The sequence below is a fragment of the Protopterus annectens genome, chromosome 15.part0 (assembly GCF_019279795.1).
Source record: "Protopterus annectens isolate FY-2018-M chromosome 15.part0, PAN1.0, whole genome shotgun sequence".
Taxonomy (NCBI): Eukaryota; Metazoa; Chordata; order Ceratodontiformes; family Protopteridae; genus Protopterus; species Protopterus annectens.
The window spans coordinates 633,896,057-633,968,145 of NC_056749.1; positions in this window are offsets into that span (position 1 = coordinate 633,896,057).

Consider the following 72,089-nt stretch of genomic DNA (forward strand, 5'->3'; position numbering starts at 1 on the left):
TGGGGATTTCTGGGAACCTGCCTTTTGGTGCTATGGCCCTTAATAAATATGGAGATGCTAGTACAGTTGTCATCAGTCCAGAAAGCATGGTATGCCTGAAACATAGGTATGGAGGGAGTACTTTTTTACATTACAGTAATTTCACAAATGTGGATGTTCTACAAATGCAGAACAGCCTGAGGACTGGGCAAATTATGGTTGAGACTTTTGGCATTGAGAGGAGACACCTTACTGTGTTCCAGCTTTGTGTCTGATATATCTGTTACATTGGACTGTGCATTAGCTGCACTGTGGCTAAAAATGGAACAAAGAGGGCAGCAAAAACTTTAGTCATTATGTGAAAGACATGAAATGAGAGTTACAGACCATCTTTTATGAAGCAAATTGCACTTTCGAACATCCCATGCCATAGTAACACATACTGGATCCCTTGGAATGACTCAGACTATTTTTCCAATTACTGAAGCCATTTAATGTTTTATGCACCTATGCATCGTTCTTGAAGAAGGAGCAATGCCACTCAGAACGAGTGCCTTGCCTGCATTTGTCACATGTATGAAGAGTTCCAATATGTTTTTGGCATGTTCCTCAGGGCTGTGCATCATAGGCCATTCACTCCCACATGGACCACTAGTCCCACTACAGTGTTGTATTTGTATGGTGCAAGTGTCTTTAGAGCCCGTGTTATGTCAGAGATCCTGGCACCTGAAAGCTCACTATCACCCTTTGTTTGCACAGCCTAGTAAATGAAGAATCTGTGTGCCTAATTATAGAGTCACCTATTGCTAAAGCATTAATTGATATAGTGATTTGGAGTGATAGATCTTGAACCATTTTGACTCTTGGTGACCATTTGCTATGCATGTGCATAAAGGAGGAGATGTATTGGATTTATTCTCAGACCTAGTCTTCCTAGATCTAGGTAGCTTTGATAAAGATATTTTGACAACCTCAGTATAAGAAGTTTTATGCGACTTTGTTTAGATTATCAGACCAGAGCCATATTGTCTGATTCCTGACCTACTGACCACACTTCCGTACTTCCTGTTCTGACTGTGCATGTCAGAGTCAGAAATATTTAACAATAAAGTCCCTTGGCTGGGGATTGTGGCCCCTGCACCCCACCCCTGATGAGGGGATTCTGGCCCTGCACTCCCACTCTTTGGAGCATACATCCCCCAAGGTCAAACCAACTTGGATAAAAAAATATATTTATTATGTTTTGTCTGAGTTGGTGATTTGTGGGATGCAGTAGTCACATGGCCCTAGCTCAAAAGATATAGTACAGTATATCATTTACTAATACATGTCATGAGCTCACACTGGGTTATGGTAATCTTGTCAGTGTTAGATTGGGCATGATATATGTAGTTTTAGGAACCCTATATCTTGTATAAATGTACTATCTACTAGATGTATTTTTTTCAGGTCTACTTTGATGTATTAGTGTTAGACTTATTGAAGCCTGACCTGTTCGTACTTCCCTGTCTGACCCCCAAATGTAAGATTCAAAATAGTTTAAAGTGTTTTTGAGGGGGCACAAGCCTTTTGCAAATCTGATGAAGGTAATATGTCTCCCCAGTTCCAGACTCTAAACATGGTTCTTCAGAGGTCACACTGACTCAGAGAAAAAAACAGAAAACATGCTTACTACTTTTTTCTGAGTTGCTACTAATTATGTAGAGGGACACAGTGCACCTGCAAGCATAGATGTAGTGTAGTATTGTGTTTACTAACATATATAATGAAGGTCAGCCATGTTGTTGTAAACCTCTCAGGGATAGATTGGGCATGGGCATGGTATATGTAGCTCTAGAAATTACATCTCTCAGCTAGAGCAGAGGATTAAGACCCCTTTAGTATGTTGCTTCCCATAGTTCCAGCCTCTATTTGCCTGGTGTGCGTCTCAAACCAAGTCAGTTAACCAAGTTGACTCTGAAGAGGGACACTTAATGCAGAGTGGGCTTGCCTTAAAGAAAGAGGTACACCAATTTTTTTCTTGCTTTAATATTTGGTGCTTTTTTTGTCCCCTTTGAAAATCCCTACTGTTCAGCAAGGTGAACCCAATCAAAGAAAGGTGAGTAAATATATACGAATAAATAACCAGATATACAATATGTATAATTTCTATTTAATACTTGGATAATGACCCATACTACTACAAATGAGAAAAATATGTACACTGTTACTGAAGCAATACTAATCTTATGAACTTGAATTATGGCCAGACTTATGAAGGGGACCATTTCTGTCACTGTATTAGAAATCCTAAATGTTTGGAGAAATTGAAAAAAAAGAAACATTTAACTTGTATACTTGCATTTACCAAGTTAAGCACCTAAATTTACTGCTGACACATAATGCCATTTGTTATAGGTCAGTGTTATGACCTGTAGCTGGATGCAGATTCTAATATACATTTTGTACAGCTGAAGTCACACATCATACATGATATACCAAGGGTCATACAGTTGTCATTGTGTATATTTTTTATGTATGAATTTGATTAACTCTTGCTCATTATTGGCACATAAGTTTACATTCTTCATCGCCATAATCGGATATTGCTGAGTATAAAATCATTTTTGTTTATGTAGGAATCAAAAAATCTTACTAATGTGGTACTCTTCTCTTCAGATCTCCATTGTAAATGTCATCTGTCCAACTGTATCTTCCAGTCAAGAAAAAGTAATGAATGAATGCAGGACTAAATAAATATGTATATGAAGTATTTTGCATTTAATGTGAACCGGGAATCTTTTTGGTTAATTCAGTGATTTTTTATGGGGATTTTTCTTCAGATCAACTTGAATTTGTATTTTTATTTTGAAAGCTAGTTGAAGAACCAGCTTTGTGTGTTCAGGTCAAAAGGAACTTTAGATAATTGCTTTAAAAATAAGATTATAGTTAACAAACTCAAAAGCTCCTTTAAGATTAGGCCACTCTGGTGGCATAGAGGGATAAAGCTCTGACTACGATCCAACCAACCCAGGTTTGAGTAGCAGACTGGGTGGTTGACGGAGTGACAGGGAAAAGATGGACGTGTGCATCCTGGGTGCGAGGCGCTCATTGATATGCTTTATAAGGGGAGGCATGTTCCGAAATTGGGGAGTTCCCTTGGGCATGATCAATGAGTCACAAAACATTAAAATAAAGGAAAATTAATTCATTATATATGCAGGAGGGTTAAGCCCCCCATTGCTTCATCACTCCTGTTCCTTATATGCACCAACTGTGAGATTGCACTACAGTGCGGAAACAGTAAAATCCCAATCACCACTGTGTGGCAACATTCAGATTGCTTAATGTTCTGAATGAATCCCAATGTGTATGTATGTGTATATACATATATATTTATAAGAATTAATATATGTCTATATATATATTTATATCTATAGGAATATATAAATATATATATATATATATATATATATATATATATAAAATCAGTGTATGTGTGCATTTTGTTTTTTACTTTATCGATTAGTATTTCAAGGACCATAATTACGTGTTCCTCAGGATAGTAAAACTGAAAATATGAACGGAGGTGAATATATTCTATATCCTAACTCCATTTATATCACTGTACAGAGATCTTAGTATATATCATTATTGGAGGTGTCCCTCACATCACGGTGTAAGGATGCTGCCATAATGTTAAATTTCCAAATTCACTGTTTTTATTTTAAGAACTGTTTTTTTTATGAAGTGTCAAAGTATCGATAAGGGCTAATAGTGTGTGTGTGCACACGTGCAAATGATATCCACTTTTATAAACCGATACTGGAATGGAAAAAATAATTTCATAATAGGTAATAGTGATTGACCTGTTCATATATGATTTTTCTTCATATATTTGTACAGGGCAGATAGACTTGATAAATGCTGAAATTTGTAGGGCCTTTAGGTTATTTGTTTTTGGTAATAGATAACTATAAATAATTTTTTATTAATTTGTAGTAACACCTCTTGTCATAGAATGGTTCTAAAAGAAGGCTGCTGGCTTTAAATAAAATATATTATCAGTCATCAGCACCCTGAGAGCTAATTTGTTCCTGTCTTTTGATAAATGGATTACTTTTTTTGTTATACCCTGACTTTCCTTGGTATAGTTTGAAAGTTGTATAACCTACACCATGGATAATGTAGGTAGCTGTGCTTAGGTATGCTTCCACACAAGGGAAGGGAATTCTTCAATACTTTATATTCTACCTTCCCAGCCCTGTCATATTAGTGAGCCCTTTTTACTTTGGCCTATACTCTGGTTTCAGATAGATAATATCCTGTGGCAATGATTTTCATCTTTTTCTTCTACCTTTTTCATGTTAAAAAGGAGAGCTGTCCTCTAGTCACTTAATCCAATCCATAAGCTCAGTATTAAGAACCAGATTAGTAACAGAACCTAGGTCTCCCAAGTCGAATATAGGAGTGGGTGATATTTTTCAATACAAAAGTATTGCATATTATTCAGCATTTCCATTCCAAATATATTTATTTAACTATTATTTAGCATAATATAAAAAGACATTTTGTGCAAAAGGATGAAAAAAAACCCACTTTGCCTCTAAGTTTTGTGCACTTTTTACTGTAATTCTGCTGCTATACCGTTGTACAGTCTTTCAAATAAAACGTGAGAGCCGAAAAAGCACAGCAACAGTGTGTTCAGTATCCAGTAGAATAAAAATGAGAGCATTATCTGACATATGTAGATTTATAAAGTCTAACTTGCCATTGCAATCACGTTATTTGAGTGGCCTGTAATTTGTTTCTGGAGGATGATTGAATTGTTCAGTGTTTCTTTAAGTTTAAAGCACTTATTTTGATGCCAAGCACTAGCTGCAGAAAAACCATGAAATATAAATGAAATCTGTAAAGTCATATTTTCTAAAGAATTACTTTGAATGTGTTCATTAGAAAAAGTTCGTCATTAAGGGAATTATTATACTGAGCTGAGTTATAGTAAGCTGTAAAACTGACGACAAATCAGAAGAGTAACATCCAAATTTGTGACCTAGGAATAGTACACCATCTGTCTATTCAACATGGTACCTGCCCTCAGAGAAAAACTGTAAATATCACATTTCACAGCACGAGGAATAAATTAATGACTGTCTTTATCACTTGGAGTTTTAATTACATCCGATCAGCAGCTAAAAATAAAGGAAGTGACTGTATTTAACCACATTTTGAAATTGTAAACTAAATCCAAGAAATATAGAAACTAGTTGATCAAACTTTAAATTAATTTAATTGATATATTCTGATAGCCTTGTCTGGATATGTTGTATATAACAGACTACTGGAAATTACATAAGAACTTTATTGACCTGTTTTTCTGAAATCATCTTGTACAGCTTTCAACTTGTATCTACAGAATTAGGGACAAAGCAAAAAATAATCAGGGAAAAAGATTCCAGAATAGAGACCCTTTTAAAATATTGACACTATTACCTTACACAAAATAATGTTCAAATTTAGAGGTGACTGAGCAAAATTATGAAACAAAATTACATGCACCTGGAATCAGGGAAGTTACATGGGAAGAAATGTTTACCAGACTGTATGATTCACTATCAATGTAAATGGAGGTGTCTGTCAAAGCTGTTGGACTTAGTCTGCAGCAGGACAAACTGACAGAATGAGACAGTGACTCAGGACATTCTTAGCTAATACTATTAACGGTGGGACACATAGCACAGTGGGGGATATTGCAACACCTCCATTATAAATCAAAAATAAGAAGAAAGACACTTAATTTACTCATTCATTTTCTGATACTTTAACCTACGGGGGGGTCTAAAGGGGTGTAGCCATGGTTCTGGAAATGTAAATCATGTTATTCATCAACTTCCAGAATGCAGCCCCCAACCCCACAATGGCGGCTTTCCACTCTAGCTTCCATGTTACAAGTTTCTGAATGTCAGTGCTGCAGGTCTAGGCATTCCGAGAAAAGGAGTTTTAATAAAATAAATGACTATGTATATAGTTAAATATTTAAATGATTTTTAAATTTAGTTTAAATTTTAGTACATCTTATTACACACACACACACACAAAAAATATATATATATATATATATATATATATATATATATATATATATATATATATATATATATATATATAAAATATACTCCATATGCATGCATAGCATATGCCTAGCTATACCCTTACACCAGGCCCAAGTTGTGCTTTCTCGCAGACAACAAATACAGACCCAAGTGCATCAGCAGCTTAGGCATTATGTCCCAGATCTGATTTGTATTTCAGAGTCTCTCAAACTACTGACCAATTATATAGTTTCCAGTTGGCCAAGTACTTGTTGTTTTGGGAAATGTTCTGTATTTGCCCTTCAAACATAGATGGCAATCCTATACACCTAACACAGGCTGTTTACAATACCATCAATAAGAATACTAATTTACCATAGAAAAAGCTGGTAACCTTGTCCCAAACAGAAACTGCTACTACAAAACAGTCATCCTACAAGGAATACAAGTTCTGCTTAAAATTCAGGTGGAGCCCTCTACTCATTCTTACAAATGTGTGCTAACTGTAACCCTGCCCCTAAACCATGCACACTATCTTATTAAAACCTTCTGTTCCATTATGAAAACAAAAGTACATCATAGTGGTGGTGCTTTTGTTTTTTTGATTTTTTTTTTGTGGCTCTCATAAAGAGACTTCTCCATTTGTGATCAGTTTACTTTCAGCTATTTTGTTCCGTTTAAGTGTAATTTTCATATATATGGGAACTGGCATATTTTGAGTCAGTGTTTCTGTACATCAGTCATTTATATCATACTTGTGTGTGTGTGTGTGTGTGTGTGTGTGTGTGTGTGTGTGTGTGTATAACATATATATATATACATATATATATATATATATATATATATATATATATATATATAGGTTCATAGGTGTGTACTAGCTTAATGGCCCTGGAGCCTTTACAAGCCTAGCCCATAGTATTTTCCTGGCATTGTACCACCTGACCTTAGTTCCCGGTGCCTCTGTCGAGCAGAGCCACTGGAGTGATCCCTGGGGTGAATTTTCTATTTCCCATCCTCTCAAGATTTAAAAAAAAAACTTTCCTGTAACTAGTGTAGTCCAGATTTAGATTTGCTGTATCCAGGAATGTTTGTAAGCTTCTGAGCCCCCCCCAAGCTTTCTGTGTTGTAGGGAAGCCTTCTAGCATATCAGTGGGAGTGGTAAGCACTAGGTAACCTATCTAACACATAAGGAGTGGTTCTGGCCCAGAAATTGTAGTTATTGGCCGTTTGGGCAGTTTTTCCATCTCTCTCAACTTTCTGATTTTAAAGCCCGCATTTGCACTTGTTTCCCCCTTTTCCTGCAACTGGTTTAGTCCAGATACAAATTCTTACTTTTAGCACTTGAATTTGCTTATTCATGATCAGCACTTGTTCAGAACTTGTAAGCACTAAATAACCTACTAATTACTACAGCACTCAACCTTCCTCATTACCTAGAGGAAAACAGTTTTGGTACTTACTTTCCTCACTTGCTTAGAGAAAAACATCTATTGTACTCACTTTCCTTACTTATCTAGAGGAAAATAGTTTTTTTTATTCAGGCATGGTCAAGAGTCAGCTCCCAGCGTTCTCTCCTGTCTATCTGATGAGTCTGGGCATCTTGGGGCAATGTAGAAATTGCCTCATGTACACAGACAACCCTCTCCTCCTACCACCCAACACCACAACCTGTGAGCGATGCACTTATCTAGGCAAACTGGAGGTAAAGCTCTCTCCAACCAAGACTGAACATGACAGTCAAGAGGAGAAGATAAACACTTGCACCACACCAAACTCATCACATATTCTCACTAAATCTACACCACCAAAATCCACACATAGAAACACAAAAACATTCGAGGAGGCTCTCAATAATAATCTGCTCAAGCAACAGAGACCTCCAAAGCAGAAATGCAAGATACCTCCACCCCCCAATACAACCCAAATGCACATAGCCCGCAGACTCAGTGTGCCACTCAACCACAGCCAATAAGGCAAAACAACGTACCCAACACACTAGTCATAGGCAACTCTATAGTCAGGCACACTGATATCCCACTCACCAGGCTAAACAAGGAGAAGGTCACTGTCAGCTGCCTGTTGGGTGCCAGGATCCGCCACATAGCCCATGCACTCAGGTCACTCCACAACAAATACAAATATGACTTTGTCATTGTCCATGTTGGTGTGAATGACCTGAGACATACCTCCCTGGACTACATGAAAAGGGACATGGAAGAGCTCTCCGATCTTGTAGCCCAGGCAGGTATGACCCTAGCCCTGAGTAGTATTCTGCCATCACCCAGAATGATGCTGCATTACAAGGACAAAATGATTGACTTCAACAATTGGCTAAGCTTCTGGTTCCATTCTAAAGGGATCCAGTATCTGTCTGCCTGGGATGACATGGTCGACAGACCACGATGCTTTGCCAGAGATGGCCTACATCTGTCACCCCTGGGATTCCGGATACTGGCTAAGGTTCTTGCAGCCTCTATAGTGCCTTGTTTAGGCAAGGTTCAAATGACAAATTCACCACTGTAACAGGAACAGGCAAGCAAAAACTGAGGGTGATACTACTCAATGCTAGAAGTCTAAATCTCAAAATGCACTCACTCGAGGCACTCCTTAAAATGGAGAACATCTATATCTGTGCAGTGACTGAGACCTGGTTCAAGACTCCAGAGAGCACCCCTGCACTTCCAGGCTATAACTCATACCACACTTTTCGGCCATGTAGCCTGGACCGGAACACCAAAGGTGGAGGTGTGTCCATGTTCATTAAGGATATCCACACCTCCAGGCTAGTTGCTCAGCATAATGCAGCCGAGGTTATCCAAGTGCAACTAACTCTGGGCAAAACTGCGATCCAAATTGTAGCTTGCTACAGATCACCTACCATGCCCCAGGATTCCCACTCCTCTTTTCTTGATGAACTGGAAATATTAGGGTTCAACCAAACACTCTACTAATGGGCGAGTTCAACTACCCCACCATTAACTGGGAAAACTACTCCTGTACCAACTCCTTCACTCAATGCTTTCTGGAATTCATAAACTCCAATGCCCTGGATCAACTTATCCACACCCCTACCAGGGGCAACAATATCCTATATCTAGTCATTACCAATATGAGTGACCGGTGTTCCACACCTGAAGTCAATGCCTCGTTGGTCCAATCCGACCATAAGCTAATTACCCTAGATGTCCATCCTGCCTCCACCCCCCATTAAGGAAACCATGGTAAAAAATTTCTCCAAAGCCAACTTCATGCATCTTAAGACAGAAGTGGTGAACTTCATGACACCCATGCAGATGGACAATACAGTTACGACTACTGAATCCTACACAATTGCACTTTATAAGCACTTACATGAGTGCATGGATCGTGCTATCCCAAACAGAACCAAGACGCTATCCTCCAAAAAAAGGAAGCCAATCTGGTGGTCCCCTGCCATAAACAAACTGTGCAACAAAAGGAAGAAACTCTTGCAAAAGTGAGTAAAATCCCATGAGTGGAGGAGCTCCCTGGTCAGGCTCAGTAAGAAGCTGCAATCCCTGATAAAATCCTCCAAAGCTAGTTATGAAAACAAAATCGCCACTGATTCTAAAGACAACCACAAAGGATTCTAGAGCTATGTCAAGAATTTCAATGGCAACACTCAGATCTGCTCTGAGTTACAGCACAATGGCACTAGATATACTGACCCAACTGATATTGCCAACATCCTGGCAGGTAGGTTCAGTGCTAACTTTACCCCCCTGTCACCCCCTAAAGAGCCCATCTCTATACCGGAAGGATGCAAAGTTCCTGTAATCATGGCTGCACAGGTAAAAACCACACTATCCAAAGTCAAGAGCACAGCATCCATGGGACCAAACAACATCTCAGGCTGCGTTCTACACGAACTACAGAACGAACTGGCACCCCACCTAAGTACCATGTTCAATCATAGCCTCACCTCAAGCTTTGAACCTGCTGAATGGCACACAGCAATGGTTATCCCACTCCACAAGGGGGGAGCCACCACGGACCCTGGGAACTACCGCCCCAATAGCCTGGTGAGCCTGGTCTGCAAGGCCATGAAACGTATCATCATGGAACTTATAAACAAAGACATTGGTAATCTCCAAACTCTGGATCCCACCCAGTTCCAGTTTGTAAAAGGCAGATCATGTCTCCTAAACCTGACAGACTTCTTTGAAGCAGTCACCAAAACCGTAGACAAGGGTAAGGAGGTTCACACAGCCTATCTAGATCTTGCCAAGGCTTTTGACACCATCCCCCACTCTGGAATTATAGGTAAAATCACTTAACTAGGTATAAATCCCTATGTCACAAGATGGGTTGCCAACTGGCTCATTGACAGAACCCACACTGTGAAAGTAGCAGACTCCAAATCCGACTTTAGACCAGTGACAAGTGGAGTACCACAGGGTTCAGTCCTGGGTCCTCTCCTGTTTGGTATCTACTGCTGTGAAGTACAGGCTAACACAGAAGGTCTTTGGCTAATGAAGTTCGCAGATGACTGCAAACTAGGAGCCATAATTGAAACTCCTAACGATGTGGACATCCTACAAAAGGGCTTCACTGAGACAGATGCCTGGTGTCAAAGCCATGGCCTCAAGCTCAATGCTAAAAAGTGCATTGTCATACCCTTTGGTAAAAACTCTGTACCCATGAACTACAACATATGCGGTAGTATACTTAACACTGAAAGTGCGATAAGAGACCTTGGGACACAGATGGACAGTAGTCTCTCCTTTGATAATCACATCACCACAGTAGTCAGGAAATCCTTCTACATGGCACACCTCATCACAAAAGGTTTCTCATCCAGAAAATAAGAGGTCATTGTTCTCCTCTACTCATCACTTATTAGACCCATTATAGAGTACAATGTCCCTTTTGGTGTGTACCTCCCAAGGCATCTACAACAACTGGAAAGGCCGCAGAAATACCTCACAGAGGAATACTGGCCTCAAACAGATGCTCTACGCAGACCGTCTCAAAAAACTCCAGCTTTACTCCATCGCATATCACCTGCTCCGAGGTGATCTCTGCCTAACATACAAAGCTATGTCAAACCCAGAGCTGTTGGACATGCTCCACATAAAGAAACCCCAATCTCTCTGAGCTACATACTCTAGGGACCTAAACCTTGTCACCACAATAAACAGAACATGCCGAAGACATAGATTCCTGTCCCAGAGACTTCCCATACTCTAGAATAAACTACCTATCTACATCAAACAAAGCTCCTCATTAGCACTCTTCAAGAAAAATCTTGATGATTGGATGGGAAATAGGAAATTCACCCGGGGGATCACCTCTGTGGCTCTGTTCGACAGTGGCACAGGAAAGTAATTTTCTTGGGTGGCAAAAGCTAGGGTACCTTTTTGGCTGGGCTTGTACAGGCCCCAGGGCTGATAGCCTAGTACCTACCTATGAACCTATAAGAGGTCCAGTGAGGTGCTCTGTTTGACGTGTATGGGAAGTCTATACTATAGCATGGGCAGTCTCTGGGTTATGAACCTGTCCCTCCAGCATGTTCTGTTGATTGTGGTAATGAGGTTGAGGTCTCTGGAGCGTGTTGTGTGGAGGGATTGTGATTTCTTTAGATATAGCATTTCTGACAGAGCTGGGTCAAACATGGCTTTGTAAGTCAAGCAGAGAGTGCCTCTAAGTAGGCAATATGAGACAGAGAATAGTTGGAGCTTTTAGTGTCTGTCCATATAGGGCAAGTGTTTAAGGCCTAGGATCCTATTTGTGAGGTACTTTTGCGGCCTCTCCAGTTGTTGCAGGTGTCTAGTGAGGTACATGCCAAATGAGGCATTGTACTCTATGATTGGCCTAATGAGAGAAGAGTAGAGGGAGACGGTGACCTCTTTTTTCCTGGATGCAAAGCCCTTAGTAATGCGATGTGCCACATAGAAGGACTTTCTGACCACAGTGGCAATGTAGTGGTCAAAAGAGAAGTTGGTGTCAACCTGTGTTCCCAGATCTCTTATAATGCCTTCTGTGTTCAGTGGACTATCATTGATGTGGTAATTCATGGGAACCAGGTTTTTCCCAAAGGGGATGATGATTGAGCTTAAGGCTATGGTTCTGACACCAGTTGTTGGTCTCAGTGAGGTCTTTCTATATGTCAACATCACTTGGGGAGTTATTAATACCTCCCAACTTGCAATCATCTGTGAAGTTTGTCAGCCAGAGTCCCTTCGTTTTGGCCTTGACTTCAGAGAAGTAGATACCAAACAGGAGAGCAGCCAGGACCGAACCCTGTGGGACTCAACACATGACAGGTTGGCAGTCTGACTTGGAGTCAGCTACTTTCAGACTGTGGGTTCTATCTGTGAGCCAGTTTGCAACCCACCTAGTGATATAGGGATGGATATCTAACTTAGTGAGTTTTTCTATGATTACTGAGTGGGGAATGGTATCAAAGGCCTTTGCCAGATCAAGGTAGGCTGTATAAGCCACCTTGCCTTCATCCACAGCTCTGGTGACTGACTCGAAGTCAACCAGGTTGAGCAGGCATTATCTACCCTTCAGAAAACCAAACTGTATGGGATGCAGAGTTTGTAGATTCCCTATATCCTTGTTTATTAGGTCCATGATGATGTGTTCCATAGCTTTGCATATCAGACTCATCAGGCTAATGGAGTGATAGTTCCCAGGGTCTGTAGTCACTCATCCTTTGTGGAGAGGGATGACTACAGCAGCGTGTCATTCAGTAGGGACAAAGCCTGAGGTGAGGCTGTGATTGAACAAGGCACACAGGTGAGGTGCCAGTTCACTCTGTAGTTCATGTAGAACACAGCCATGGGATATTATCAAGTCCCATAGAAGCTGTATTCTTGACCTTTGACAGTGCTATTTTAACCTGTGCAGCAGTAATACTGGATGCCTGGGAATCTACTGGTATTGTTATTTGGTCCTTTTTGAGCGGAGAGAGGGGTAAAGTTGGCACCGAATCTATCGGCCAGTATATTGGCAATATCTGTTGGCTCAGTATAGGAGGTACCATTGTGCAGTAGCTCAGAGCAAATCTGGGTATTGCCATGGAGATTCTTTACATAACTATAGAAGGCCTTGTGGTTGTATTTACTATCTGCTGCAATTCAGTTTTCATAGCTAGCTTTAGAGGATTTGATGAGGGATCTCAACTTTTTGTTGAGGCTGATAAGGGAGTTTTTCCATTCTTGGGACTTCACTTTATTCGCCATCAGTTTCCTCCTTCTGTTGTAGTGTTTGTTTATGGCAGGGGACCACCAGATTGGCTTCCTTTTTATGGAGGAGAGTGTCTTGGTTCTGTTGGGTATGGCGAGATCCATGTATTTATGTAAGTGTTCGTACAGTGCACTGGTGTATGATTCGGTGGTCATGCAACTATTCTCCATTTGCATGGGTGCCGTAAAGTTAGCCACCTCTGTTTTTAGGAGCCCAAAGTTAGCTTTGGAGACATTTTTTGTGCTGGTTACCTTTGCAGGGGGTGGGGGTGTGTGAAATGGATGTGGATTTCCAAGGTGATTAGTTTGTGGTCAGATCTAACCAGGGAGGAGTTGACTATTGGTGTAGAGCAACAGTCGCCCATATTATTAATGACCAGGTGAAGGATGTTGCTACCTCTAGTGGGGGTAAGAATGAGCTGGTCCAGGGCATTGGAATTAATGAATTCCAGGAAACATTATGCAAGTGCATTGGTACACGAGTAGCTTTCCCAGTTAATGAAGGGATAGTTGAAGTCACCCAGTATAGTGTTAGGTTGGACCCCAATATTCTCCAGGGTGCTTAGGAACGTGGAGTGTGACTCTTGGGACATGGTTGGGGACCTATAGTAGGCTACAAACTGAATCGCTTTCTTACTCAATGTTAGCTGCACCTGAAGTATTTCTGATGCGTTATGTTGGGCTACCAGTCCAGAGGTGTGGACATCCTTTATGAATATGGAAACACCACCGCCTTTGAGCTTCGGTCCAAGTTCTGGGGCCAAAAGGTGTAGAATGACTTATAGCCTGGTAGTGCAAGAGTGCTTTCTGCTGCCTTGAGCCAGGTCTCTGTTACAGCACAAATGTCGATGTTCTCCATTTTATGGAGTGCTTCGAGCGAGTGCATTTTGAGATTTAGACTTCTAGCTTTGAGCAGCATGACCCTCAGATTGCATTTTTTGTAGCTGTTATGGTGATAATTTGGTCTGAAACACAGCCTAAAAAAGCCACTATAGGGGTGGCAAGAGCATTGGCCAGTATCTGGAAGCCCAGGGGTGACAGATGCAGGCCATCTCTGGCAAAGCATCGAGGTCTGTGAATCGTCATCCCAGGCAGACAGATACTGGATCCCCTTAGAATGACACCAGAAACTTGTTGAAGTCCATCTTTTTCTGCTTGTACTGTGGTATCATTCTGGGTGATGGTAGGATGCTGCTCAGGGTTAGGGTCATAACTGCCTGGGCTAAATAATCCAAGAGCTCCTCCATGTCTCTCTTTATGTAGTCCAGGGAGGTACGTCTCAGGTCATTCACACCTACAGACAGAGTCATATTTGTATCTGTTGTTGAGGGACCTGAGTGCATGTGTTATGTGGTGGATTCTGGCGCCTGACGGCAGCTGACTGTTACTTTCTCCTTATTCAACCTACTGAATGGGACATCAGTGTGCCTCGCTATTGAGTCACCTATGGCTAGTGTGTTGGGCATGCTATTTTGCCATAGGGGCTTTGGTTGAGTGGCACACTGTTTAGGAGAGTTATGTGTCTCATGATTAGTGTTGTGTTGTGGTGGTCAAGTGCATTTCTGCCTTGGAGGTCTATGCTGTTTGGGTAGATTTTTATTGAGTGCCTCCGCAAAGGTGGGTGTGTTTGTGTTTTTATGTGAAGGCAGTGCTGGTGTGTGTTCTGGAGGGCTATGTGTTCCATGTGGTGTAGTGCAAGTGTTGACCTTCTCATCTTGACCAGCTATTCCAGTCTTGGCTGGAGAGTGCATGGCTTCCAGTTTGGATATGGAAGTGCATCTCTTTCAAGTCTGAGTGTTGGGAGGTAAGAGGAGAGGGTTGTAAGTGTACATGAGGCAGTTGCTACATTGCCGCAGGATGCCAAAGTTCACCAGGTTAATAGGAGAAAGTAAAGGGAGCTGACCTTTAGACATCCCCAAAAAGAGAAGAATGATGAGATGACACCAGACTCTCCGTATAAAATGAACAATCTTTGATTTTAAAACAACATGAGCGCTTTCACAGCTCTTGCTGCTTCTTCAGATGTTAGTATAAAAATGCAGTCACACACACAGCAATTTATACAGAAATCCAACTAGCAAATCAATCAGTTAAGCAATTCTGTATTAAAAGAATACAAACAATGAATGTAATAAAACTTTTAAAAAATAATAAGGGATGAACTTAAAATCAAAAGTGAGCATGTTTGCTACAAAGGTCTAAGAGGAACTTTATTGTTTAGTCCTGAACCATAATCAGCCCTTAACCTAGCTATCCACTTGCTCTCTAAGCTTTCAGTAGCATTTCTAACCGAGCTTAGTAGCTGCTACCTGTGCTATAACTTGAAACGTAAAACAATGTGTGTGTGTGAGGTGAGCTGCATGTGTTTAGAAAGAGCACTGAACTGATTACCGTTATTTATATGTCTTAAGTGCTCTACAATACATTCCTTCAACTGTCTGTTTGTCTTGCCTACATAAAACTTCATTCAGGCAGTGCAGCATGCTAAATACACCACATGAGAAGTACAAGTAGTTTGAACATCAAACACATACTGTTTACCCTGATCTGGATTTATAAACATAGCAGTGGTGTCAATATATTTGCAGCACTTACAAGTATGACATGGTGTAGTTCCTTTATAAGTGGAACCCGTTTTATTCCTAGTAGTTCTACCATCAGTAAACTGTTTTGGATAACAAAGCATCTGTTTTAAAGATAGTTTCTTAAAGATAAAGTTAGGTTGTTCACCCACTATCTTTTTAAGATCATTGTTTGTTGTTATAATGGGCCAATGTTTCCTTATAATATACCCTGTAGTATAAGAATAAGTTATCGTTACCCTACATTTATCATCATTCAGTCTCTTGGGGTGAATTGAAGGTGGATTTGAAGAAAAGAAGGGGCTGCCTCAACCTTCTCTAACATCAGGAACTTTGTTCAGTACTTGTACATTACACATCTTGTAGCCCCTATCCACAAACTTATTATCCAGGTCTTTCATTTCGGCCATAAAATTGCCATCACTGACATTCATCCTTGAGACTCTAAGTCCTTGTACTATGTTATCAAACACATATGTAGGGTGCATGCGTGTTTGGTGTAAAAAGATGTTCCTGTAACAAGGTTTCCTGTATATTGAAGTATCCATCTATCCACTGCTTGAAACACTCTAAAGTACATCTAAGTAACTAATTTCCACTTTGGAATACTCGGCTGTAAATCTCAGAAATGTAGTACTAGCATTAATCTCTTCAGTAAAATTAACTATCTCATCACATGTGCCCTTCCAAATCAAAAATAAATCATCCACAAAATGTCTGTAAAATAAAATGTGTTCTACATATGTATCAATTAATATGTGCTTAAGTTCCCAGATGAACATAATGAGACTGGCACATGATGTGCCCATTACTATCTCTTTGCAAAAAATACTTACCATCAAAAACAAAGATGTTGTTATACAAAACCAACTCAAGCAAATAACAAAGCTGTGAATGAGCTGTGAAAGTGCCTATGTTTTAAAATAGCACAGGTTGGTCGTTTTTTCCTGTTGACCTTTAGACCTGCCTGGAGGGGTGAGCATTAATAAGTACTGGAGCAGTTTCCTTGTGGAACATTGTGCTAGTAGCACTTTTGTGTGCCACAATTATTGATACAAGAAGTCTGGTAAAGTGCTAGACTAATAAGCTAGTAAAAGTGCAGGAGAGGAGAGAACAAGCAGACTTTGGCACCACTCAGAAGCTTACAAACACTCCTGGATACAGCAAGTCTGTATCTGGACTAGACTAGTTACAGGAAAGGCAGGAAACAAGCGCAAACATGGTCTTTTAAACCAGAAAGTTAAAAGATATGGAAAAAACAGCCCAAACGGCCAACAGACTACAATTTCTGGGCCAGAAACCACTCCTGTTGTGGTAGATAGGCTATCTAGTGCTTACCACTCCCACTGATAAGCTAGTAGGCTTCCCTCCAACACAGAAAGCTTTGGGGGGATCAGAAACTTACAAACAGTCCTAGATACAGCAGATCTGTATCTATACTAGACTAGTTACAGGAAAGGCAGGAAACAAGCTTAACATTTTTTTTTTTTTTTACAGAAAAGCAGCTAAAACAGCACTAAAAAAAATTCAAGTGCAATGCAAGCTAGCACACCAATATTAAAGTGAATACAGTTTAAATTAATGCAATTCATATATATATATATATATATATATATATATATATATATATATACACACACACACACAGACTGCAGGACAATTATATTAAAGGCAACTCATTCAATCAAAATGGTTGATCTTGGAATTAATATATATAATAGACAGCAGGAGCCTGATTTTCCTCACACATGCACAGTTGACTGGTGACCTTTTGTGGTTATTTTTGCTCCATTAACAAAGGTACGTAAGCACACATATGTGTGTGTATATATATATATATATATATATATATATATATATATATATGCACACATATGTATTCACATACACACTATTAGCTGTATATATTTATATATAAAATGCACACACACACACACACATATATATGTACATGTGTATATGTGTATATGTATATATATATATATATATATATATATATATATATATATATATATATATAAAGTTTGGAATGAACCTATTCGCTTCTATGACCCTTGCAAGAAATTCCACTTCAGAAAGTCAAACTCTTATATTAATGTTTAGAAGAACCACCACACAAGACATAGGAATCATTTTTGCACTCTCTAAGTTACCACCCTATTAATATGCCACCCTCCACACCCCATATAGATAGCAATGCTACTCGGGATCCAAATGGGTTTGGGGTGCATATCCAAGCTTGAAAGGGCCCTAGTGGCAGTTGACCTAGTAACCTATAAACCTGTGAGAATGCCCAACAACTCCTAATAGCTAATTATGGTTCTTCCCAAAACACAGCCTTTTTCTGTGGATATAAGCTGGAACAGTACTTTAGTGAATTTTTCACCTAGCACTTTGGCCACTATCTTAGTATCTGCATCTGTCATAGAAATTCAGTATCAATGTCTGGACTCACCTTTGTTAAACTCTGGTTTGAGTAGGTATGATATCACTACCTACCTCCCTTGAGGTGGAAGAGAATTGGCCTAGATGAAAGGTCTCTTAGCAGATATTTGTAAGACAGGGACATAAATATATGCCCACTACCTTATACAGATCAGTAGGTAAGCAATATCCACTGCGACGTCTTCCACCTTAACCCCCGGTAGCTGCAAGGAGTTCACCATGAGTTAATGACGCATCTAAGCCACTAAATATATTTATACCAATTATTGAAAGATGATCTTAGAATGGGGTTAGCTTTTTTATTCCCCTCTGAAACTTCAGTTGAGACTGTAAAGATCTTTATAAAAATATCTTCTAAATCCCTTTTTTGTCATTAATGCACCCTCAGGAGTTTTGAGTGCTGTGACTATACTGAAAATCTGTATGACTTTGAGTCATTGTGCCAGTACCTGGCTGAAATAGTTCTCATTGCACCAATATAATCTTCCTAACAGCTTTGTTCATAACCTTGGATATGGCTTCTTCTTCTAAGTCACTAATCTTAGTCCTTAGGTGGTCACTTTTAGAGATGGCCCTTAAAAGCATTTCAGGCATACTACTTATTCTTGCTTGTTTGATGGAATGCCACTTTGCTATCGTTTTGTATTTGGCCACAATATTGATTATATGTACTCTGACCTATGAGTTTGGACACTTACTTTATAAGACCTTTGGTACTATCAAAACCCATGTGATTAATTTAAATTTCCTCTGCTCTGCAGTGAGTCGTATCTGAAGATGTCAATACCTTTCATTCAATCCATTCTTCACGTGCCTGGATTCTTCTTATCTGTCCTACCATAGAAAAGTACCTTCTACATAGGCATGATCTGATATTGGTTATTCTGTGATATTACAATCTGCATCTGACACTGACAATTCCTCAGATGCAAGAATCAAATCATGTTGATTGCCTATGCTACATTATAGGACAAAGGTCATAAATTCAATGGATCCTGGGAGAGAGCATCTCCAGAAATCCACCAACATTAAAGCCTGTTATAAAGTCTTAAACTGGTTGACCACTTTATCATTAATATCTTTGTCCTTATGACTTTTATGCCATTATTAAGAGTAGTAGTAAAGTTCCATCTGTTACCATCCACCATAACTGCATCTAGCCAGCAATAATGTAGGGAGATATAAGTCCATGTTAAGACCAGGAATCAAGCCCATTAAAAAACTCAGCACTGAAGACTGCATGCAAACTATTGACCATCACCCCTCATTGTCACTCCACTTTTCACCAGTTCAGGTGCTAAAGAATCAGAACTGCAATCACCTTCTAAGTTATAGCACAGCTGCAGGTAACCCCCTCTTCTTAGGAATTTTAGGAAAATTGTCTGTTTTTATTTGTTCAAGATACTCTTTGATTAATTTAAGTATGTAGTATTACCAATGGTCTCCCAATTATGCCCTATACTTTCTTAATTTTAACATGTTGCCCAATGCCATAGACATGACAAATGAGACATCTAATTTCAACATATTCTGAGTGAACATTACTATAAACCCACGGATTATTAACATTCAGCACCCCCAGCTCACACAGGGATGTAAAATGGTGGAATAAAATCATACAATATCAAGCATTATAGCAAACAGTAAGCACTTTGGAACTATGTACTGTTATTTATACAAATGTATATGAGAAATGTGGTATCACATGCACTGAACAGACATCAAGTCTGAACAGAAAACAAAACACCTAGGCCTTGTTTCCTTATCCTAAACTAGTCCACTTGGCCTAACCCAGATAAAAACACCTTTTCCTCTGCAGACATATGAATGCAACAGTAGAAGGAACAACAGAGGCAAGACTGTAATGCCACACAGTATGCTGGGTTCCCCTCTGACATGCACATCTTTGTGTGTGTGTACACCCCAGATGCCCACATTCACGATTTACTCAATGCTCAAGACATCTGTGATGTTAGCATCTGTCGAACCAAATGTAACAGGCTACATGTTAAAGATATGTAACTTGGTAAATCCTTGGGATGGTGATGCAGTAACTTTAGAATCAATCATATAACGCATACATTACCTCACCATCCCCCACCTCATAACCATTAGTATGATTGAACAGTTTTGCCTACATTTCACATAAATATCCAGAAACACTGTAAAGTAATGTAAAGAGACTAACAATGGGGTACACTGTGAGGACCCCCCCCCCTACACCAAATAGAGCAACTATTGGTAGTAATGATTAATAAAATAGCTGCAGGTGTAAACAGTACATGATAAATACTTTGCTTAAATCACATATACAGCAAGATTGCATAACTATGGAATGATATATTAAAACTTTTTCTATCTTGAAAAGAAGCAGAGGAAGGGGAGTGAGTCCCTGATGAAGAAGAACAGACTGTAAAGATCTTTATAAAAATATTTTCTAAATCTCTTTGTTATTAATGTACCCCCAAGAGTCTTGAGTGGATTGACAGTGAGGGGTGATGGTCAATAGTTTGCATACAGTCTTCAGTGCTGAGTTTCTTAATGGCCTTGTTTCATGGTCTTAACATTGACTTACTTCTCCCTCCAAAATCTGAGTGCAAAGGAGACTTTGTTTGGGCTTGCTGTTAACCGAATTACAGCTTCAGTAGACAACACCAGATTGGCAGGGATGATCTACCACAAAACCTCATTCTACAAAGGACTTCCATAGCTCTTCTGAGATTCAAAGTCCCTACCACCTCAAATCTATTCTTTGCTTCAGGTTTCCACTGGAACCCCCTTCTTTATGATCCTTTACAATACTTTTAGACATAATGAACTCTTCTATTCAATTTATTGATTAGTGAAGACTTAGCTGTCTGGGGTGTTATTTGCTGAACAGGTTTCTCCTTGTATCCAGACCCATTGATTAAAATAGACCTGCAAATTACAGCTTTACATTGGTTATGGGTTCCCTTATCAGAAAGCTGACCAGCTGTGTGACATGGACAAGCAGAAAGCCTGTGTAGAAAATCTTGATATTGTCCTCGCCATTAACATGAAGCTTTGTGCTTCCCCTGATTCCAGGATAACCATATGTTTCCATTGACTCCATATTGTATCACTGCATAGACCTTTTCCACATTGATGTAGCTGCAAGAAATAATCATTCATATCCAGTGGTCCCACTCCTTACAATTCACCCAACTCAAAGGAAACAAATACCACTAAAGTAGATAAATATTTTCTATTTGTAATCTCCTTCATTCTACTCCAAGGCTATATCTTCTATACAAGGGTTGAAGGAACTTAAACATGCTAACACAAATAAGTCTGCAAAATACTCGCCACTGCATTCATAAGTTATCCAAACTGTGACAATACATCTTCAAGCCACTACAATGAATTATTAATCTTACTTTTACAAAACAAATTATTCTTTGTTCCTTGTAACAGTCTACCTTGGTCCCAATTCCCAAAGTTTAAAAAAAATGCAAATTCCCTTCTGTCTATAGGCCCGTCTAAATTCTTTGTCCTCTGGATAACGTGATGAAAAAAAGTTTTGTATATGCAAAAAATGGAACATATAGGCAAATATGACCTCTTAAGTAACAGACAATATGGATTTCACAATAAATATAGGACACAAACATTACTGTTTACCTTAACTAACTTTATCTTTGAGGGTACAGAAAAAAATCATCTATCGCATGCTCTCTTCATTGACTTAAAACATGATTTTGAATCTATCAACCACTCCCTTCTGATGAAAAGTTTAGCCAGCTTTCCTATCAACTACAGTGCACATTTGTTGATTCCCATCATATATAACTAACAGAATTTTTACCACTACACATGGACCCATTGTATATGCAACAATAGAACTTTCACAACAAGAGTACCTCAAGGCTCAACCCTGCATCCAGTACTCTCTTCAATGTTCATGGATGACTTATCTTTTGATATACTAACCTTTAACTGTGCTTTACACAGATGTCATCATCATATTACATTCCAGTAAGTCACACAGCAAATTACTTTGCTTGATCTTAGCCAAAAGGTCAGAAAGAACCAATAGAAATTCATCTTACTAGGGGAATGGCTTTGTGTTATGCAGCTTGTATTAAACTGTAGAAAATCAACTTGTATACTGCTTGACTGATTTAGTGACATCCACCTTTACAGCACCTACCTGTAATAAATGGCCTGTGGGTTGGTTGGTTGATAGGTATGATTAAATGGAGAAACTGTGTATTGTATTTAAGCTAGGGAAAATAATATATACTGGCCTGGATTACCATGGAAAATGATGAGGTCACAGTTCATTCACTTGTTAACTGGGTAAGCTACCCAGGCAAAAGTTTGTTTTAAAAGGGAAACTGAAGGTACTGTTTCACTGTTTGGTAAGGCTTTTTTTTTTTGTTTGTTTCCATATACCAACTAATCATCAGCTGCTTGGCTACCCTCACATGACTTCCTGCATTCATTTGTACTAGAAGAGAGAAGTGTAGAATGGATCTGGTAGGCAGTAGCATCATACACAATGGCAACAGGGCTTTCTCTGAACCCTACCACATTCCCCTGCAACCAGATGTCTACATTGTAAACAGTGTGAGTCATGATATGTGACCTATAAGGACATGTCAAATTGTGGGTTCTAGGATAGCCAGGTCTCCTTAGGCCACCAACTTGTCCCCAACCATCAAACTTATTTTTTATTCTTGGCCTGCACTGCGGCTTGAGAGATCTCCCCAGCTTGCATTCTTCACCACAGGATGAATACATCCATCCTCCCTGCCAGTGCATCAAACACTCGAGCAGCTTTTCAAACTTGGGTCAGCTGGGCCATAGCCAAGGTTTCATACTTCTGTACCACTGGGCTGATGGGCACTGTTTAGTAAAGGCACTGATCAGGTATATGGATTTTCAGATAATAAATGCCAGCAATGACAGGATGCAGCATTTTAGTAGCCTGTTGTAGTCTAACCTTATGTGCTAAAGTGCCTGATCAACATGGAAGTTAATGTGGTGCTGGTTTACATTATACATGGGAATGATGCCAAAGAAGTCATGTGTACTTGTAATGATATTATATATGGGAATGACTCCAAGGCAGACGTGTGTACTTGTAATGACATTATACATGGGAATGATTCCAAGGCAGACGTGTAATTGTAATGACACTGTACATGGGAATAATTCCAAAGCTGACGTGTGTACTTGTAATGACATAATACATGGGAATAATTCCAGTGCAGATGTGTGCACTTGTAATGACATTATACAAGGGAATGATTCCAAAGCAGACGTGTACTTGTAATGACATTATACATTATACATGGGAATAATTCCAAAGCAGACGTGCACTTGTAATGACATTATAGAGGGGAATAATTCCAAGGCAGATGTGTACTTGTAATGACATTATACATGGGAATGACTCCAAAGCAGACATATGTACCCTTGTAATGAACTCATGACACCACATATGACAGCTGGCTTCTGGAATGAAACACAGTTTCTTTCTTACTTTGGATTTTTCAATAATAAAAAGACATAGTTAGTTCCTTAAAGGTATTTTGGTAGAGGAGTAGACGAAATAAAATAAAAAAGTTATTGCACGATATGACTGCCATCATTAGAAGTGAAGGATATCCAGTCACGTAAGTGAGAAACAGAATAATTCTCATCACCTTGTGATGGAACAGAATCAAATGTAACAGTAAGATCTGCAGATATATATTCACAGATTATATAAATACAAGTGGCAAGACTGACATGCAGACAAAACAGAAATATAAGCTATTGCTTTTGAGTTCTAAATTCATTTTCTGAGAATATGACAAAGTATCTCTTTAAAATGTACACATCTGTGCAGTTGTCTTGAGGCAATAAATCTCAAAGAAATCTATGAGGAGTTCAAGGCATTTGACGTCAGGTCAGCATTATAATACAATAACAAATGGGTCACCTTTCCTTGGGATGCGACGAATGAGCTGATGGCATAAATTCACTGGAGACTGTGCCTGCCACTATACTCAATGACTCCGTTAAAACAAAAGGCACAAGAGACCCTATAAACATAATCTTGATACTCTAATTTCTCTTGTCCACTGTATGGGCAGAACAGTATGAAGATGTTGGCACTTAGTTCAGGTAATCAGAAAATCAAGTTACAGTTAAATATCAGTTATCCCAACTGTTTTTCTTTGTCTGAAATAAGATTTACATCATGTACCTAAGACTTATAGCTTTTGACAATCTTAAGTTCAAAGTCTATAACATTTGAAGAACAGGATGATATATTTACAAATGTTAGTCAAGTTACACGCATCTTAACCTGTCTTTCATTGCATAACTGTATATTTCTCTGTTATTAAATTGCATTTTTATAAAACAGAAGTCAGTACATTTTGTTTCATTGCACCAACATAATTTGTGACATATTTTTAAACAAAACAATTTAAATGACTTGAAATCATCAAATGTGTATGCCCAGGAAATGACTAATTCAAGTCCACCCCATTTTGAATCATTTACCTTTTTTTTGTTGTTGTTGTTAAGTTAAAAAAAAACAGTTGCACTGAAGCATTTTTACATATAAATAGCTAATGACCAAACTTACATAGTGTTCACATTAAGTAAGCTTTCCTGAAGGAAATGAAAATGCAGTCTTTATTTAAAAGGCTGTAATGTTTATAGCTGGAAGTAGGTGTCCTATAATTATTAAAAGGAACATCGATTGCCTGGGCATGCATGAAACTGTCTACTTACATACACCATGTCAATCAGTGTTAGCAATTACTTTACCATCAAAGTCAAAGGTAGAGTTACCTCTTTGTCTTGCAGCCTGTGTTTTCTTATCTGCGTAGCCAACCACCAGCCATGAAAGTAAGTTTTTGGATACAAAATGGTGCAGCCAAAATTGTACTAAATTAAAGAAACTTGTCCTGTAGAACTGACCTTCAAACATATCTGTGGCTGCGTTGCTACTCTGTATTTCTGTGACAGCTGATTACAAAAAATATGTACTTACTGGTATTAAAATAATAAGACACAAGTATTTCTTGATAAAAAAAATTAGAAAAAATAAGACAAAGTATTTATTTAGCAATTTCATATCTCCAAAAATCATCAAGAATATATTTTCTCTCAGGAAAATATTCTAAAGTTGGCAAACAACCGTTCAACACATGTTCTAGCATTGCAAATGTTAAATATAGTTAGATAAATAAATGAGAGTTTGCTAGTGCTGACTAGTAACGTGAATTGCACTACTGAAAAAGGAGGAGATAGTGGTTGCTGAACGAAAAAAGTATGAACTTCAGTAAATTTAGAGAAAGGGTCTGGCTGCAAATTTGTGTTCTGAAGGGCATCATGTTAAAGGAATCAGTACGATCATGAAATAGGAAAGGAAGATGATGGAAATGAGAGATCTGTGGAGGAGATATTTAAAGGAAGACCAAGAAGGAGCATAAGGAGATGTTTATTTTGCTGAGATAAACAGCCAGGTGGAGCATGGGAACATGAATAGGATATTACGAATGGCACAAAGGTGCCAAGATGCAAGAGGGATGGCAGAAGATGAAGATAGGAATGCAAGGTATGCCAGCTGCAAATCAGCTGTTTGTCTGAGAGAGGTGTAGTTTCAGTGCCTGCAGGAGATACTTGATGGTGAAGAATTTGTTCAAAAAATTGAAGACTGGCTATGGAAAGGAAAGAGCTTGTAAGGAATTGAAAGTAAGGATTTAAAGTTATACTGGACAATAAGAAAACACACAGCTCTGAGACCTGTGGGAAAGCAATAAAGAAACACCTTAATGAGTTGAAAAAGTGACATTAAAGAGGTCTGCAGTTTTGATGACAGGACAGGAAAAGAAAAAGTAAAGGGAATGAGAGAGAAGGGGACAGAATTAAAAAGAAGTTCATGTGGGAATCATATTTATAACATAGGAATTTCAAGGTAAATTAGTCCCACGAAATATATATACCCTCAAACTGAACTCCCCTTTTCAAGCAAAGCTAGGCCTGTCAATCCTGAAGTATTTTTATGGGTACACATCCAGTCTTCAGGTTCTGTTTGAAAGATGATAGTTTATTGCATTGCTTAACCTGCAGAAGCAGTATGTTCCGGGGGGGGGGTGAGGTGCTGCATGATGACTCTGACTTTCCATCACATTTCATTTATCAGCTGCTAAAACTTTAGGTCAGTGGTTCTGGTATTTGTGCAGCTACCTGACTTGCAGAAATATAGGGGATCCAGGATAACAGGACCGCTAATGGTCAAATGGCAAAGCATAACTCTTCCCTCAGGAGTCTGTTAGGTTATCAGCTGAATGAATACAGCTTCACACTTATGTTGGTAGCTCGATCTTTAAGCCCACAGTCATCTTTGTTAGAACCTCTGGGGCACTGAAAAGGAGGATTATCCCTTATAATTGATCTAACTAATGATGAATATAAGAGAACTCTGAGTTCTTTCTCACTGGATGACATTTACTTCATTATTAGTTGCGCTAAGTAAAAGGGTATTCTTATTATTGTTGACATGTCATGATTGATGGACAGGGAATTCTCAACTCATAGTCCAGGGTCCCTAACCACATTTTCATTTTATAGTGTTAAAGTGGTTCTCTACTAAATGTAAGGATACAACACTTTTTCATATTTAATTTAAGCCTGCTTTCCTTACACCATGGTTATATGAGGGCATGTTCATGCTGAAGGGTATGAGAATCATAGGGGGTCTTGACAATGCCCAATTTGCAGTTTTCTTCTTGTGACAAATTTAAACTGCTTAGAGTTGAAACTAATAAGATTTTGATGATATAGTTGTTGAAGTCTGAGTGCATTCTCTTGTTTTTCAGATCAGGCTTGTTAGTCTGATGAGTCTGTAATTACCAGCAGCCATGGTAAGGCCACATCGATGGAGAAGCATTACCGATGTGGTATGCCATACACTAGAGGCAAATCCTGCAGATAAGCTTAGGATGAACAGTTTTTAAAGTATATTAACAAAGGTGTGTTTTGCTCTTTTTAACAGGTGTTTTGTCAGTCGCCATGTGTTTTGGGAGTTGGAGGTTGGCATAATGGTGTTTACCTTTAGATAGCACCTTAAGTATATAGTCCTTTGTGACATTACGTGCTTGTAAATGATTTCAGGGTTTTTGAAATATGGATATACGTTTCAGAGATTAAGTTTATACTACTGAATTTGTTGGCCAATATATTGATGACGGAGTCTGAGTGGGTACTGCCATTTTGAAAAATTTCTGAGCATTGTTCTTTAGTTTCCACATGTGGCTATAAACAGAGTTAGAATTATTCTTAGCTTTAGAAGCTAGGCTTAGTTTATTGGTTCCTTTCCTAGCCTTAATAGTATTTTTCAGATCTTTAGTAATACTTTTCATACTATTCTTTATTTGAGGAGTTATATTTGTTTCAGAATTCTTTTTTGCATTTTTCTGTAGTTGGCGCTATCATCTCTTTACATTTATCTAAATGAGCATAAAACTCCTTAATGAAGGTTACTGCTGTGTCAGCATCAGAGCTAGTACTGCCACAGGCAAATTTTGAAACCCTCATCATAGAATTGGCTGAGGTTAGTCTATGTGAAATCTTTAAATTCAGAAATCTTGGTAGTAAGGATTTGAGAGACTCCAAAGGTGAATGTCACAAGTTAATGCTCCAACATTGGGGAAGAAGAACCCAGAGCTAATAATGTAAGATGCAACTATATTTATGAGGACTAGCTTGAGAATATTATATCTGGATAGGTAAAGTTTTTTTGTTAATTAAGTCAATGAGTTTCTGGGCATACTTTACATTGGAGTCAAAGGTGTACCCGTTTATTGAGGAGCAATTGAAGTCTCAGAGTATAATGGAATTATTGCATATACAGAGTTCAATCAGTACTTTAGAAATCCCACATGATCACCAGAATACATAGAGGGTATTGTGTAACAGACTATAATTTGATGACTTGCCTTATTTAGGTACATCTGGAGTTCTATGAGTTCAGTTTGTGGGTATCTGGAAACCTTTGTGGGAGTGATTTGGTCCCAAACAAGTATAAAGATGTCACAGTGGTTGCCAACAGACCTGAAATTATGGAGGAAAATCTAGATGTGGAGAAGAGTGCTTTCTTTATATTAAACAATTAATTTTGTTTGTTTCATGGCATATTACATATACCTTCCAATTACCCATATGCGTTTCCTACTACATGCAGAATGGAAGCACCTACCAAAGCTCATGACCTTCTGACCAAAATGTAGCTGCAGTAGAAGTAGAACTGGCATCTACCAACTGGTCCCTTATCCTTAGCATTAATAATCCCACAGAGGTGACTGAACTCTTAAAGCACAGCAGCTGCACTGATAGGAAAACATTATCTGGTATTGTTTGCAATGTGCAAAAAACAGACCAAAATTTGAATTACCATAAATAAATTATAAACAAATAAAGGAATAAATAAAGGAATAAAAGACTTGATTAAAACAGATGTAGCCTGATCAGAATGGAAACATTTTCTAAATTACAATAATGAAGACAAATTTATTAACCTGAGAACCCAACAGAATTCTATTAATTGGCATAAGGCTTTTCTTCTCTGTTCACAACAAAGCTCCCTAAAACCTATCCCAGTCACCTCCAGAAACCAATCAACCAAATAAATAGAGGGACTGCAAACAAAGAATAAGTAGAGAAAGCATCATTAAAATGCTCCAAAGGTGCTGTTTCACCAACAGACTTCCTAAATGAATGCTTCCATTTTCCAAACACCCCTTTCTCCAATTTAACCATTTCTGTTCACCAGTTTTTATTTTTCAGTGATAATTTCAAAAGGAATTGAATATCTCTTGTCTAAATAATCCATCTCAAGTTAGGTTCACCCCTAGTTTATAAATTTATGTTGTCAACATTTAACCTATCTTTTACATCACATTTTTAATAATAATAATAATAATAATAATAATAGCAGATCCAAAAGGAATCACCACAGGAGGAGAATTACCTTAAAACTGACATTTCTTTATTTTAATACAGGAAAATGAGCACTTTCGCGTAGCAAATTACGCTTCTTCAGATGTAATTTTAAAATAAAAACATTGCTATTTTATACAAAACTTTTTGGCGCGCATGCCAGCTATAATTCAATTAAGTTAAATGACTAATGAGTTAATCTGATCATTTAAAGATGTAGACAATGAGTTTTGGTGAATGCAAGGAACACAAAGCATTTAAAATGCACTCCATAAAAACATTTAGTAAAACTATTAACATATTAAACTTTGTAAATATAACCATTAGAGATTAGTATTACTACTCAATATTACATTCAACCCAAAAACTGCATACTGTATACTTAACGAATGTACTTGATGAACATGTAAATAAACCATGTGTTAAAAGATCTAGTTTTAAAAAATAAAATTATAAGTAATAGCATGACTTCACGCTGCAGTTATATAAAATTCGATCCGTGCAACAAAATATAATGCATACAAGCAGAAAATGCTTGCATGTCGCATATAAAAAATATATATGTAACAAGAAATGCTAACGCAAAACTATTGAGCATAATCATCACTGAATATAAAAATTCATGAAATATTAACAATCAAACCTTGATTAAGCTTATGTTATTATAATCAGGTGGAGCCCTCTATATCTAAATGTACAGATATAATAAAGTTACGGTTTAAAACATGACTACCATCTAATAACTTCTTTATTTCATGGCCCCTATAGGCATCTCAGAGTCAGACCATATATTTAAAAATCAACATATAAAAAAGAAAAAAACAAAATGTAAAAAAAGAGGTTATAAAGGATACTAGTAGCTTTACACTGCAATTTTATAAAATACGATTCGTGGGGCAAACTATAATGCATACAAGTAAAAAGTGTATGCATACTGCTTGCAAAAATTATATAAAAGAAAAATTATATAAAAGAAAAATGCTAAAACAAGAATATTTAACATTCATCACTTGATATTGAAATTCACTAAATGTTAAATATCAGCCCTTATTGAGCTTATATTATTGTAAATAGGTCTAATCCTATATATCTAAATATGCAAATATAAATAAAATTACTGTCTAAAAACTGGCTACCATCTAATAAGTTTTATATCATACCCCTACAGCCACCTCAAAGTTAAATGCAGCTGTTACCATCACTAAAAAATGCTGTTATATATCAATCGAAGCTCAATAAAAAACAACATAAAGAAAACACTAAAAAACACAAAAGAATGCTGCTAATAGATGCTGCCATTATAATATGCTGAAGAAATTGTTAAAAATAAAAATAGAATCATAATAAATGTGCCGGATAATAGATCAATATTGATTATTGACTATATGGCTACTAAATATCATAATTAAATTATTAATTTAAATAAATAAATAGTTAAATATTGACCTAAAAATTATGAATATGAATGTATATATAGTTACCAAATTACATTGATCCATTATGAAAAATGTTCAAGGAATGTAGTATTTAACCCTGATTACTATCCAGTTTCCTGTAAATTGAGTACGTTGCAGAAAATATGTAAATATGTAATAGATATGATTATTATTTAATGTAAATATAATAAAAGTAATATCAAACATGTCTACAGTGTGAGACCATATAAATATATATGATAAATAAACAATAAGAAATAAAAATAAAAATAACCTGTTAATAAACACAAAAAATTATATTTTTCGGTTATTTAAAATCGGTTTGATGGAAACAAACTGATTGATACCTGGATAGATATGTGCCTTTAAGATAAAAATCCATTTTAACTCAATGCTAGCCAATTGGTTAATATTGTCACCTTCTCTAAGGTTTTGAGCAACCATCTCCAAGACTTTAAAACTAAAGGTGTGTGTTTTAAACTCTGTTATGTGCTTTGCTAAGGCATTGTGTTCATGTCCTTTTTTGATGTCATAACAGTGGTTATAGATCCTGTCTCTAAGTCTCCTCTTAGTCAAACCCACATAGAATGCATCACAATTATCACAGGTTGCAAGATAAATAAGATTGATACTATTACAATCACAGTAGTATGGTGATGTAAATGTAAAATTACCTTCAGGATGTGAAAAACAGGGATTCTTGGAAATATGTGGACACATGTGACAATGGCGACAAGGAAATGTGCCTTTTGAGGTAGTTCTTTCAATACCGTGTAAGCTGGTTTTCTCTAAACAGAGTAACTGTTTTAAATTGTTACAATTTCTGTAACTAAATCTAGGATAATCACCTACTATGGTCTTAGTAAAGGAATCCATAGTTAATACATTCCAGTTTTTACTAATTATTTTTTTAAGAGAAATAATGTCACTAGTATACTTGGTAACATAGGATAATTTCTCTGTAAATTTTCCTTTTCTTTGTTTCTTAATATGGGAAGTCTGTCTCGCATCACATTGTACTGGACAAGAGCGAGTGTTCACAGCATAAATATTTGTTGTTTGCATTTAGTAATTAAAGTATTAGAGTATCCTCTTTCTTTAAATAATATCTCAAGTTCATTCATTTCCGAATGTAGGACAGTACTCTCACTGCATATCCTAGCTATCCTGTGTAGTTGACTAAGAACTATGCCTCGAAATGTAAACCTGGGATGCATGCTTTCATATTTAAGTAATGTATTCTTCCAGGTAGGTTTCCTGTACAGTGAAGTAACAATCTTTCCATGAGAATTGAATTTTAATTTTAAATCTAAAAAATGTGCCTGTATATGTGAAGTTTCGGCTGTAAATCTTAAGAAAGGGGTAGTGGTTTCTATATCTTTAATAAAGCTAATGCATTCTGCCTCAGTACCTTCCCAAACGAAAAGGACGTCTCAAGCACTGTAAGGAGAATCCTTTATTGACTCTGGAATTAACAAATAATTTAAATACTACACCAACGTCATCTAACGGTGAGAATATTACAGAATTCAATAGACTTTGTAAAGAGTTTCAGGATGACTTGTACCAACTCCAAAGATATGCATGGCAAAGATTGCACTTGGAGGCATGCCTTCATTTTAAGGTAGTGCCCAGGGGCATGCGCATCTTCTGTATGCCCACGTATGGGGATAGTCATCCCGTTTTACTCAGAAAATGGCAGGACTTAAATATACAACTTGGTTTCAGCTACATTAAGCTCCTGCTGGAGTACTTTGCACCACTTGAATCTGAGTTACGGAACAAAATAGACTTACAACAAAGTAATATCCTTGAGCATTTTAAGGCAAAATATTTCACTAAGAGGTTGGAGAATGTTTGGTCACAGGTACATTTATTCAGTGAAAGATTAAAGCAAATCAAACATAGGAAGCTTGTGAGGGATGCTAATGACTTTGCTCTCGGCCAGGTGTTTTTATGGCCGAGAACAGAAAATGTTTGGTCTATGGCAACATCTAATACAACTAGCAGAGAAGAAATATCAGCTTCTTCTAATCCAGAATTGCCAAATTCTGCAGCTGAGTTTATTGCTTCTTCTGTTTCTCATTTAAACAAGACTACAAATAATGACATGCTTTCCAACAACTTTATTTCAAATCGTTCTAATGGTGCTAGTTTCCCCAGCGATACACCTCCCCCCAACCAACAAGCAGCTAAAACTTTTATTTCAGCGGGAGCAAAATCCAAAGATACAGCCCCTGCTTCGAGCTGTTTTTTACCCTTTCCAGTAAAACAGCAAACTGGGTGGAGAGGTCGTTCCAACAGCAGGGGTCCATGCAAGAGGAAGGGTTCAGAAGAGAAATACGGACCAACAAGGAAGCAAAGAAATTTAACTCTTTAGTATATAATTTATCTGATATTGTTTTATCTGAATCTGATATTTCATTACTCAACAAAGGTCTTAATTTTATCCCTTCTCAAACCAGTCATTTGAATGAGGTTTTAATTGATCTAAGATTGTTTTGTCGTAATGTTTCGTTGAAAATTCTTTTTAAAGATAATAGTGCCATGAATACTGAAGCGTTAAACTTTTTTAAACGCAAAAGTAACTTCGTACCTCTGATGCCACACAATGTAGAAAGTTTTTTAAAAATGTGCGAAAAAGATTTTTATGAATGGTTTGCCCAGAATAGAAAAAGATGCACCTTTTTTAATGTTACTAAAGCAGAACAAGATTCACTCAGTAGTTTGAAAAGAAATGCCAATATCACTATTAAGCCAGCGGATAAAGGCGGGGCGGTGGTGATAATGAATACATCTGATTATATTAATACCATGACCACACTCTTATCAGACAGTAGCACATATGGTCTGGTTACCCATGAGTTTGTGAAGAGAATTATTAAAGATATACAAACTGATCTGTATGATTTATTAATGTGTGGCCAGATAAGTTGTGAGATATATGAATGTTTTTCCATGGAGTTTCCGACAATTCCCGTAATTAAAGGCTTGCCCAAGATACACAAAAAGGTTAATCCTGTACCCATGAGACCCATTGTCTCTAGTGAACGGTGGATTACTTCCACCATCTCCTCATTTATAGAATGCCTTTTAAGACCCATTGTGAATGAAATTCCCAACATTCTTAGAGATTCTTATCAACTGGTAGAATTCTTGGAAGAGTTTAAGTTAGATAAAACTGTTAATAATTATTTGCTTGTTACTATGGATGTAAAAGATTTATTTACATGCATCCCGAATGACTTGGGACTCCAAGCCATTAGAGAGGTTTTAGTTACATGCTCCCAGTATAGTAACAACAGACAAATTTTAATTAATCATTTACTTGACTTAGTACTCAATAATAATGTCTTTGTATTTCAAAACAGATATTATCTACAAAAATGGGGGGTTGCCATGGGCACCCCCTGTGCCAATAGTTACGCTAACCTCATTGTATATCACTGGGAACGTAACTGTTTGTTTAAACATGCACAGTTTAGGAAATTAAAATTATACAAGAGGTTTGTGGATGCAGATCCCAAGCCGGCACCGTAGTTGTCCTCGTATCTGGGTGAAAATCTAATTCAATGTCGACTTGCTCCATGAGTAAGACCAGCGACAGCAAAAAACAGGCAGAAAAAATATATTTCGAACTGCTACTGGTGAACAAAGATCCCTTCTGGAAAAACGGAGGCGAATAATAATAGCAGATCCAAAAGGAATCACCACAGGAGGAGAATTACCTTAAAACTGACATTTCTTTATTTTAATACAGGAAAATGAGCACTTTCACGTAGCAAACTACGCTTCTTCAGATGTAATTTTAAAATAAAAACATTGCTATTTTATACAAAACTTTTTGGCGCGCATGCCAGCTATAATTCAATTAAGTTAAATGACTAATGAGTTAATCTGATCATTTAAAGATGTAGACAATGTAGACAATCACATTTTTAATATATGCTTCTGTATGAACACTGTGCCATTTATATGAAAGCTAGCCATGGTTAGCCCCTCTGAAAAACTCTTAAAACCATCTTCCTCAGTAATTTTAAGCCCACTTTCATTACACCAGTCATCACAAAATGTTTTGAAAAGTTAGTTTATACTCTGGTTTTAGCTATGTATAGGTACCCTCCCTGCATGGTGTTTGGATAGGCAGGGCTATTAGAAGAGCATGTCACACTAACTAAACTAACTAAATTCTTCAGAATACTGGCAAAGACAGGCTAACTGGTTCAATCTCCATAATGGACCTTAATAAAACCTTTGATGTAGCTGACCATAACCTGTTACTTCAACTCCTTCTACGTTAGGAATAAGCCCAAAAACCTTTGACCGATTTGAAGATTTCACTTTAAAAAAAAAAAAATCTTCGTTTTAAATGTAGATAGTAATCTCTTGCCCAATGCTCATTTCCTAAAAAGGTGTGCTCCAGTGTTCCATATTATTACCACTTCTCTATCCTCATTAACAGACTGCCCACTAAATTCTCACAACTGCCACTTATATACGCAGATGACATGGTCATCTACTGATGCAGTCCCTCCCACTCAAAAACTAAAAATGAGCTAGAAGATTATCTGATCTAACTCATCTTTCCCACTGGTTACAGAAATGCATTTGCTACAAATCCAAATAAAAAATGATATGGTATTTGAACCCAGTAGACACTCCTATCAGTATACTGTAACTGACACATTGTGTAATACCCATTATAAACTAGATACTGCAAGCCACTTCAGTATGTTGATGTTTGGCTTGATCAATACTTATACTTATGTGATACTGAAAATCTAAGAAGGGCTGAAATTAACAAACAGATAATATCTTAGATGTTTTACTTGCAAACATCCTAGATAAAATTTCTAAGATTAACGGTGTCCATTGACAATTCAGATCATTTAAGTTTTGAATTCAATGCAATAACTAAAGCTGTTCACATGAATCAATAAAAGAGTATTTTTGAGAAGTCTAAGCTGTTTGATCTGAATATTATTAAATAAATGCTATGGACTTGGATTCCTCTGAAGTAAATAATGTTGTGAATAAATGGCAGGACTTTGAAAACATATGTGAAGTTATTTTGTCTGGATATAAGTAAAGAATAACTAACAGTTTGAGGACAACACCTCCATGCTGGAATACTGGTCATACTGAACTTCTGAGAAAAAAAGTGGAAGAAATTTCAGCTCCAGAAGAGATTCAAGAGAAATGATTTAAAACAGGCCTATAATTCAGTCTCCAGAAGGTTAAATGCCTCTCTGAGATCAGCACAAATAAATTTGAAGATAATGATATTAGAATTTTAATAGAAAACAATTGTATGTGTCCAGTTCTCGATGTGACCTTTGTTTGAGCAATTTTAATAGAAGACAATTGTATGTGCCAGTTTTCAATCTGACCCTTGTTCGAGCATTTTTGAGCCATATTAAATAAGGTAGCGGTATGGTGCCTCATAATATTCCTCACATTTTTTGGACACATTACAGCAAATGCATTTTTGACTACCATCACTTGATTTTGTTAATAACCTGTTGTATTCTGGTACTGTTCCTGCTATTTGGAAACTTGTGGACATAATTCCAGTTCATAAGGGGTGCCCAAAATACAATACAAGGAATTATAGACCTGTCAGTCTTACATCACTGGTCGGGAAAAGTTTTGAGAGATGTTTACTTTCCTTTCTTGGTCAATACTTTCAGGGATATTTAATGGACCTCATTCAACATTATTTCACAAAAAAGTTCTATGTTCACTTATTTAGTTGAATTTTATGACCCAGTGACAATTGCCTTAGATAAGGACATGTCTGTATTGGTGGTCTATTTGGATTTGTCTAAGGCTTTTGATAATGTCCTTCAATCCATCATTGACATCATGTTCAAACACAGTTAGTCCATACATTGTTCACTGGGTAACTGTCCTCATGGTAGGTTGCAGAGAGGATAGGAAATTTCACATTTTAGCTGGCTTGAAGTAAACGAAGGGGCCCCCTAGGGCTCAGTTCTACATCCAGTATTGTTCAACCTGGTATTTTCATTTATTCCTAAGATATTTAATGTTTGGATGACCAAGTATGCAGACGATATTAAATTAGGGGTTGTGTTATACATCTGCAGAGGATATTGACCATTTCAATGCTTAACTTTTAGCCCATTTAAGTCTAACCATTCAGCCACCGAACACAGCTAATAAAGATAAATGTGCTACATTACATTTTGGGAAACGGAAGGTTGAATATGAAATAAAATTAGCCCCCCATGAGTTATAGAATTTGACAGAATACAATGATTTAGGTATTATTATATGTAGTAATTTTATGAATGGGACTAATGCCTCAAAAGTTAAAGCTAAGACTTTAAAAGTTATTGGCTTAATTTTAAAGAATTTTAGAAGAAATAATGACTGTTCATTGAGTTGTTCATAACCTATGTTTGACCCATCACTGAGGACAATGTACTGTTTTGCTCCTACAAGAAAGGTGGTGATCTGGTTTTAGAAGGTATTCAACAAAAATGTACACAGTATACCATTACTTGTAGAGATAAATCTTAACCGTTTAGACTGGAAAGTCTAGGCCTTGTTTCAATCAGTTACAAGTATCTTAGGGGCATATTTAGCCTACAGTGTGCTCTGGAGTGAGGAATAATGACCACTAAATATACTGAATTGTTGAATGTAAGCATATTAACTGGTGGTGCGTATTTTACTTATGGAATTGAGGAGTCAGTTACAGTCTTAAGAGCAAACTATTTAGCACAGTCATTAGATCAACTTTCAAACAGGGTTCCTTTACATATTCAGTAGTCGTCTTTGCAGACATTTAAAAAATAACTTGATACCTGGTTGGGTCCCAGGGTACATACATTCATTGATAAGTCTGTTCTGAATGGCATTTGGTCTTATGGGGAAATTAATGAACAACTGAACAGTTGAATTATTTGGTTAAAAAAAGATTTCTGACTTCTTCTTACCAGAAAGCAAATGTGCAATTAGTAACAGTGTCTTCTTAGTACGACTAAAATGTTGAGTCTTTTGGCTTTTCCTGGTTAGTGATCACCACAGCAGAACTCTGGTCCGCTAATGATTCGTAGTTGATTTTTACGTGCCAAGTTATCAGCCCTGATGCACAACCTTCAAAGAAAGTACCCCCATTCATGCATGTCTCCATGCAAAAGAAGCTCTAGCTGAGAATTGAACCCGACAGCGTCTTACTGTGAGGTGACAACGCTACCTCAGCACCACTACCACGGGTTAGTATGACTAAAATATGCCTTTTATATCATTGCCATGGCACAAAAATAGAGAATTTTTACTAAACCATCAATTAACAAATTATGTCTGCAGGTTTGTTCCCTGATTTCTCAAAGAAGAACACCACTGCCTTAGTTCACCAGAGCAAACGATACACCAGTAAAACAAGGATAATATTTGCTACTAAGGTCCTTTGTTTTCAAACTTTTAAAACTGGAGTCCTTTCTTTGCTGGTTGCCAGTCGTTCAGATCCCCAAACTACTAGTTTACATCAACTCCTCCCAATCAGGGCCATTGCTTCAAGCTTCATGCACAAAACTTTGTATTACAAACTATCTGTCATTTCCCCAAAATTTTGAGAATCTCTTCCCTCTACCATAATAAAAGTAATTAATTCATATACAGAATATATACATTTTAAAGATGAAAATTCCACCACTTCTATACCCTAACTATTATCTAATTATCATTTTTTCAAACTGCACCTCCAAATAGTCATGTCTTTAAAATGCATTACTCAAACATAGCACACAGTTGTACTAAAGCATGCTTTACCTTAAATCAGTATAACGTTTTCTAACTCCTTTTTTCTGTTTCATATTGCTTTTTGTAAATGTAGTCTATATCGTCTGCAAAACAGAGTTTTCAACCAGTTTAATATTCTACATTGTTTTCATCATATATGTATAGAACACATCCCCAAACTATGAACAAACTGCCAAGACAAATTCTTCAGCTTTGCAACTGTACTAATTGCACTGTTTTGTGAAATTGTCTTAAAGCTATAGCTCATTTTTGTATAGCTTGTATAATCTCTGTACTCTGACATTCAAATGGTGAACTTTCTTTTCTCTTTATTGCATGTATGGTATTCTATTATACATGTCTGGGCTTTTCGAGTTTGTACATTCATAGGTAGATACCAGGCATCCATTCCAGGACACCATTTAGGAGTCTAGTACAGTTTCCCAATGACTTCAGACAACTGTCCGGTTAAATGACTTCATCAGAGTTGCACAGTAGGCAAATGCAGAGTGAAGGAATCAAGTCCTCAGCCGCAGAAAGTAAATTGTTGCAAGTCTGTAGCCTTAATCCTCCATATTAAGTGGCAGCCTTAATCCTCCATATTAAGTGGCAGCCTTAATCCTCCATATTAAATGGCAGCCTTAATCCTCCATATTAAGTGGCAGACTACTAAATGGTAGGTACATGCAGGCAGATGGAAGCAAACCATGACCTACAGGAAGTAGCTTGTTAACAGCTTCCAAACTTAATCTTCTGCAGTAAGGCCAGTTCAAATGGTAATACATGTCAAATGTTTCCACCTCATTAGGCTAACCTGAAAATGGTCCAGTTAAATCAGTGCTCCACCCCAGGAAATACATTTAAATAAATAAATATCTGGCTAAAGATTTGAGTTTTGGTGCTGTTTCTTTGTAGACATAGTAGTTCTGTCTTCCCTTCTAGTAACTAAATAAATAAATAAAAACATTGTTGCATATAGTAATTGAATCACAAACTAATAAAAGCTCCTAATGCATTGTATTGTCTTAGCTGTTTTTGCTTTCAGCTGTATTAATCTAATAAGTTACATGTTCACACATAATTTTATGTTTCCTTAACTTTTCTTTTTCTTAGAGATGATCAGAGCCACATATATAAGGAGCTGATACGTATTACATTGCTTCTGTCACTTGAGTTGCAACAAGAATTCCTCTGCATGATTTAGTATGCCTCAGAACATTGATTTTTTTGGCTTAGGCTGCTATAGCCTAATTTTATTTCAGTCCAGTCTGTTGCCCTACTCCCATTCCTGTATACCTGTATCATTACTTTTATACCTGTGGTAACCCTGTCATTACTTTTATACCTATGGTAACCCTGCCCCCATTTGTATCATATACCACATGTTTAACAAGCAATCCCATTCATTTGCTAGAGCCATTCACGTTTTAAACATATTTACCAATATTACATTATCGTCATCCTTTGTGTGACCACAGGGCAAAAGCCAAACAGAAGTAATGACATTTGTTTCCCTAGACTTTACATTATTTATCAAACTTGTACAACTCAGGGCCCGATCACTGCTGAAATTAATAAATATACTCACTAGTCTAATGCTCAGATTAGCTTGATAATAGTCTCTTGTATGTTTACTGAGCTCTAACTAGTAAGTTACCAGATGATGGAGGTCTGCAACAGTCACCTGTTTGCAGAAAGGTGGGGCATCAATGGACCTGGCTAATTATACACTCTTTCGCCTGACCAATCTCATCTGTAAGGCTATGGAAATGATCATTATAGAATTAGTAAATAGGAACACAGGCAACCTACAGGCTCCTGACCCACGCCAGTCTGGATCTGAAAACGGCAGATTCTGCCTACTGAACTTGTTCAACTTCATTCAAAATGTTAATGAAGCAATAGATGAAGGCAAAGTAGCACACAGCACATATCTAGATCCTCCTGTCACCCCACATTTAGGCATTATAGATAAACTGTCTCCTTTAAATGTTCATCCTTGTGCAACTCACTGGCTAGCAAACTGGCTCACAGATAAAATGCACAAAATTAAGATGAGCAGCTCTAATTCCTCCAAAAGAACTCACTAGTGGAGTACCCCAAGGTTCAGTCCACCCTGCTTTGGCATTTGCTTCTCAGAGGTCAAAGCAAATGTTAGGGTTTATGGCTGACCACTTTACAGATGGCTGTAAACATAGTGCCATCATAAACTTCCCTAGAAGGCACCTAAATCCTCCAAGAGGGCCTTTCCCAAACAAATCATTGTTGCCAAAGCCATGGACTAAACCTATATGCCAAGAAATTTAAAATAGTATTCTTTGGAAAGCAGGACTTCCCTTGTAACTATATCATTGACAATACCTCCACCCCCCCCCCAAAAAAAAGTTGATCCCATAGCCAGGGAGGGATCTTGGAACCTATATCAACAACAAACTGTTTTTTGATTACCGTGTGTTCATTATTGTAAGGAATTATTTCATCTCACAGTTTATATCTAAAGGTATGGAGTCCAGTTCCAGAGATGTAATCTTATTACTCTGATCTTTGTGTGTAATGCCCCTTTCAGTATGTACCTGTCCAAAACTGAAAAAAAACACAATGATTTCTCATTTAAAAAAATGGCCTAAATCATAAAAAATATAAAGGTCATCTCAAAGCTTTGACCCTCTTCTTGGTAGCATACAGGCTACAAAGAGGTGACCTCTGCTTTGTATTTAGAACCTCAACAGATACTATCCTTCTCGATCTATTATACATTTGCAAGCCCATTGGTGTGTAGTGGTAACACTAGCATTCCAATAGAGTGGTATAATATAAAAATTTTAGGGAATCTAGTATACCTGACAAACATTTAAGATTTTATGTATACACTGGAATAAAACTAAGGCATTAAAGTATGTAATATATCATAGAAGTATTAATGAGTTTCTGTTAATAAACTAGGCATTTTGATTCTTTTTGCATCAAATTACTTTAATTATCATACAGTCCAAAATAATACGATGCCAATGAGCATCATTATTATCACATACTAATCTTTAGGGGTCAGGGATGTCATAGGAAGCCACCTTACTTACCATAAGAAGATAGTAGCGTATACGAAACTCTATATTTTGAAACTTAGAAAATGTAAGTTTTTTTTTAATTATAAACTGTATTCTCTCCACCTGGGAGTTTTGAATGTAAACTTGAGCAATAAGGAAGCACAATAAAGTTCAATTTATTTATTTTTTACTGCAAGAGTAAATGCAGGTAAAGGGAACACATTTGCCACTGTTATTCTTAAGGAGTTGAAAAGCAGACCTTATGTCATCATAAATTTAAAGGAAAAAGTGCTTCATGCATTGATGTGATATGGTCTTTGTTGACAGGGTCAGCTGTCAGTATATATTTACACCAAATTTATTAGCTATAATCATCTTACCAATGAAAAAAAGTGTAGCATAGCAATGAAAGGCTTAGATAAATAGATCAACATTTTCAACTATGATTGGATGGTCTTATAAACTTTAGCTACATGTCCCCTAAAACATACAACTGTTGTCTTACATTCGAAAATAATTAGGAGATTAGAGTGATTAGACCCAGCCCAAACAGATTAACCAATACTAGGGTCCAGTTGAGCACTGAAACATCTTTAGCTCAGTACATATTTTAGTTAATCTAACAGATGTGTTTAAAAAATAGCAGTTATTGTGCAGCTTCTGTCTATAGTTCAGCAAGGAAGAAGACTACATTTCCCTGTAATCTTCATTATGAGGATTATGTGAAATCCGTTAAAAGCCTTAGCAGTCTCGTACAACACTGCAGCTGTTTACCCAGCCAACACTGGTGCGATTTGGTGATTTCTTAACACCAGCATTAAGGTTTGTCTGCACTTATTTCTATTCCTTATAATCTGCTGGCCAACAAGTTCAGTTCAAACATCTCCCACCATCACCTCCTAGCACACCCAAAGAAATATGCACAAGAATCCCCTTCTGGTTATTACGAGGGAACAGGCTAAAGCCAAAAACACAATCTCCATGGATCCTGACAACATTGTAGGATGCCTCTTCAAAAGCTTAAAACAGAATCTATTTATTTTCTGAGCACTGTAAGCAAAAGCATATGCTATTTTATCAAGCATCAGCTAAGGCAACTGATAAAATAATTAGTGCAAGTGCATGCAACATTAAGAGATTGAGAACACTGGAGACAAAAAAAAAATAATGAAATTTTAGACTGTCATAAAGAATCCTACATATTCTCGATGCAATAAACTTTGTCTTATTAAAAGAAAATGAAACTGGAAATAATTCTAGAATGCTTCATATCTGTTTCTTGGTAGTCGCTAAGATAATGTCAGTGGTTTGATTCTACCGCTGAAAAGAGAGAGAGAGAATTGTCAGGTCTGAATTGTATTACACCCTCCAAAAGGATGAATGACCTCTAGTGTCACTACAATTCAGACCACCCCCTTACATGTTGCTCACAAATCTTTTTCATACTTTACTTCTAAAAATAAGTTTTCAGAAGCATAACCATCCAAGGCAAAAAGCATACTTGAGACTATAACTAATCCTTGAACAATTTAAGTTTCTTTGTAGCTTTTCAGTTACTCAGAATGGCATGGAAGGGAAAGCAGTTGACTAGAGACAAACGCTGTAATCTCATATAAACTGTCAAAGTAACTTTTACAGTAAAATAGTTCATGTGGATGTATTAGAATAAACAGTTCAATTATTCTCTACATGTCAAGCAGTAGTAGCCATAGCATCATTCTTGACAACTTGAAGGTAAACCTAGATTATCGGATGGGTATCCTCAAATTCTCCCCTGGCCTGTCTTGTGTTGCTCTCCTCAAGGCTGGAGGTGACATGAATTTGCTTAATTGGCTATGCGTGTTATGCTCTCCAGATTGATTGATAAGTACCTATCTTTCATAGTTTCATAGATAACATATATTTGTGTTTATGCCCTTATGGGCCATACTAAAATAAAGACACCAGACTGACTCAATGTGCTAAAGGGACCTACCTAAGCATCTAAAACATTTTAAACATGCCATTGGATAAATTTCATGTAAACAAACCATGGTAACTTATTTCACCTCCACAATCTTAGTCCTCATGACACTTACATCTGCAAATTTTGTAGGATAACTATTCTAAAATAATTTCTAAGAATGTAATATTTTGATACCAAGTAATACTTTTCAGTTCTTCATCAGACACGGCTTTTTATGGAAGGCAGCTAATTAAAAATAAACCTAAAAACTGATGCTATTCTGAAACGTGATATTACAGCAAGCAGTAATCTCTCTGGTGGACTTTCTTTGTGGACATTATATCACCCTAAGTATTATCTATCTGGTATATTAATCACAGCATACCCTAAATGCCAGGAAATGCAGCATAGTTGCCTTTGGTAAATTTGTCATTAATACTGTTGACCATATAAATAACATTCCACTTACATTTGACACATTCTTCAGGGACTGGAGGACTTAAGTTGACAACAGAATTTCATTTCACTGTTGCATCTCTGTTGTAGTAATTAGAAAATCCTTCTATGTTGGGCAAAGTATCCCTTGTAGTATCTGCTCACGGTCAAAAACCATTATAGTGCCACTTTATTCATCCCTTGTATGCTAACTGATCATGTTGGCTTTTGTATGTAATATCTGGGCTACACTATCACTGAACACATACAAGCATGTGTTAGAGGTGTGCATTGAAAAAGATGTAATGATGTACAGGTCAGATTGTATTTTCTGTTGTATGTGTTATCTGCTTTGTGACCCTGTTACAATTATTGCCTTTTGGTAACAGTTCTTAAAAAGTTACCCTTATAAGCCAGAACCATAAGGCTGACAGTGAGGTGTGCTATGGGAGCATACACTGAAACTAACGGCATACTAGCTTGTTGCAGGTGGTTGATTGCTGTAAATGATTTGTGTAACTATGTATTATGCAGTGTTTTGATGCATGTTCAGCTAAGTTAAATGTATCATATTTACTGGATATTACTGATTCATTAATACGGAGCGTAATTCCCAGCACTTGTTCTTGTTTACTTTCAAAGGTAGAACTGGCAGTTTAGGGGTGTTGGCTCCCCTTTACTAACAAAGTAAGTGACAGGCAGGGCACACTTTGAAGCGATGTTTGAGAAGATGATACTACTGATAGTCGCAGATGGCGCTAGTCATGTAGAAGGATAGCCTATGGCCCAGCGGCTCAGGTGATATGAGTTGGCCAAGCAGCTCAGACAGCTATCTTCAGCCATCGAATGGAACTTTCACAGAATGGCTGAACATTGAATGCTATCCATCAAATGTTCGTTTCATCAAAGGGGAAAGTAACTAGTTGGCCACCACCTCCCTGTCTGCCCTTTTTCCTACTGTAGTGCGATCTTGGAGTTGGTATATATAGTTGGGGGTGGGTTTTAAATACTGTGATGGGGCGCACAGGGAAGTGTTGGCCAACTAGGTACTTCCCCATTGATGAATTGAGCGTTAACTAAATGAATGTTCAACGGATAGGGAAGTTCCATTCGATGGCTGAACATAGACCTGCTCAAGCTTTTGATGGCATGGCGGGGGGGGGGGTGAAAACTCTTATGTGGTTTATCCTTGCATGATGACAGACAGGCACTGTCTTGTGGAAGGATTGCTGTGACTGAGTTGTCACAGAAGTAGGATGATACACCAGCAGTGTCCATTGTTCATCCTTCCCTGGGACTTCACAGGTGCATGTAGGGGGTAGGAGCATAGGAGAATAATTAAAAAAAAAAAAAAAACCCTCCATAGTAGCAGTTTGACACTGTCCCAGGGTGAGTCACTGTCCTTACCAGCACTGAATATAGGTGAGAGACTGATGGTCTAGGTGAATATAGAGATGACCAGCTGATGGCCAGTTGGGGAAGACCAACAAATTTATTTACAAAAACAGTTGGAAGAAAACTAAAATTTAAACTGTGATTCTAAAAGAAAATAAAAAGGAGTCTGTAGTTTTACAATTTGGATGTAAAAAAGATTGTGTTGGGAGGTGGTAATGAGGCTACTGTGCTCTTTTTGTATTAATTTGTATTATTTATCCGACAAATGCTTTAAAGAGCCAATTTCTAAAACATTTAAAATGCATACACTATTTTAGTGCCCAGTCTTTTCTGCTCATTATGGTATGCTGCATTTGCTGAAAACTGCAATAAACATTGATTATTTTTAGCCCAATTGCATTTTTGGTAAAGGCTCATTTGACTTAGCACGGTATTCATAATAATGGAGTAAACAGAATCATGCAATTATAAAGAAGCAGAAATACAACAACCTTACTAGTCTATTTGGGTAAAGTCATAGTGTGACTATACACGTTTCTTAGTGCTTCAGACGGACTTTTAACTTTGCTCAGTTGCAGTACAGAACAAAACTGCAGTATTTATTGTCTGTAGCAGGAAGATGCAACTTGTGCCAGTATTCTAAAAAGGAATGTACTGAGTCAATGTACTCCCACTTATTGCAAGTCACTACCTCTAAGACGACAATGAGAAGTCAGCTACCATGTAAAATGTCAGTGCGAGTGTCTTTCTGTTGAAAAGCTGGAATGACATGTGCCTATGAAAACCCAAAGGGAGGTTTACTTTCTTACTAGCAGACAATTGGTACAAGGTCTCTCGCACACATATTTTGCTACTAATTTATCAGATCTCTAATTCCTTTCAATGGAGCACTTTTAAATTTGTTCTCCTACTTCAAATGAGTGTGGCCTAAGTTTAAAAAAAAAAGTTAACACCTCACAGTTAAAATAACTGTTCGTATCTCTAGAATCATATGTGTAACCATTCAGCAGAAAGCAATGTCTACAGTGGTTGCATTTATTCAGTGTTGGGTCTTAATCTGGATTTTATAAGCCACAATAACCAAAATAAATATGAATTTTGTAATACTCTATAAAGAGGTTACAATATTTCAGTAACCATTAAAGCAATATACATACTGCCAATGGCATTTTCTTCATATATCTGTGAACTTTCATATAAGGCTAAACTGTCCTTTCTGTGTTATTTGATTATTGCGATATTTAGAGAAATATGACAATTTCTACAATAGGAATAAATAGTACACAAATATCTGTTTGTCTGTACTACATAGTGGTCAACCATCAATACCGTTCTGTTTGCCATTGTCCCGGTCCCCTTCAATAACACACATCACACCAAATGACATTTGACCACCTTTATTAGATTTCCATAACATAGCTTTGATCACCAACTTTATTAATTACAACTATTCATGATATAATTGATACTAAATACAGCATAACATCCTTGTAATGTTAATCAGGGCAGCGTACCTACACACCCTGCCCCAGTAAGCAGCGTCCATACCTCTACTCACTTTACTTATGAAGCAGCGTCCCATCTCACTTCATACACCATTCATTGTAATGTTAATCAGGGCAGAGTATCTACTCACTCTGCCCAACAAACAGGGTCCATACCTCTGTTCACTTACTTTACTTATGAAGCAGCATCTCAACTCACTTCATTCACCATCCATTGAATTACCATCCACCAAATAAACACCATCCTTACCTCAGCTTGCTTATCTAGTCAGCAAGCTTCCTCCAACTGCTCATTTCCTTTCCCCAGATCCTTGAAATGAACATCCAGACATCAGAGGGGGAACAGAACAGGGCAAGCCTATCCCTCTTCTCCACCAACCAACCTGACCAGGCTGTTCCATCTCCCTTCTACCCAAAATTGTTCAATCGACTTCCCATAAAGGGAAGGGTCAAGCCAAGCATCATTTGGTGTACAATAATTACCCAGACATTACCAGCCCTTTGCAATTACCTAATGCTTACCAAAGCCTCACCTGCCAGTGGAGCAAGAATACTCAACCCCAACCCCCAACACTACCTGACCCCTGGCAAGGAAGACCCCAGCTAACAATACAATGTGTAGTTCAATTCTGGTACTCCCTAACAATTTCAAGCAAACAAGTCATTGCCTTGTGACTACATATTCAGCTGCACTGCTGGAAAACCCTAATGCCTACCCTTAGCCTTTCCCCTCGAAGGGGTCTCTTCCCCTAAACTGAACACAGAACTCTAATATGCCTTAATAAGGTGATTACTCAGCCCCACGTTGTGCCCCATTCTGGTGGCAAGAAAATCCATCATATCAAAAACGTCACCTTTCAGATCCCCTTTTCAAGCCACCGCATGATGCCTTCTGGCCTTCAGCAATCTGCAAAGAAAAGAAAACAATAAATTCTATGTGCACACATACCAATAATTGCTTAACATGGAGGCACTGATAAGGACTCCTGCCACCCCCATCAAGTGTTTGCCAAACTTTGCACCAAAGTATGGAACCTGTCCCCCCCCTTTTGTTTTACAACTCATATCCCCAAAAATAAGAGTCAAACTTGTCTAGCTTGTAATCATCCCCAAGCCAGTAGCCTAATAACTTCCTATGATATTAAGAGTACTGTGATCCAAGAAGGACAATAGAAGCAGCATGTGGAATAAAAATCGATCTTGCCTACCTACCACACATGATAAAGGCTACCCACAGAAATGAAGCCAGATGTTGTCTATCTTGTAATCACTCCAAAGCCAGTAGTCTAATAACATCCTATGATTCTAAGATTGTTGTGGCTCCACCCCACCCACAGCATATGCCTTAATGAACATTACATAAAATAAATTACTTGTAACTTCATCCAGCCCACTACCGAGTCCCAAACTCTTACCTATGGCTGCTGCTCCCTTTAGTGGGAACAACTTTCCAACATCGATCTAACATACTGACGGTACCACCACTTAAGCTTGAAATCAAAACTCAAATGCCTTCCTTCTCTGGCTAGCCATGTAAATCCTCTACTAAAATCAACTTTGAAATACACTTACTTCAGCCAGTAACTGTTGCCCAATTGAGGTCACCATGTGTAACCTTCTCGCTCGCCACTGCCTCCATCATCTGCAAACTCCTGTGTGGTGCCACCACTGGTACCCATGACTCCACCATCTGCAAAGAAAAGGACAAAATAAATCCTCTAACCTGTAAAGAGATGGTACCACCTTATACCTACCTATTCCAAAGTATAACTGCAGCGGTCCAGAAAACACCCATCTGCATGAAAGAAAAAAAAAAACAAAACGGGGGTACATATAAATCATATTAGAAAACATGCACATTCAGAACACTATTCAAAAACCACCTATTCTGCCAACCCGGGAAGGTGTGTACCACCACCACACACATTTATGACCAAGCAACCATAACTATGCTTCCAATGAACCTAATTTTAACTATCAAGTGAGTATGTTACAACTAACCCCCCCCCACCTGAAGGGACCTGTCAATATCCCCAACCAGGATAACCCTGCAATTCCATACCACATCACTTAGAGCACTGTCTAAGCCAAGATAACTTATATTGTAACACCCTCTGCCTAGCTCTTAACCTTCCATCTCCAAATGAGGAACACTAACCAAACATAATGCCAAACAAATGGCATCTTACAGCGCTATCAAGGGGACCCCCTGACATGAGCCCCCCTTCACTCATTCAAATGTAATTAGGACATAGACCTCCCTTTTTTTTTTCTCCTCCCCTCTTTCCCTTTTCCCCTTGTTCACTTGCCAGCCATGACAAAAACTCTAACACATATATACCTCTCAACCTCCCAGCTCAAACAATGTGGGCAATGAGTCAGTTCAAAACCTTCAGAACTGCAGGCATTCAATTAAACCATATGGCACGAACTTCCAGGGTAATCGTATAATTCTGAATCAACCAGAGCAAACCTTTCATGCTTCAATGGTAGAGAATGTCATAATGTATTTAATTTATTGTTGTAATGCATGCACATTTTTATACCTTTAATTTGTCCTAAGCATGAAAAATGTACAAAGCCAGGAATAATGGAGGATCCAAACTGACCATTAACTTTGGTATGAGAAGCCCACAACACACCTCTCAACCTCAGCCAAAGTACCCACATTGCAAATTTATACTGTGACCCGAACAGCAGTCTGCTGTAATTGCTAAGCATTGTGTGTCTGTTTATTTTTTGACAAACAATATAACTTAACTTCCCTGTGACCCCACCCATCACCATTGTTAATAGGGTGATATATAAACCCGTTGCCTTTGGCCCACTGCATAGACTGCTTCACCTCAACCTTCTTCCTGTAGTCCTCTAATGTATATAGCTGTTAAGTGAATCACAGACAGCTCTCAACAACTGTAAACCAATCCAGAGATGACAAAAGGGACTTAGTATTAAGCTGACATCTACAGCATAAGGGAATGTGGATTAATAAATGGCTCCAGAGGCAACGTCTACAACTATAATCACTGCGCGTATGTGTTGAGGTTAAGTCACCATCTTTATCCCAAGCAAAATAACCAATTCCGTTAAACCTTAAGAACCTCACTGTTAGTTTTAGTCACCTGCAAACACACGCATCCATGTCCCTATGCATAAGTTCCTATTTCTAGTAACTGCTCCACTACCTGCCATTCATACCTCTTAAATATCTAATGGGCAAAGCACAAAATAATGCCCATTACAATATAATTGTGACAGCTTCCGAAGCACTCTTTAATCCAATCTTGCACTATATTTGCCCCATCAAAATCCTAAATCAGAGACACTTTTAAAACCAGAAACTTTAAAATATCAGCACCATTAACTGGAGACATCAGTAACATGAGGGCATCTGACATATAGTAAGATCTAAAGGACATGATGGGCAACAACCATCATCCACAGTGCCCAATAGAGAAGTGACCGATTCTGCAGAGTCAGTTGGTCAAGTAGGTGGGACTTCCATCCATCACCAAACACCGTGTACACAGCATTCACTCGCTCCCAATCATGTTGCACAGGCAGGAAGGCAAGCTCTAGCACAGAAACACACAAGGGTCCTCAAACTCAAGCAAAACACACAAACATGTTCAACAAGGACTGCCACAACCACAATTTCCCCATGTCCGACCCGCCACTCTGCAATGCAATCTCAGCTGAAGCAACAAGCACATTCCATGCATTGACCCCCAGCAGTGACAACATACACAGCACTTTTTTTTTTTCTTCTCTTACTGAAACCAATCTTCGCACCAGCTGCGCACGCCTCATTCAGAGCCTGGAAAAAACCACCAATGAGCAAAGGAACCAAGTATGGGGCAGAAGTCCAGGCATTCATTGAAACACTGTGAATGTCAACTATTGCTCCTGTAAAACCTCAAAAGGGGACGTGCCTTTTCCCTTTTTACATCATCAAAATGAAAATGGACCAAAACAAAACATGAGTCAAATTCAGGGCATTCTGCGAAATCTGAACGGCTGAGTGACATGAGATCAAGCCAGAAACCACCGATGGCCACCCTTTCCTGCTTGCCAACCATCAGCCAAGCACTCAACCCTTCCCCGCTCTGCATGCAGGAGCTCTGCGCATCAAAACCACATCCACCTTTTTTTTTTTTATTCCTTACCAACCACTGCCAAAATATGCACAGTTGAGAGGCATGGCCTCAGATCCAAGCCATGCAACCCCCCCAACATGCCCAATAACTAATGGGCAGCTCACGCTATTCCACTATGCATGCCCCAGGTACCCCTGTGAACAAGAAAACTCAAAGCCCGCAAAATCCACTTTTGTCCTCCTAAGCATGAGAAATGCCATGAATGACAACTAACTAGAAAGATTGCCCTCTGCACCAATGGAACAGAAAGTTACCACTATCCTAACCCAAACTGATGAAACTCTTCAGAGCGGGTCTCCCTTTTTTTTTTTTTGTGACATAAGTAATCTATTTTTATATAGGCAGGGCTCCCCGAGCAATGAAATGAACCCACACCAGCCACTGCCAACGCACTCAAACCTCCCCGCATGCTGAAACACTAACCGAGTAACTGTACCATGCACGATTGCTGCTCCTACTCAAACCATTACATTACATTACTAAACCCTACAACCCCAGAAACTGCATGGACATGTACAATATTGGGGACAGGGGAAAATACACCCTACCCACCAATGAAAAAGCCACCAGTACCCTGCTCAACACCAAAAGCATGCAGCCCAATGAGGGCAACCTTGCAAGGAAGATGCTATGAGAAAAAAATCTAACAATATTGCAACCCATTTGACCTCTGTCCAATTCACAGCCCGACCTCCAAAGCCAAAAGAAAATGTTTAATTACCCGTATACCTCACCAGCTTCCTCAACAGACACCAACCAGCAACCCAAGGCCTACCTGTACCCCAGGAATACCAACAAGTCATCTCGGACGTCACTTGCCCTTAGCAAGTTCACGCCAAAATGTGACTGCTTAACCCAACTGCACTAGACTAAACCTCTTATGCCCCTCCCCATCATTATCTCACTTCCTCCCAACCATCCCTGCCGCCACTTAACCCTTTCACCTCCCCAGCCTACTTAACTCCCCTTAATATTAACCTATTCCCCTGAAGATGTCACGGGACAAATTAGTTTGTTGCCAAACTTCATTTGTTAGCCTTTAAGATGGCACCTTCTAAAATCCTGCATGTCGCATGGTATTGGAATTATTAATGCAAATATGATCAAGCAGTTTTTGACACTGCGAGTAATTGGATGGATGTAACGGTGGAAATGCCTGTAGGCATCACTAGGCTGTAATGAGTTAAATGCAAACTAAATATTTTAGATCATAATGAGCCATGACACTTATCAGGCCTAGGATTTATCTTTTATTTCTAGGACTAAATGAATTCTTTGATAAGCACTGAAAACAAACTGTATTTGAAATATAAACTTATTGGACAATATATACATTCTGCCTTCATAAAGAGCCTGCATGTAACTCTCCTTCTAGTAATTATGTCTGAGAAGTTATCCATCAATATTCTCATCTTAATCATATCTGTGTCAATATCTACTTTCTTTTATGATGCACTTGATCCAGTCCTTCATTTAATATACATAGACTTATGTTAGCATTTGGTGGGGCTAATTTTATCCTGTTTTGCAACAGACCTGTTGCACTATTTCTGCATTCATATTCGCATTCATAAGTACACCCAACTGTTCTTTCAATATTTTATTCATGTTGCTGTCATCAGCTCGTTGTCCCTGTACCTCTCAAGAATTCCAGGCAGCCTTAATTTATTTAGCATGCTCTGTCTTCCAGATCATTTACTTATATGTTCATCTTTCTAAGCTCTGCTTCTAAGATTCTCTATCCTCTTTTTTGCTTTTACCTATTATTCCATCTATTCCATCAATTTTTAGCGTCAGCAACAACATTTTGTCTCTCAGTTGAATACCTTTGGCTTCTGCTAGTAGGTTCAGCTACCTTTCAGTTGTGACCTTGAGCAACAACATCTCAAAATGTAAGTCAATACTTTGCTATTTATTTATCTGTTAACTGTCTGGTCAAGTGACTTGCACAGAGTTACACATTAGGCAAGCGGAGGCCGAGGGAATCAAACCATGGACAATAGTATGAAAACTCATAGCCTTAGTTATATACACCAAACTGAAGTGAATCTCTTGACAAATCTATTGTTTTATAACTGACTTCTCACTTTTCTCTTTTTTTTTTGTTTGTTTTTCCTTTATTATGTATGTGTGTGTGTGTGTGTGTGTGTGTGTGTGTGTGTGATATATATATATATATATATATAAACTTATTCTTACCTTTTTCTTTTTTCCAGTAATAGCTGGATCTCTCTGGTCTATGCTGCCTCCTTCCAAAACCTTGGTCATGATTAAATTATTTACACACTCAGATTTACTATTCAGATGGATCACAAGTTATTCACTTTTTAGTTTAATGAGGAGAATGAGATGAAAGCTATACTGCAAACGCTGTTTCTAAGAATTCCAATATAATCTGTATTGATGAGAACATATCATTAAGAAGAGGTCATATTCTAGGAAGAAATCATGATGATGTAGCTGATTTAAAAATGTCACTACTTTCTCAGAGTAATAAAGTTGTTTTTTTCAGTTGCTGAAGTGGTGATCATGGCCCTTCAGGAGGTGGTTGCAATGACCGCTATGCACACTAAATCATAGAATGGTAAAGCTCCAGTAGTACACACAGTTAGATAATACATTATGGGAAGTGGACTGCATTATAGAAAATCCAAATACGCATTTTATATATAGAAAAGATTAACACATTGTTAAATTGTTGTTTCTTTTGGAAAAACAGAATCTTAATTTTGCAGCAGGGTGGAAAGGTGGTATTGTCACAATTACATGAGTCATCTTGGTGTTACTCATTAAAGGTTTGAGAAAATGCTATATGTGGTGGTTGAACTTTGATTCTAAAACATTGAAGACAGTAACAGTACACGTCAGGATTATATGAACTGTGCTTCCACTGCTTATACTAGTCATGGCAAACCTTGTGGCTTTAAATTGTTTATTCTCATCCATTCTTTAATAAAATAAAGTCTGTGGTTAATATGGATGCTAACTGAAGCAGATATTTTCGTATTTTACAGACCTAAACTGTGAGTGTGCAACATTATTTATACAGACTTGATTTTTTTTCTTTGAGTACGTAGACAACTCTGTGTGTGGCTTTAATCATTGGACCTCTTTACTTAATATAATCAACTTTAAAGTTGTTGTATGCTGGAGAGGAGAGAATTTTCTCCATTTATGGTTACCGCATTTCTTAGACTAGAAATTTTCCACTACAGAAAAGGGTAAGGCTTCCTCTAAGCTGTGTTCTCATCTTCCCCGTGACTGTTTTAACAGAAGATATGTACTATTGCAAACCAGTGCTAGTTGGGCAGAATCTCTCTTTGCAAGACGTGGATGGTAAGCTGTCATGCCTAAAGATAAGCTGAATTATTTGCAACTTGCCCTTGTTTGAAATAAACCATTTTAATTTTAACTGATCTGGGACTTTACATGAAAATGGATTACCCATGACTTAATTGTAAATAAACTTGCAGTTATCTCCTTTCTTACAACCTATTCACCTTTACAGATGAGCATGAGAAAAGAGAGAGACAGAGCATGTAACAGAAAAATGCAAGTGCTGTCTTAAAATAAATAACTGAAGTGGATATTGCAGTTTGTGTCCAAGCTGAACACTGGATCTCAGTCTAGGTTTGTGTAAAATGTTAGTGGTCGCATTTTTTTTTTTGCTGTTGAAAATTTTTCGGTTTTGAAGTTAAAATGATTATACAGTTTACTTGTTTTTAGTGTAATGTGAGCTATGCCACTTCTCAACAATCTGTGTACATTTAAATTGTGGTAGGGCAACAAAGTTTTGCACACTGTAAAAAAACTGCATGCACACTGTAGGTGAATTATTCTGATATGAATAAAAATTGGACAAACTAATGCAAGTGCAGTGTCGTCCTTGATGAAACCACTACTAAATTTACACTGTCTTTTGAAATGCATGGGTTTGCCTCACACAGGAGCTCAGAAGATATTGTGGTAACAAGTGTCATTGTACTCCCACCATATTAACATCGATGAATGCCATGTGCAGAGGTGGGGTTAATGAGAGGCCTAGTGAAAAGCCTTCTTATCATCTGGATGGTACCGTACTTAGATACATCTCCTTCTCTACATCATAGCTTTGTTGATTTAGGAGCGGCACCAATACTGAGCTGGTGGTAGATGGTAAATGGCAAGGGCAAAAGAAAAAAGTAAAAAGAAAAAACCCAAAAAGTTAATATGTCAGTTTTAGTAATCATTTTGATAACAGTTTAGTATAAAACAACAAGCATTTTATATTTTACATGGAAATGTGTTCAGTCTATCTGCATTATAAGTCAGCTCAGTGTAAAACCTTCAAAGCAGCATATTTTTGACAGCACAGTAAGCCACCTGTGGGGATAATGTTTTGTTTGTACTAAATTAATAGCTGCATTTTAAATTTCATCATGCACTAGGAATTAAGAATTAAATGGATTACTGCCTCTACTCAAACACTTATCATTATGTCTGTACAGTAAGTGCACAGCATACAAACTGCCAGTACTTATTAAACTAATTTAATTTTATGTCTAAATTTGGCTACAATGCCGATTATCATTTTTCAATTTAACACAAAAACATGGGAAATAATCGCCTACGTCAGTGCATTTTAACGATGAAAAATCCATTGCTCAAAAATAAAACTCAGTTGTATAAGTTTAAGAAAATAGTTTGCAAATTTGTTTTATATTTGTGTGTATTATTGTGAAGCATTTTCTGAACCACTGACTTACTGCTATGTTGTACCGTATATATATAAATTCTCATTGCAGTGCATCTCTGTCAAAATAAACTAGTTATATATAAACACACATAAGCGGTTACATATTCAGTTACCATCACATCATAATCAGAACTGGGTTCAAACCTGACCAGCTATACTACAAAGGCTATTACCAGAGTGGCAGAGGACTCCATTGGCTGTATGGCATAGAATTATAAAGCCCTAACTATAACTTAGGTGACGTGGTCATTAATGGAACCATCAGGAAGAGTTTAGCTTCAGAGCTAATCTCGGGAGGAGGAAGAGAGACAGCCCGGAAAGCTATTATATTAATACCCAAATAGTAATTAGAAAAAGTACAACTGATCAAAAGAAGCAGTGTATGTGATGTGATGCCAGAAGCACTGCATAGTGTGTGTGTGTGTGTAGGAGTAGGTAAATATTAAACTGACAGTGTAGGTCCCACTTTGGCAGTACATGTGTCAGAGCTGCAGGGGTAGGGAGTTAGACCAACAAGTAAAAGCCTTAACGGCTGCCTGGATGATAGGCATACCATAACAGAGTTAGATATTTGTTTCATATTGCACATTTTATTATATCTGCCCTAGATGTAACAGCATCCCCTCCAGAGATATATTGTGTGTGTGTGTGTATGAAAATCAGTTTGGTTAAGTCTCTCATTTACTGTCAGTAATTTAATACTAGAAAGCTTTGGGCTGAGTGTGGTGAAATCCTGAGGAGTAAGTGAGTATTTCATTTTGTATCTTACACTGTACAGTTTATTTGGTTGTGGCAGGAGCTCCTCATAACACAAGGCAATAATATGCATTTGGCATAAGCTCTAAAAGCTAATGAGTCTCCTTCATGCATATATGGGTGGCACTACAGATTTTGGCTTTAACAGTTGTAATCCATCAAAGTGACATGCAACTTTTAGCAAGGTAATTGGATAAGTAAGTTATACAGTTGCTGCCTTTAATACAGTCCTTTATAAAAACTGTAATGGGTTATCTTCAAAAATCATGTGTACACCCACAATATCACAGTACATAATTCATTATATAGTGTGAATACTTATCAAAATCAGTTTCATTTTTGCATTTTGAACAGATTCTTAGAGTAGTCCTTGAGTCTAACCTCTAACCTCTGGGCACTGCTTGTGTGGCATTTAAATGTTCTTCATGTGTGTACATTGTCTGTTTTCTTTCCCTTATGTCATGAATCATGACTGAAAAAAACTTAGTGCATTTACTTAGTTACCAAAAAAAAAAAAATAGAGTTCCCCTTTCTACCATTACTTTACTCAAATAACCACTTTTCTGCCATCTTGGTCATTTTTTCTTGCTTGCTGGTCCACAACCTCTTGTTTGAGAACACTCTGTGTGTTTCATTTATTTGAGTCCATTTAATTGAATTTGACCTGCTGTGCTGTCAGCCTGCTCCTTCTGATATTTCTAGGACCATAGCTGTGATCCTTGGATCACCAGGAATTAAAGTGTGATTAGGGTTATATGTGCAAAGCCCTAAACTATGGTACCGTACCATGCAGTATTTGTGTTATGCCTGTCTCTTCAATCACACAGTATAGAATCATCTGGTTTTCGGTAATTAAATACTGCGGACCTTTAATGTAGAACCTACTGCCTAACTGGACTCACAACTGTTCCACTCTAGCTTGCTTTTAAGTTATTCACAAGTTTTGTTTCTTTTAATGTTAAAGCATTTATTATTTTATTTTTCCCCAAAATATAGTTAATGTATTATGCTTAACTATTTACTTGTTTTACAAAGTTGTTTATTGCTGTATGCAATCCCTGGGTTCAAGCACTTAAATAAACCTTTAAAGATGTAACAGCAAGTTTTGGAATTCAAGCTTCCGTGATTGATTTAGTTTTTTTTTTTTTTTTTTTTTTTTTTTTTTTTTACATTTTGCAATCCGCAAAATTGGATTGCATACCTCTGACAGGGATCTCAACCAAAACAGTGGTTGTGTCTTTTTCATATGTGCTTTCTAGGGATTATACTAATTGTTTCATGAATATCTGTTGTTGACTTTACTTTGCCTTGCTTGTGAGGATTGAAAACTATCAGTGTAGGTGAGGGCTCTGTTTCATAGGACTCATGATTATTTATCACTCAATAATTTCCTGATGGACAATAGTGGAAAACATATTTCCTGAAAGACACTTTTAGTGAAAAAAGCTTTATTTTTAAAGGAGGCAAGTTCCCCTAATGCCCCCCCACAACTTCTATATACCAAGTAGATCATCACACAGCCGGGAAGAAATGGCAACAGTTCCTGCTTGCTGAAAGCAGCTTTCAGTGGAATTTCTACTCCATTGCTGTCAGCTGTGAAAGGGCCATACTCCCATTCCTGTTTCATGGTGTAGCTTTTTTTCAACTGTCTCTATAGTTGTATAATGACAGAGGTAATATGTATAAGTAGGCTCCCACACAAGGGGCTATTTTTAATAACTTTTAATTTCTTTCATTAGCGGAATAAAGCTGGTCATTTGGAGCAGTGTGAATTCTAAATGTGGTTTTGATGGACTCGGTGATTGATGAACTGGCAATAACAGAAGATGGGTGTATCCACTTTCTCACCTTTTTATTCAAGTCTTCTGCTTTTTTCATTACTTAGTGATTAATTTAGTATTGATTCTTCATTTATTGTATATATCAGACTACTGTGATTACTTACTGATTTACCTCAGTATTGGTCACTGTAGCCTTCAGGACCTAGTCATACTTGAACAACGTTCACAGAGCAATAGCTAGCCATTTAGCAAATGTGAAAGAAAGAAACTTCTCGACCTTCGTTTTTCTTGACATAGATAATGAAGCTCCCACTACTGCTTTTTGCACTCATGTCTTGCCCTGTTTCTAAAGGTTGCATGCCTGAGCTTGCAGGACATACTGTAGGTAGGAATCATTTTCTCTGTTAGTCATTTTCATTGGGATTGCATCCTTAATGTGTGTCTTGCTGCTCAGTAAAGTGCTGTAAAGCATTTGTAGAGCAAATGTGGAACTCTTTGCAAAAAAACATGTGTTGGAGAAATCTTTATTTCAAATATGAAATACAAGGGATTAAAATGACACTATAACACAACATAAGCAAATAAATATGTAGTCTTAGTCTTGATTTGGCCACTGATGAATTTATACATATAATTGTAGCAATTTTAAAAATTGATTGAACTGCCTTTTTAGGTCCACAAAGTGGTCAGTACCATTCACAGATAACATAGCCAAACAAAATTCTGATACTTAATTAGGAAAGTGTGGAAGATGGTATACAAACTTGATAAACCATGATTTTGGCAAGTATAGGACTTCCACTTTGAATATCTGATATAAGCCAGAAATTTGTCTGCTTTGTCAGAAATGCAATTAAAATGCACCAAGAAGGGTCTGTTAGCAGGTTACACGTAACATGAAGCAGAGTAAGGTTACATTTGTATTTCTGTGTACTTGCCGGGCCTACTTCCTTGTTACTTGCCGGGCCTACTTCCTTATATTTTATTACATTTTCTTCATTTCTTTGTATTTGTCTATATAGTTCATTTTTTTGCAATATGATCTAATGTATCTAAGTTAGTTTTATTTATGAATTATACCAGAATTGTTTGGGGTTTGAATTTGATGCTATGCAGAGTGGCAGGATAGTGACTTTTTTTGATTTTGGAGGGACAAGAGAATGGCAAGATTAGCACTAGAGTGCACCGGAAATTTGAGGATGGAGGGCAATTTTTACATGGTAGGAGCTGCCATCCTTCCCATGTGCTGGATACTTTGCCATATGGTGAAATGTTTATAATTAGTAGATTGTGTAGTGATAACTAGTTTTCAAAAAGGAAATTGGTCGCACCTGTGTTATGTTTAAACACAGTTGATATGATATGCGAATAATTATTAGGGCTTCAGAAAGATTATGCCAGTTGGATTATACTAATAGAAGCAAAGAAGTTATTAATTTAGATTCAAACGTGAAGATGGTTAATCAAACCATTGGTGGAGACAGGAAAGTTTATTTTGTAACGTTAATTAATTTGTTGACCCCTGAAATAGTTACTGTTGTAAAATATTATTGGCCATTTCTTTTTAATGGCACTAGTAGAGTTAAGAATTTATAGTATACCCCTCTTATAGCTTATAAGAGGGGTAGGAGTATAAAAGGTATGTTAGTTCATAATAGGTTTTGTATACCCCAGAGTAGATGCAATATAGATATGGCTTGTTTTGGCACATGGGCATATGGGTGTTGCTCTATTTGTTCTTGTATTATTAAATCTTTTGATTTTATTAATGGTGTCAAATATAAACCTATAGCTCCATATTCTTGCATTACTATAGGGGTGATTTATGCTCTCAGGTGTCCCTGCAACCTATTTTATATTGGAGAAACTAAGAGAACTTTTAAAATTAGGTTGCCAGAGCACTTAAGAGATAAAAGGAATAATAAATTAGAAAGTCCAGTAGCTTGTCATTTTAATAATGTACGTGAGAGGGGTTACGCAGAGTTAAAATGTTGCATTTTGGAACATATTACAGCAGAAAATGAGGTTTCTTTAAAGAATAAATTATTTTATAAAGAAACTATTTTTATTTTAAAGTGTGGTATGATGGCACTTGCTGGTTTAAACAAAGAATGCAACTAGAAATTTCTTATATAATTTGTTTGAATTTTAAATTGATTAATTAATATTCATTATTAATTGTTTAGTATATATAAAGGTTTGATTTTTGGGTGTGTTTTATCTCCTGGAATGCTTGTAAGCCAAGGCGCTAGAGTTTGCACTTTGTGTTTACCAGACTTTTGACATTGTGCTAATTAAATTGTTTTTACTGGCTATTTCTAGCTAGCTAGCTATTTCATTAGCTTTTTGTTGTGGATTATGATCTAATGTAATTTTTGGCAAAATTTAAAATTTACTACACTGTATTTTGCTGTTTTTTTTAACTTCTGTTTATTTGTCTACATATTTTTGTACATTTAAATGATTTTTCATATTGGCTATTTTCTGTATCGTAACCTGTATTCTTCTGTGTGTTTCCTTCGGTTGTGAAAGAGCATAAAAATAACACAATGGAGGCATCAGTGTAAGAAATATGTAAAAAAAAAAAAAAAAATCTTCTGAATCATAAATGGTGAAGAAACTGTAGGCATGTTATTCAACACGAAAGGAGCCAGAAAGCCAGAGTCAAGGAGCCACTTGCAAATGATGACTATGCAGTTATGAGATTTAGGGTGTACTGTGGTGGCTAAGGTCATAGAACTAAAACAGAGGCTAGGGACTTAACAGGAATATATGTCAAACAGGTGGGGCACAGTTTAACATCAGGGAAACTTAAGACACTAAGATTGTTAAAGGACTCTAAAAATGCAGCAGGTAGGGAGCATGAAATCTAACTAAATGGAGATGGGAATTAGATGGAAGAAGCTAAAGAAAGCCAATAGACAATAGAACCGAGAAAGGAAAATAATGTAATATGAAATAAGAATGCTTTTCAAAAATGGAGAGGATAATGAACACTATTAAAAACTCAGAATAAATTCAGTGTGTTGTGTGTGGCAAAGGTGAAGACTGAGAGAATTCTGATAAAGGGAAGAAGTGAAATGTCAAAACAGTATGTGGGTACACAGGGGAAATAAGGGATAAAAAGTATACACTGAGCATTTTTGGAAATAGCAGGGTGAAACATGATGTGGCAAAGGGCAGCCACAGCTGCTAAAGAAACACTTAGTCATTGCCTGCAGAGTGAAGAGATTGAAGATTTTTACATGGCAGAAACTGCATGTAGTGGGACACTTCAAAGGGTAAGTTACATATAATCTTATCCCCTCTTATATTCGGCTAAACTGTATTTCAGATTTGTAACATTCCTATGTTGATCTTATTAGGTTTATTATAGTTTTCCCAAAGAACATTATATCATATGCAACATTCCTGTCATCCTAGCTCTTAACCTCTTAGCACCACAAATCTGGGCAAAGTAAAAATAATAGGGAAACAAAGCCTCCAAAATACACATTTTAAATCTCTCTCTCTCAGAAATTTAGAAAGTTGCTAAAAAGGTCTTGTGTTACCATGCATTTTCTGAAGGATATGAAGTCTGAAACTCAAATGTCTGTCATTATTTATTGACTTCATTCCTCACTGATTTGTCAAAAAAATCCAGAAAATCACAAATTTTATGAGGAAGACATCAAAGATATGAAGCAAAAATCTGGACAGTCTGTGATAGTCTGTACTATTGAAAGGTATGCTTGTGATGATTTTATCACATGCACGTAATCATGAAACCTACAGTCTCAAACTCCAGGAATTAGCCTCCTACAGGACCTATGTTAGCATGTGTTCCTGGTTCTGCACAGATAGGGAGCTTTGAGGTTTGTGTTGATTGTGTGCTTTTGATATAATTGTTGTGGGACAGTATCATAAAATATAGCAAAAAAAATATAGCATGCTTCAGGAAAGTCAGAGTAAAGCCATCTCATTATTATTATTACAATCACCACTGTACTTATTTTAAATTGTTGTGTATGCAAATTGTGCTAAATTGTAAGTACAGTATACAGTATCCTTACACATATTCTTTATTGCAGTTGCATGTGGAACATTTCTCCATAGGACGCTGCTGAAAATGGGCCACTCTATTTGCCACTCAGACTTTCTAGTTAACAAAACAAACAAAGAAACCAACAAACTAAATAACTTAAGGGCCACAGTGTGAACACATCATGCTGACCAAATCATTTTACCACATAAGTATTGAAAAAATTAGCAGATGTATTCTCAGAGGCTATTGAAGCTGGTACTAGCATAGTATATAGTACCAAATGACTGAAAGATTGACTACATAAATAATGGTCCAGAAAAATGCTAGAAATTAGTTGTTGTTGTTGTGTCTTTCGGCTTTTCCCGGTTAGGGGTTGCCACAGCGGAACTCAGTTCTGCTAATGATTGGTAGTTGATTTTTACGTGCCGAGTTACCAACCTGACGCGCAACCTTCAATGAAGGTATGCCCATTCACGCATGTCTCAACGCAGAAGACGCTCTAGCTGAGAATCGAACCAGACTGCATCTTACTGTGAGGTGACAACGCTACCATAGCACCACCCGAGTGGCTGCCTTTTATTCATGATAGCATGATGGAAAGGATATTGAATAGACACCGTTTGAAGCTACTTTACCTGGTCTGCAAAGCATCAGCTGTAATTAATTAAAACAATACAAGGATTGCAAACCACAATACTTTTTGGTCAGTCACATGCTTTGGTTTGCCACAAGAAGGTCATGTTAAATGAATATGATTAGTATTATGAAATTATGTCAGTGGTACCAGTTGTTATAATCCGGTGAATATACTTTACCTGAATTTCAAAAATGTATTTTATTTACAGTATTACCATACAAGAGCTTGACTGCTAAACTGAGGGGTCATAGCAGAACTTAAAATGATAAAATGAATGGAAGTCTGGCTGATGGACATGAAAAAGAAATAGTTGGTATAGGGGTATTGTCCAAAAAGAATAAAAAGTGATTTGTGGGTTATAGCTGTACTTACTTGTACTGGGTTCAGCTCTGTTTATCTTGTCTATATTAAACATTAGCCTTGAAAAACAGAATGATGTAAATTTACTTCTGGATGACATCAAGATAGATTAGTAGTCAGTGGAAAAGTTTTCATCAAATGCTAGATCTCCCTTTTTTACCTACTGCTTTTCCAAGAAAGCTGTTCTATCACCCCTTCTGTAAAATAATATTTTCTGACATTTTAACTTCTCTGTCCACTAAGAATTCCCATGTAGTGTTTAGCCTGCCTCCTATCCTAAGGAGTACATATTGAACTATTTCAGTTTCTTATGTCAATACATTATCTGTCCTGCTCTACACTGTCTTACCCAAACAATTCTCATGAGATCTAGGAATTGCATACTCTGTTCTAAATGTGGTCTTACTTGCTGCTTCTGGAAAGGGACTGAAATTTTAAATTGATGCAGGAAAAGCTTTGATATTGATATAAATTTCATTGTTTTGTCAGCCTTGCTCGTAACATTCTCACCAGATGTTGACTATTATTGGGCCCTTTTTCCTTTATTATGGCTATTAAACAGCTTTTCGTTAATCCTTGCCGAGTTTCTGTTTCCTCGATTTGTTCTTCAATGAATTTAAGGAGGTATGATTTAGACTTAAACCTTGACACGGCTATTAATAGAATAGGGCTGGGGGATAGGATATCATCACCAAAGAAGACTATCTATGCTGAACAAAAAATCCCGGTACATGTGAGGAGAGAGCACTGGCTGGCCTTGTTCAAGAGAAATCTTGACCAATGGGAGGGAGAGAGATATAGATAGATAGGGGATTACTCAGTTCTGCTTTCGACAGAGGCAGGCAAAAAAAATGGATGGCATATTCCCCAAAAGGGGGGGTGGTAAAAGCCAAAAAAATCATGGGCTAGGCTTGTAAATGCCCTCGGGCAGATAGCCTAGTATGAACCTATGAACATATCTTCCATAATTTATTTATTTATTGACATTTGATTATCAGGAAGTCTAACTGGGTATGTGCCCGTTTTTAGCAGAGTCACAGGGAGAAAAGTTCCAAAGTGTTAAAACAACACATTAGGCATAATCATTTTACAATCTTCAATAATAATACAAAACATATGCAGTTTGTTTAAATAATTATACTAAATTAGGCATACTGGTGAAAACATTGGTTAAGAATAGATACAACTCATATGACAATGACTTACTATTTAGAGAAATTTTAGTCACTTTTATACAGTGTTTCTGATTCTATGTTGGCTCATCTTCAATACATTCTAACTTAAATTTCTGGCTGCTAAGCCAGAGCAATCTGTTTGGTTTGAATGAGGTAACCTTCCTATTATGAGCCCATTTTATGCCTCCTAGATATTTTAAACTTTTTTTTAATCTTAAGTTCTATAATATTTCTTATAGTTGAAGTTGCAGTAAAAAAATGTTTCTTACGTCTGACAGACTCCCACATTTGTGAAGGGAATATTTGCTGTCTACCAGTGATCAGAAGCATTATAACTCTCCCATCATTTTCTTCACCTTCTGAAAAGAACTGCTTCTTTTCTGTCTCTAATCACCATCATTTATGTTTGGCTCAGACCATGTTTTACACTATACTTAGAAGTTATCCAGCTACAGCCAGAAAAGCAAATAAATTGCAGGCCTTTGTTCCATGTTTTCTTTTGTAGTTCAAGAGGAATTGAGAGTCCCCTCCCCCCACACTACTGCAGAGGTGTTAAAACTGCCACAGCACTGAGAGACCCTTGAAGAATCAATTCCTCTAATTCTACTCTTCCTTGGAAAATACAGGAAACAACCATTGCAACTTTAGGTTTGCTATGTATGGACTAGGCCAATAAATGATGATGAAAAGCATATTAAGATTTAACATTCTTCAAAGGAAACCAGCTATTAGATTGCTACTAACTCAAGTTCTGCAATGGGAGATTTTACAAAAACACTATTCCCCCCAGAAGAAGCTGAAATATGGAGTTCAAAAAACATTTGACATTGCTACACCTAGTGAAAATTAGTTGGAATTTAGAAAGAAAAGGAGTGGGGATTAGAGTGACAAAATGAATAAGTAACTTGCTAGAGGTGATAGCCCAGAAACTGGTAGCTGAGGTGTTCATCTACAGAATGGTGGAGATTACAAGTTGGATACTGCATGTCGCAGTGCTAATACTAAAATTATGCAATACTTTTATATCAGACATGGGAGTCAGGGTTAGGAAAGATGATAACTTGTAGATCTTGGGAAGGATCTGTGCAGGCTGGATAGACAGAATGTATTGTTCATTCAGAAATAAAAGTATAATATAAAATGATAAAAGCAAAGAAAAAGAGGAGGTGTAGGTCCAAAACAGCACCTAAAATGATCCATGCAGGCAACGTAAAAAGATAGTCATGGTAGAAAATAGAATTCAAGTATATAAGAAGCAAGGACATTTGGAAGGTGGAGTCCAGGGATGTCGGAGTTATACTGACATTGTTAAAGGTTGTGTGTACAGTTCTGCGGGCCCTGGAAAGAAAAGACAATAAGATGCTGGACTGTGGGATCTAATTAAAGGTAAGTGATAAAAGAAAGGAGCAAGACTCCTCAAGCAAAGTTAAAGAAGATGAAAACACATGCAGCCAAGAAGGCAAGGGGCAGTTCAAGCATTATCTAGACTTCGTGGACAGTTAGGAAATGGTAGTGCATGCTGGTGGCTGTGGAAGTTATTGGCATAAGGCAAGAAGTATCGGCAGCTGAATAGGAGACAGCGCATGTCTGATGTAAGGAAATAGCATATTCTTTGACAGACTAGTCAGGATGTAGAATAAACTGCTGTTGGAAGTGATAGCAAAATAGGCGGGGATGGATTCAGAGTAGTATGCGACAGGTGGGCTGAGAAGCAACTGTGTGGGCTATCTGTAAACTCAGGCTAACTAATTAGATAGGTCTCCTGCTTTTGGCACATTCTTATGCTTACACATACAGATTCTGTTATTTAGTTTCCAACAAAATAAATATTCTGCTTACAGAGGTGCTGAATCTTTTATACCTAGTGCTGCCAGCATTACATTCTACTGCTGTTACTCTGAAATTCGACTGAAATGACAATTAAAAATATGAGCGAAGTCATAACCCAACATCACATTGAAAATGTCGTTAAAGAAAAAAGAAAATTAAATTTCACAAGCTCAGTATGATTTGTACACTTGTGTACAAAACCGTTCTGAATATTGCATGCAGTGTTTGTCAGCACTATGACACCCGCAGTATCTCAACTAGTTTATCTAAAAATGTCTTAAAAAAGGTAGTGAGTGGGGGATTGATACAGATTACTTTTCACACAGAAAAGCAGTGGATGGGAGGGGTGTCAAAATAATGATGATTTATTTACACACACTAAATAGTGGGCAATGGGGGGGGGGGTGAGGTTGTAAACAGTGAATCATTCAGCAGACAGGCCAAGGCAATCTGTGTGTGAATATGTCTGACTGATACAGCGGTGGACTGCCAGATATCAAGACTGCACATAGTGTATTTACAAGAAGCAAATCATTGTGAATTTCAGCACAACACTTTCTTCTCTGTTGTAAATATTCAGTGTCATGTTACCTACATCAGAAGTAAACCTAAACATGGTTGAACAGGCTGTAGAACATGTTGTGTTCATTTGGCTTGGATGGTTAAATAAACTTTAATAATGGCCATGGCTGTGTTTTATTTGCCAGCAACTCCTTTATTTTAAATTTATTGTGGTTCCCACCATTTGTTCTGATGCAGTAATTTGCAGACATATGGCACTGACAAGGGACAGTGAATAATCACCCGAGCAGACCTTATTTAAATGAACCATATGGTATTGTGCCGCAGGCAATCAGGTGTTTAATGAGCAGTGCAGAAGTAATCTAGTGCCAGAAACACTAAGTAAACTCTTGGATGAGTGTTCTTTCTAGGAAAGTCTGCATCAGCCTTGAGATATTGTACATTCAATATAGAGATAGCTCTACTAGTATTAATGTGTCTTTGGGCAGATAATTGTTTAATAGAAATCTTCACAATCGGTAGATGCATTTTAAAGTAGAATCCATTCAAAGCTTAATACTTTAATACAAGCAAATGATGACAGTGGTTCACTTGAAAGCTATGCTATCCATGTGACACAGGAATACATACAAATTATGATTGTGAGCAGGTTTGGCATCACAACAGACTGATCAATCCAGGAGTGGAATGCTGCATTCTCCAGGGCTACCCCATAGGTAAATGCTGACAAATCTTTTGGCTGTCTCACCATGAGGTGCATGTCAAACATAAGCTTATCTGCCTGTATGACATAGGCCAGTTCATGAACTGGCCTGTCAGTTTGCTATGTTTCTGCAATGCTACAAGTAAGTATGTAGGCATAGCAACATTATGGGTTTCTTTGTCACAATGTGGGTGTATGATGGCTGTGCTGTGAAGGCGAGGGACAGGTTTTTTTCTTTTCCTTTTTCTGTGATTGTCACAAAGAAGGCATGGAATTCCAGCCAAAAGCATTTGAGTGTATCAGGACTGTATCTTTTTATTCATGCGATGGGAGGCCCAGAGATAAGACAGGAAAGGAGACCCAGTAGCAGCAGTGTTAATATTTACTGTCACAGGTAAGTGATTCATGTAGACCAATTAACCCCACTGCAGACAGGTGATTATTTCATATAATTATTTGTTCATCTTGTTTGCTTCTTTGCTTCATAAGGTATTATGTGAAGCAGTGGAGTGCTCCTGGCAGTGGATGTCTAGAGATGAGATTTGCACTTGTGCGCCATTCCCTACTCATATGTTACAACTTTCAGGCCCTCCCCCAGAGAATGTTCCTGTTGTTTGATGAAGTCATTACCCTACCCTACAGATCAAAAAACATCCTTAATCCAGTCATTCTTACCTCTCCCTGATTGGATCTGTCAGCACTCAGGCAATGATCAAACATACATCATCATTATGAGTAAGGACATGGCTCTATCTCTGCACCATGAAGTTACTGTTGCAAGTAGTCACTAAAGTTACCATGGCAATTACAAGGATAATCGCTATAAAACGGGTTAGGCTATTACCTCATTAAAAACTGCTGACCTACACTAGTTATACTGTAGACTGGCTACCAGAATGAATTTATGTGAGTGCTACAATATGAAAGTGAGACATCAGTTATGAAATCAGAGAAACACCCATTGTATTGTCCTTTGAGACAAGAAGGAGAAACCGGATTTGGCATTTACACAGAAAGAGATGCCCATCTTATTTAAATTTGTTTGACAGCAAGAGGTAATAAGCCTGTCCTTTGAGTCCATTAAACATTCTAGCTCTTCTTCCTCTATACCCTCCAGCTCACCCTTTCTGTACTTGCCCCCTATACCTTCCTGAATGCCTTCATAGATTACCTTTTCATCACCCACTTCAGTAGTCATCTGAATGCATGGGTCAACAGCTCTCTATAGAAAAAGTTATTCCCACAATCTGCTTGTGTTCCCCTATTCTTCCCTCTGCCCTTCCTGACATGATCCTGCACATTGGTATCATGTTTTCCTGTGTCTTTTCTGATCCCTAATGAGAAAAGTTCTGCCTCCTCTATATGAAGGCAGTTTTATAGTCTTCATCCTACACACAATTCTTCATTTTTCTATCAACTTTCTGTGTGAGCCAAGTCAAAGGCATTGCTGAAATTCAGGGAAGTCATAACTACCTGTCCAAACTTGCAAATAGCATCTTAAAACTTCTCAATTTTGACTATAAAACATTCTTCTGTCCATGAGCCCATGCTGGGGTACCATCATAGAGATCCTTGTCCTCTGGAAATACCAGCAGGCTTCTACTCAGGATTCTAACCGTGACTTTATGATTTCCCTTGCCACTGCTGGTAAGCTAAATGGCCTCTAGTTTTCAGGCATTTTTCTCCTTCTTCTTCCCTCTTGTGCAAGGGTACACACTTTTTGCCCTGTAGTCTTCAAGCACTTTGGCACTTGCCAGTGCTCTGCTGAAGATCTCTGTCATGGAGTCTATCAGCACTTTGGACAAATACTAAAGAACTCTGAGAGGTAGTCCTTCTGGTCCTTCCTCAGGACAGACTTTTTCTATCACCTCATCCTGCTGTATCCTTGCATCTGTCCCCTGTTTTTTATTTCTTCGCCTTGTCTCTTCCATTGCATTGCATTCCCTGTTTTTATTATTATTATTTTGCAAAGCCCAAAGTATTCATTAAATATCTCTGCTTTTTGCCCGTCTTCCATCAGCTTGCATCTACCTTTGCTCAGCCTGGCCAGGTCTTCCCTGTCTTCATTTCTGACAAATAGCTAAAAGCCAATTGTCTCCCTGCTGGATCTCTTCTGGCAACTCTGTTTCATCTCACAACATTGCTGCTCTCACCTCATCTGCTGCCTTTTGCTAACCTCCTTGTGTTCTACTTCCTTCCTCTGCTGCCACATTGGCCTTCTCCTCTTTTTTTAATCCTGTTTTTCACACACTTACACAAAGTCCTGAGTATACCATCTCTGATTCATTTCTGTAGTCTGTTTACTACTTCAGTTTGCTGTCTACCTCTTGACTCATCCTTGACCGTATTGTCACAAGCACATTATAATCCATCATCCTAAAATTTAACAGCCATCTTTATCTTTGTATTTGTACCATTCATCCCCACTCTAAGCAATGCACTGGCATGATCACTGCTCAACAGCAGTGTCATAATCTAGACATCCATAACCTTTTCTGTATTAGTCAGAACCATATCCAGATTTGTATTCTGTTTGAAACAGTCCTGCACTAGCTGGATGACCCACACCTGGTCCAAGACCTCAGCCACTTTCTGTTCTCTTCTCAGCTAGGAGCTTGAAATCTTCCCTTCAGCTCCTCAGAGATTAAAATCCTCCGTGAGTATTATCTTCTTTTTTCCTTACCTACTCCTGTATTGTGTCCTCCAGTCTCTCATCCCACCTTTTACTATGTCTGTTCAGAAAGATGTACTGCTGCTCCCTCCTTCCACAGTCTTAACTGCAGGGCACTTAACCTAGGTTCTGTACCTTTTCACTCCCTTACCACATCCATGGTTTGGTGTTGAGATGTGCATTTCTAACCCAACACAAAACCTAGCTATCCTTATGGGATAAGATGACTCTGTCTCTCGTATCTAACAAAGAACTAGACTCTCTGCAAGGACTCTGTCCTATTCCTCCCAGTCATAAGCCTTTTTCTATAGCCCACTTCTTCCATCAGAGGAACACTGTCATGACACACCATAATCCTGTCTTTTCTCTGACTACTAGTACAGGTACCACTTCTGAGTGCGCCACCCTTCTTGGTCGTATTCTACCAGTAATTCTGGAATAAGAACAAAAGACTATTTCCAGAAAAATAGTTACTGAAATAATTTGCAATGGCATTTTATCTGTAAAATCCTAAACTTTGCCACTAACGCAAAAATCTTGACAATGATTAGAACTTCTAACAAAAGATCAGGACCCACAGACATAGTGGCTTGGATTTGTCAGGATTAGAGTGATCACCTTCACAGGAGGAAAAAGGTGTTTCTTCCTTACCTGAGGAAAAATGAGAAGTTGATTGCTTTATTACAACTAAGGCTGCCATCCTGATTACAGTTTCAGTGAAGAATCCCAAATTCAGATATGTGAACAATCAGAAGTTTTCCACCAAATACACTTCAAACATCCTTGGTAAACACTAAGAAAAATGACTCGCTGAGATCACAGAGCCTGCCAAAAGCTAAGCAAAATGCTGCTGCTGCTGTTTGCCTTTTCGGCTTTTCCCGGTTAGGGGTCGCCACAGCAAAACTCCAGTCCGCTAATGATTGGCAGTAGATTTTCTTTTAATGGTGCCGAGTTGCCAGCCCGATGCCCAACCTTCAGTGAAGGCATGCCCATTCATGCATGTCTTTCGGAGGCCACTTGACCACACGGAGGACATGCAGACTCCACACAGAAGGCACTCCAGCTGAGAATCAAACAGGAGAACCTCTTACTGTGAGGCAACAAAGCTACCGCTGTACCACCGTGGCTTAAGGTAAAAGCTAAGCAAAATGCTAAAAGACTGAAATGTAAGGGACCAGGGAGCCCTCATTAGTGTTCACAGTGTGAAATTAGGCCTCATCAGCAGATACCAGGAGTGCCTGATACACTAGTAATAGGTGACTCTATAATCAGACACACTGATGTCCTGCTTACCAGGCTTAACAAGGAGAGGGTGACTGTGAGCTGCCTATCGGGAGCTAGGATCCGCCACATAACACACGCACTCAGGTCACTCCAAAGCAAGTACAAATATGACTCCGTCATTGTCCATGCTGGCGTGAATGACCTGAGACGTACATGAAAAGAGACATAGAGGAGCTCTCTGATTATGTAGCCCAGGCTGGTATGACCCTGACCCATCTTGCCCTCACCAAGAATGATGCCACAATACAAAGACAAGATGATCAGCTTTAATAATTGGCTCAAGTACTGGTGTCATTCTAAGGGGATCCAATGTCTGTCTGCCTGGGATGACATGTTGGACAAGCCATGCTGCTTCGCAAGGGGCGGTTTGCACCTGTCACCACTGGGCTTCCGGATATTGGCTAAGGCTCTTGCCACCCCCATAGTGCCTTTTTTAGGCAAGGCTCAAAAGACAAACCCACCTCCTTAGATAACAAAAATGGAAAAAAACTAAGGGTAATGCTGCTCAATGCCAGAAGTCTAAATCTCAAGATGCAGGCACTCGATACACTCCTCAGTATGGAGAACATCGACGTCTGTGCAGTAACTGAAACCTGGTTCAAGGCTCCTGAGAGCACCCCAGTGCTACCAGGCTATACCTCGTATCATGCTTTTCGGTTCCAAAACCCGGG